This window comes from Chiloscyllium punctatum, chromosome 10 (assembly GCF_047496795.1).
Source record: "Chiloscyllium punctatum isolate Juve2018m chromosome 10, sChiPun1.3, whole genome shotgun sequence".
NCBI lineage: Eukaryota > Metazoa > Chordata > Chondrichthyes > Orectolobiformes > Hemiscylliidae > Chiloscyllium > Chiloscyllium punctatum.
In genome coordinates this window covers 12,665,918-12,738,006 of record NC_092748.1, presented here as the reverse complement: position 1 = coordinate 12,738,006, position 72,089 = coordinate 12,665,918, and the positions used below count along the sequence as shown (strand labels likewise).

General features: G+C 43.7%; 2 protein-coding genes across 3 annotated transcripts in view; both read left to right on the top strand.

Annotated features, from left to right (window-relative positions):
* Positions 1-27,928: 27,928 nt before the first annotated feature.
* Positions 27,929-55,035, top strand: LOC140481769 (alpha-aspartyl dipeptidase). 2 transcript variants are annotated; one of them, XM_072578299.1, is made up of 9 exons: positions 27,929-28,274; positions 31,218-31,349; positions 38,215-38,303; positions 41,564-41,638; positions 44,728-44,807; positions 45,527-45,700; positions 47,594-47,653; positions 48,564-48,646; positions 54,865-55,035. In XM_072578299.1, the coding sequence occupies exons 2-9, from the start codon at positions 31,255-31,257 to the stop codon at positions 54,929-54,931; spliced, it is 723 nt and encodes a 240-aa protein (XP_072434400.1). In that variant the 5' UTR covers positions 27,929-28,274; positions 31,218-31,254; the 3' UTR covers positions 54,932-55,035. The 2 variants fall into 2 exon arrangements, with proteins under 2 accessions (XP_072434400.1, XP_072434402.1); XM_072578301.1 differs by lacking the exon at positions 27,929-28,274 and adding an exon at positions 28,445-28,488.
* A 16,044-nt stretch (positions 55,036-71,079) lies between these two features.
* LOC140481749 (uncharacterized) overlaps positions 71,080-72,089 on the top strand; it is a 5,835-nt gene continuing 4,825 nt past the window's right edge. Inside the window, exons 1-2 of the mRNA XM_072578285.1 lie at positions 71,080-71,131; positions 71,238-71,368. Of these exons, the coding sequence (XP_072434386.1) occupies positions 71,080-71,131; positions 71,238-71,368 (183 nt within the window). The remainder of the gene's footprint in view (positions 71,132-71,237; positions 71,369-72,089) is intronic.

Below are 72,089 nucleotides of genomic sequence, written 5' to 3'. Positions count from 1 at the left end.
TGCTGTTGAATGATGGCGCTGGGGAAGTGGGAGGGGGGGTTGTTGTCCTTGACTCAAGGTAATGGTGGAAGGGTCTGGGAGCAGTCAAGAGCCCCTCCCTGTCCTCCCTGCCAGTGGCCTTCCCACTGGTTCACCCTATGTTCACTTTGCACTGGTAGGTCATTCTGGATTAGTGGTGCTGGAAGAGCACAGCAGTTCAGGCAGCATTCAAGTAGCTTCGAAATCGACGTTTCGGGCAAAAGCCCTTCATCAGGAATAAAGGCAGGCTCACTGCCTTTATTCCTGATGAAGGGCTTTTGCCCGAAACGTCGATTTCGAAGCTAGTTGGATGCTGCCTGAACTGCTGTGCTCTTCCAGCACCACTAATCCAGAATCTGGTTTCCAGCATCTGCAGTCATTGTTTTTACCTCACTGGTAGGTCATTGCCATACCAGCAGCAGCCACAACCTCCCAATAGCGCTGCCACAAGACTTTGCTGCAAAATTTCAGTTAATTCATTTAATGAGAAAGCATTTTGGGACATCCTGAAAGGACAGGAACCCCCACCCCTGACAATGCAGCACTTCCACAGTAATGCACAGGAGTGTAAGCCTAGATTTTGAACTCTGGAATTGTGCGACACACACAGCCTTCCAGCTTAAAAGTAAGAGTATTCAGGAGGTGTTTTTCAAAAATATACAAACATGTATTTGCAGACCACTAATAGGAGCTTTGGCTGATCTGTTACCATTGGCTTCAGTCTGATGGGATTTCTACCATCCCCACACCTTTCCCGGGTTGACAACATCAAAGCAAATCATAGACAAGGCACTCAGACCTGCCTGAGCAGAACAGCACATGATTAGATCAAAGAGTCCTTAGCTAGAAAGGGTGCATGTTTGATTCCTTATCAATGTGTCAGCCAAAGCCAGGCTGGAGAGCAGTAAAGAAAGGCTGTGCTTGCTGTGGTCTGTAACCCTAATCTCATAAATAGTGCACCCCATACTAAGCATGTGTTGTTAATTTGCGCTTGGGTTATAATGGACTCCACAGCTGAAGAGCCTGCTGACAATATTCAGGTCTAGGTTCACAATGAGCCTTTTGAGTGTGATCTCAGGAGGGCAGGTATTGTCTGTGGGATTCAGTCTGAGGAGGGAACAGTGACAGTCAGAAGAGGGGAGTGGAGGGTAAGGGGTGTCCCATTTATATTTTATGAGTCTTATGCAACGTGCAATCATCTATGTCTTTTTTGTCCTGAGCAGAACAGGTCAGACTGTTGCCAGTGGGGTGAGTGTATCCTGTTTTAATAACGACCTCACTCTGAGCCATGTACAGAGTGTGACTTGTTTTCAATACCTTAATTTCCGCCTTCTGTTCTTCAACTTCAGGAGAAGGACGTTCTGTGGGAAAGAACAGAGTAATAGAGTGTAACTGGGACAATATCATTTGTCATCAGAATCAATGGAAATAACAAGCACTGTGTACTGAGAGTGACCATGAAAAGTCTTTATGATGACCATCAAGCTCAACAAGAGTTTCTAAACTGGAAGGTGACATGAGGAATCGGTCTCACTCAATTCCACGCTATGTCTTTCCCTCCTGCCCTTGATGGACAGACCATCCAACACCACTCAAAATTCCTTCCTTACTATTAGCTCAGTGTAAAAATCACCTTGTACATGTCCCAATTTAAAATGTATCGCAGAAACATAGAAATAGCTGTCGGCCATTCAGCCCCACAGGCCTATTCCCTTATTAAGCCAAGGTTCATCTGTACTGTAGCCCCTTCCACCCATCTTAGGTCTGCAAGCCTTAATACTCAAACAGAATAAAAACCCAACAAACAAAGCTCTAACATTTTCATTTAACCCCAGCCTCAACAATGCTTTGGGAGACAAGCTTCCAAATTCTAACTAACATTTGTATGAAGAAGTGTTTCCCAACATCAGCCCTGAATAGCCTGTGCCTGCTTTAAACGTTTTCCCTTTCTAAATTTTAAAATGTGAGCAATTGGTTGCAGAAATTGGAAGATGCAAGATTGCAGTTGAACACTGTAACTGTAAATTACTCCTGTAAAGACAGTCTCCCTTCATTCTTCTCTATTTTTGACAGTAGACTAAAATTGGGAAATGACTTTCCTTTAGAAACCAAGGATTATAGACATTGTAGATTATTGCATTTTTCAAAAGCAAGCATTTATTCTAAACCTGGTTAGCCAGTGGGGAAGGTGAGTTGCAGACTAACTGGACCCAGGTTTTGTGTATAAAGTGAGATTCGGCTGGCGACAAGTCGCTGATTGGTCTGTGCAGTGGTGACCAGTTATCAGTGCTGAAGGCCTTCTTCCTGCCAAAAGCTATGTGGTTGGCTCCTAGGGAGCCAAACAGCTATTGGGTATGAACAATATGACCATAAGCTTTTGGACCTCTCGAAGTGGCTGTGGTGTCTTTCTCTCTGCAGTTGAAAAAAACTTCAACCTGAAGAAAGCCAGTTTATTTTCCCTCACCAGTTGCTGTAAGCTGTGGCTTTTAACCAATAACTAAAAGGCTTTTCAATTTGTGAGCCAGTCAGTCTGTGCCACCTGCAAAGAGATGAAAAGTACCTGAAGAGAGATCAACAAGCAACAAGTCCTGGAAAGCAAAAGGATGATCTCAGTGAATCCTTTGGACAGGGGCCATTGAACTGTCTCTAGATTTGCACTCCACCCCATAACACAATTTGTTTTTGTCTGTCTGTATGTACGTTTAGACTTTTTAAAAAATTGTTCATTCAGAGGATGAGGACATTATGGGCTAGGCCAGCATTTATTGCCCAGAGGGCAGTTAAAAGTCAACCATGTTGCTGTGAGTCTAGAGTCACATGCAGACCAGACCAGGTAAGGGTGGCAGCTTCCTTCCCTAATGGACATTAGTGAACTAGATAGGATTTCCCCAACAATTGACACCAGTTTTGTCATCATTGTTAGACTCCCAATTCCAGACTTATTTATTAAATGCAAATTCCCCTATCTTCCGTAGTAGGATTTGAACTTATGTCCCAGAGCATTACCTGCACTCTGGATTAATAGTCTAGCAATAATACCACAACATCATTGCCTCCCTGAGGCCTTTTATAAGAGGGTTAGAGTGTTAGGTCGGAAATTTAAATGTTGCATGTTTATTTGTGGATAGAATCTGTTTATTTATACAAAACAGTGATTTCAGTTAAGAACAGAAACCTAGCCCGTGTTTTAAGGTCTAATAAGGCAGGCAAATTGGGGAATTTTTTATACTTTGAGCAAGATTTTGGTGAGTCTGGGACTAACAGGTTCTGATTTCCAGCACACGAGTCCAGTGTGGAGCAACAGTCTGAAGAAGTTAATTTGTAGGGGAATTGGTATGAGATTACATGTTCGTAATTTGACCACTCATTTCCCACACTCCAGTTTTCAAATCTATATAGACTGGAGAAAATGAAGCCTCAATTGTCCACTTGTCTGAACGGATCAGCAGTTAAAAAAACCTGGGTGTTCTCAATCCAGTTTCAGGTAAGGGCAGGCCTCAACAAAACAATAAAACAGGAATCTTTTGTAAATAAGTGAAATTGTGTCTCACAGATTGTGTAGGGAGCAAAAGAAGGAGAAAGAGAGGGAGGTACATGGAGAGGGATAGTAGAGGAAGGAGTAGCTTGAGAAAGGGAGGGAGGGAAATGGAGAGGAGGAAAGGAAGAGAAACAGAAGCTGTAGAGATGATGTAGAGAAAAGGAGGGAGGGTCAAGTTAAGCAGCGAGAGAGAGAGATAAAAAGGAGAAGAAAAATCAATAGGTGGGGAGAGAGAGAGAGAGGAAAGTAAGGACAGGGAGGCAGAGGGGAAGCTGAAAGGCAGATAGAGGGAGAAAAGAGATGGGGGAAGAAGAGTTGGTGAGGAAGTTATGGAGAGAGGGAAAGGGACAAAGAAGGGATGAGAGAAGAACAGAGGATGGAGAAACAGAAATGAGGTTGTTAGTACAGAAAGCTGGCCAGTGATTGATGTTAATCTAGATCTAATTGTAAGGGAGAGGGGAGAAAGAGAGAGTTGGAGAGAGACAAAGATGGTGAAGGAATGAAAAGTTTGTGAGAGGGGAAAGCAATGGAATGGAGCAGTTGAGGGGAGGATTGGAGACATAATGGGATCCAACAGTGTTCTCCTGCCAAAGACTTTATCGGCTTGTAAGAGATGCTGATTGAAATACAAACTGAGCTCTGTACCTTACATTTGTGTTTATGTTTACATTGCTTAGCAACTGCCGAGCTCTTTTTCAACCTTCTCCATTATAACTATGGTCTCATGACCAGAGAGCCGCTGACACTGTACCGGTCACTTGTTCTTCCGAAGAGATGCCTCCACTACCTGTTGGATCGGCTGGTTTTTGTAGAATAGAAACAGATGCTTTTCTTTCTGTTAAACTACTCCAGACAGTTCCCTGTGAAATGAAAGACAGTGTTAAGAATCTTCACAGAGACTTGATCTTCAGAGTTCTCCTGAAGAAAATTGAAACCCATTGTTTTGTCCAAACTTGTGAGTTTTGTTTTGTCCTGGTATGGTATGGACTTTGACCCATTCACAGAACCCTTTGCCAAGGCAAACTGGTTCCCTTTCCATTCTCAGTCTGAGTGCCCTGGTAGGTGTTGTTAAATCATCACGGGCACAAACATTTCAAACTCACAGCCTTTCCCCAGAACAGTGAGGCAGAATGCAGCCGACTCAGATTGTAAACCTGAAATACAAGCCTTTGTCACAGCTTTGTTGATCTCAGGGTTGCACTAAGAGTTTATATTCTAAGTGACAATGCCTTTATGATTAAAATAGGAAGGTAACACTCCACATTTTCTACCTGATGCAGCTAACCCTGGTAGAGAACCGTTTCCCTATCAGTGCCAATGACTCCTTATGAATGAGGAACTTAATGCTTTAAGATGGTGGACGGTGTACCTGTTGATTGGATTTGTTTTGTGCTGGCTGACACCAAGTCTCTTCAATGTTGTTGCACTTATCCAGGCAAATGGTGAGTATTCTGTCACACTCCTTGTGCCCTGTAAGTGGTGGACAGGCTCTGGGGAATCAAGAGGTGAGTTACTCAGCATAGAATTTCCAACCTCGAGATTTCTCTTGTTGCCACAATATTTGTTTGATTGATCCAGTTCAGTTTCTGGTAAATAGTAGCCTCCAACTTCTTCTTCATGAAGGATTCAATGTTGATATTGCCTTTACGAGCAGTAGGAGGTGTTTTCACTCTCTTTTGTTGGAAATGGTCATTTCCCAACACTTGGGCAGCAGAAATGTTGCTTGTCACTTGTCAACCCAAGTTGAATGTTGTCCCAGTCTTGCTGCATATGGCCGTGGACTGCTGTATTATCTGAGGAACTGTGAATGGTGCTGCACATCAGGCAATCAGCAGACATTCACATTTCTAGTCTTATTATGTTAGTGGGCTGAGCTGAAAGTGGTTGAGCCTGGGTCACAAACCTGTTCCGAGAGGTGCTCTTGTGGTGTAGTGTCTCTCCTCTGAGCGAGGGGACCTGCATTCGTGTCCCACCTGCATAATTAGAAAATATTAAACCTGTCCAGAGATGTAATTGCACACCTCTGCAATGGCTATGTTTGAGTCCCACTTGTTTCCGAGCTGTGTCATAGCATTCCTAGACAGGTTAATTCTAAATTCTATACCTACCCTGAGGAATTCCTGCAGTGTGTCCAGGGGCTAAGGTGATTATTCCCCAGCAACCACAATCATCTTCCTATACTATGCAACCCCCCAGCAGTGGGCAGTTTTCCTCTGGTTCCTACTGACTTCAGCTTTGCTTGGGCTCCTTGGTGCCACATTCGGTAAGATGCTACCCTTGAGGCAGCATCACCAATCTCACCTCAGCTCTGGAACCAATCCATGCTTCAGCAAAGGCTGGAATGAAGCCTAGAACTGATAGTATTGCTGGAACCCAAACTGAGTGTCAGTGAGAAGGTTATTGATGACAATCTCAATGCTTTTCCTGCCAGTTTCTGATAGCAGGATCCTGAACATTCAATCTTGACTCCTGGAGACTCCTGAACAAACCTACTTTTGTTGGCAACACCCACAGGATTTCTGACCTCCTTGCGCCCCCTGCCAACCCAAATTATTAAAGTCAAGGCTGGAGCATAACAAACAGTCAAGGTTCACCTTCTGTCCAATGTGACAAAAGCAGCATTTGATCCGGCTGAACGGCAGCCTTCAGTGTGTTTTACTCAAATCACTGAAAATACATGTTTACTAATTTACCTTCCTCTCTGACCTCAGCATTTTTCCCGATTTCCCCATTTTCCTCAGGATCAGGTGTTCCAAGAATTCCATTCGCTGTTCCTGAGTTTGCTTCTCATTTAACTCCTGCCTCAGGCGATCCAATCTGAAATGTAAGATTGGACAGGCTCACACCTTTCGGAACTGGACACTCAACTGAATGAGGTACCCATTTATTAGGATCTGTCTGTGTGACACTTAAATCTCTGTATTGCTAATTGCACATGCACATACACATGTACACAATATTCATCAATTTTTTGAAAATTAAAAGAGAAGTCACACCTTCTTTAACAGTTTTACTGTGATCGGATATAATGACTAATTAAAATAGAATCATTAATTGGTATTTGTAACTATATGCATGAGAAATATTGCTGCTGATGCATGTGGCTGTCAGCAGAAACAGCCCATTTGCACAGGAATATTTGAACAAAAACATCTTTGATTATATGCAAGAGTAAAAATCTGAAATAACTCAATTTTTTCTCAATTCTTCAAACACAAACCAGCTGAGAAATATTAAATATGAATGTCTTTGTAATAACAAAGGTAATATGTTACATCTTGATTTAAAATGAATCTTTGAAATATAATCTGATTATATTTGGGCATCGGTTATATCGAAAAAGAAGCATGTTGCAGTTTTATTCATGCCTACAAGTGCATCTGTTTGCCTGAATTGACTTAAAAGGTCCTCAAATGGACACAATGAAGAGAAACTCATAATATAGTGATAAAGAAGTCCCAGAAACACTTCATTCTGCTCCTCCACTTTCTTCATTCCCTACATGTTACAACCACTTCACTAAATTGTTTTTTTATTTGTATTATTTGCTTCATGTGTCTTCTCTCCTCACTTTCTTGTTTAGGTCACTCACTGATTGCCTTTCCTGTATTTTTTTTTCTTTTGTCAGTTCGTTCACTCTGTTCCAGTTCTGATGCAGCCCATCCTTGAGGAAAGTTTCTGTCCTTCCTCATAAACTGGAATCGATTCTAAATCAAACAGGAACTCTCCCAAACACAATGTCTTTAGCCACAGGATGAGCTCTCTTTCCAAACTTGTCACACAATCTATTAGTTCAAGTCAAAGTATAAAGGAGTGTTAATTGCCTTTTAAAATACACCAGTGGGTGAAATGGACAATTCACATGAGCACTGTCTATACATTAATAAGAGGAGGTGACTTGCCTTTTTCTTGACTTCATGAGCTGCAAGACTTTTCTGGGCACTTTTGTGAGGTACTCTGCTGTCGCTTCTGACACAGTTTCCCTGTCTCTCTCCCTGCCTAGAGTCACATGGAGATTATCTGGCAGGAATGCTGGGAATGGCATGGGTTGGTAGTTAATCACATTGCTGCAAATAAAAACAGGATGAGGCATGCATGAACCAAAGACTAACTCGCTGAAACAAGCCCACTCTTTTTGATGTCTACAATAAAACCACAGAGGCCAGTAACCCATCACCAAGTCACCCTTTATTTACCGAATAAAAACAAAGAATTGTAAACCACAAACAAAAACAGAAGTTGCTCGAAGAGCTCAGCAGTTCTGGCAGCATCCGTGAAGAGAAATCAGAGTTACCGTTTTGGGTCCGGTGACCCTTCCTCCGAACTGCTCCCTGACCTGTGGAGTTTTTCCAGTTTTTGTCATTCTTTATTTGCACACACCGAGACCTTGACACTGATCCAGCTCCCTTAGAGCCAGCTCTCAGGGTGAACAGAACCTCTGACACTCCTATTTATTTTCTTTTTCTTTTATCTTTTTGTTTTTACACCCCACACTACTGCCTGACTGTGGCAGTGCTTATTTTTCCCTCAGTGCCCATGTTGCATACATGCAAGTGACATTGCATTTATTTTTTTTTCCCAGCTCCCTCAAGAGCAGCTGTCAGAGTGAGCAGGATGGCTGACACTCCTGTTTATACCTGTCAGTCAGGGCTCCCTGATTGGACCGGATTAACAGCCCCAATCAGGGAACTCACATTCTATGAGCTCCACCTCACTGACCTCATTCCAATCACTACAATGGCGACTGGATAATCCATACTGCTGCAAAGGTTTCAGACAGCTCTCCCTGTCTTTGAGACCCAACACATTCAGCTTCTGGTCACCAGACCACACTCTTTTGCAAAGTTAATACAAATGAACCTTCACTGTACTGTCTTCAATGCAAGAAGCTTCCTTACATTTGGAAAGCAAAATGGTACACATTTGGGACTTGCCTATTTTGTTGTTGAAGCAGATGCAGTGCATATACATGCCCTTTATCACTACAGCTAACAAGGCCTGTATATTAATATGTGTAACCACCCTTATGTACAAATGCACTATTCTGCAAGCTCATTTGACATTTTCTGGTTCATTCCTCAGGGCAGTGCCTCAGATTCAACCTCCTTTAAACAAAGCTTGGTAGTTAAATGTCAGTCATCATCATCTGGTACATTCTTCCTGACAATCTTATACCAACCAGTGCAAAAAGCTGTCTTTCTTTACACCAAACTTCTTGCAAATTGCCCTGATGAATGCAAGATGAACAGCACTGATAAAACACATCTTTTTTGTTTGAGCAATACTCAATGTCTGTGCTGATCTCTTCTATCAGAATAGTAGTTCCTTAATAACATATTCCTGAACTTTCTGACAACAGAAACTAGGCTACCTGGTCTATATTCCCTGTTTTCCTATTAGGCTGACATCAGTCAATGAGAAAGGGTTGGTAAATTAATGGATTAAGGTCCTTGCTGTGCAGAAGACAATGCCTCCATTCAGCTCAGTTCAGTCAATTCTTGTGGCTGTAATCCTCTTATTGGATAGTGATAGAGATCAGAGACAGGAAGGCATTGAATTTCCTGGCTGAGGAGGAACTAATGGGAGAGGAAAGAGGTGCTGCCTACGTTCCTAAGTCTGATTGTGTACAGGACCTGCTATTATTAAAACAAAACCATTCTTGACATGCGGGATCAGTGCAAGGCCAGCATTTATGGCCCATTCAGAATTGCTCCCTGAAAGCTTGGTAGTGGGCCTTCTTTTTGAATCACTGAGGTCAGTGTGGTGAAGGCACTCCCACTGTACTATTCGATAAGGGATCTCTAGGACTTTGACCCATCAGCCATGAAGGAACAGTAATACACTGTACATCACTCAGCTGGGATCATGTGTGTGGTATGGGTGGGGATATTGGAAGTTGACGCTGTTCCCATTCGGCTGCTCTTTGTTCCTTCAAGGTAGCAGTGGTGACAATTTGGGGAAATGGTGTTCAGGGAACACTGGGGGAAATTAGAGGGAGCCTTATGTAAGACCTGTCAGTGTTCCACATCCAGAGTGAATGACTGATGCACATGGTGATTGGTGCAAATGGCCCTCACCTTGAGCAGGACCTGAGATAATGATCAAAGCTTTTCAGTTTCCACCACATTGTCCAATGTTCACAACGGTTTTGAACCATTGAAAATTGACATCTTTCTGTGCAATGTAGCCAGAGAGGGAAGCGAGTAACAGGGCTGCCTGTCTGCTCCCATCTGCTTCCCTTATTTGTTTTACTTTTGCTTCTGCTCTTTTGTTTCGCATTATTTTCTTTCCTTTTGGTCTTTCCTGTCCTTCCTCTGTTGGTCAGCCGGCCCAGTGTGGCAGCAACCAGAATGGTGGCAGTGATTGTGTTTTCCTGTGTTCGGGACAGGCGGCACTGGACGCTTCAAGGTTGTTGCGCCGGCAAAGGGTGACTCACGGCCTGGCAGCGGCCTGCCCTGGCAGCGGAGCCAGAGACTCTTGGTTGCGGGGTGAGTGTGGCTTCAGCGCTGTCAGCCAAGTGGGCCCAGCGATGAAGAGGTGACGCCAAACGTTGGGTGACTCCTACGTTGGTGGATCTGGGGAGGGGGGCGAGGCGGTGGAGGTCTCCCTTTAGACTCAGTGCCAGCGTGGACTGGATTCAGCAAGACTGATATTCTGAAGGCTTTACTTCTTGAGTGTTCTAATGTATTCCTATGACATATACTGCTGCACTTTTGTTTTTGCTTTTCAAATATTTTTTCCTCAGATTGTAAGTATCTGTGCTAAGGCCCCTTTTACCTAAGATGGTGCTGTAATGTGGCGATTGTAAACGTTTCACTGTACTCATTTCAGTACATGTGACAATAAAGCTATTTCAATTCAATTCAATTCAACTCAACATGCTACTCACTACACCTGGTCCTTCCTGCTCTCCAAGGGGGGTATCCGGAGGAAGAGGGAGGTCTCCTGGATTTTCTGTTTCTCTTTGTCAAATCTCTTCAGCTGGTGTGAGAGGAAGCAAAATTTTTAAAAAGTAGAAGAGGAAAATATCAAGAACAAGGCTGGCAAAAGATAAATTCCAGAGAATTGAAAAGGCACCTTGCCAGATTAAACATAATACCAAATCACTGAACAGTCCGAGGGACTAACAACAGGAATTTTTTAAACAGGAAACGGAAAGGATAGAAAGCAAGATTAACCTGAAAATACCACCAAAGAACAGCCTTTGCTATCGATTCTGGGTGAAGTGACCATACCTGATTCGAGTATCCATATCCGAAATAGCCATAGGAAAAGTCTATCGACATATCAAGACTACAAATGTGCTGAAAAGTTTAACAATACATAATTATTCAAGAGTTTCACAGAAAAACATTGTTAAAGAAAGAAATAACATTCATAGCTCACCTTTCACACCCTCAGCATGTCTCAAAGCAATTCACAGACACTCAAAGTACTTTTGACATGTGGTCACTGTTGTCTTATTGGGAAATACAGCATTTCATTTGTGCACAGCAAGCTCCCACTTAAAGCAATGACTTAAACCATAAGGTAATTGATATTTGGTGACGTTGGTTGAGAGCTAGGTGTTAACCAAGAACTAGGAGAGATGCCTGTTCCTCTATACCACAGTGCCATGGGATTCTTTATATTTGCCAGTGAGGGCCTTGGATTATTGTCCCCTCCCTCTGTAAAAAACACCTCTATCACTCTCTCAGTAATACCATTCCAGATCACATACTCAGGTCTCAAAATTGGAGTTTAAACCCATGACTATGCAATCCCAGAGATTAACGTTCAATCCCTAGAGACTCCCAAAATGTTAGCAACCCGAAGTTATAGGGAACTAGTAAGGAGCTCTATCTGTAAAGTTATCATACAACACTGGCACACAAACAGACACACTCATGATTTATCTTCTATTCAAAACATCTGCCTGAATGTGAAGAATGTGATGCACAGAGTGTGATTTATAGATGTCAATACTTTTTAAAGAGTTTTTGGATTTTAAACTAGTGGCATATGGGTGCTTTTCTTTTGCGAGAGTATTCAAAAATTGATCAGGTTAGTTTTTCCAGGATTATGACTTTAAACTTGTATTTTTCAGACAGCAAGGACCTATGGAATGTCAATGGAAGTTTGCTTATCTTTTGGAGGCTTGATTTTGAATTGATAATGATTAAGGATTGAATTCAGTTTAGATAAGCTCAGAGATCAGTAAATATTTGGTCAGTTTGAAGGAGGTCTGACTGAAATCAAATGCAAGTCCAGTTCCTTTTAGATAAAGGGCAATGTTCACAGTAACCCGTGAGTATGTTACCTCAGGGAAAGAGTTTAGTTTATGAAACTTCCAAACTGGGAGTGTTTATTTAGAACTCTGCACATTCTAAAAGACTTGGGAAAGTCTAAGACCTTAGTTGTGTAAATATCCCAGGGAAAAGGCCTCATTACTCACAGGACTGGAACTCATAAGAAACAGTTAACTCAAACCTACAGATATGATAGGGAAAGAATTACTATGGAATTGCATTAAAGTTATGGTGTTCATGAGTAGTCAGGGCTTTTTTTTTGGTCACTTTTTTTTACATCTTTCAAACTATGTTTGGATAGCTCAGTTTGTTTCTTTTTAATTAATTTTGTGTCATAAACTTCTGTTGCATTTTTAAAACAGAATCTGCAGTTTTATGTGTTTCAGTGAAAGACTTTGACATGAAATCTTCTAAAAATCCAACAAGCCGGATTTCATTCAGAAACACCAGCTGGGATTGTAACAAGCCTGATTCATTCTTTTAAATTCCCACAACATTTGAACTGGGAAGGGAAACTTAATGGACAAACTGTACATGACGTTATGTTTACATTCTACCCTCAGCATCACCTATCCCAGTGACCTGGTCCCTATTTTCCTGAAAACTGGAAAATCCATGACCAAGGGTCACAGTCTAAGGCTGCAGAGTCAGCCATTTTAGGACTGAGATGAAGTGAAATTACTTCACCCAGAGAATGGTGAGCTTGTGAAATTCTCTACCATAGAGGTTGGTTGAGACCAAAACATTGGATATTTTCAAGGAGGAGTTAGATATAGCTCTTAGGACAAAAGGGATCAAAGGATCTGGGGAGAATACGGGAACAGGGTACTGGGTTGGCTGATCAACAATGATCATATTGAATGGTGAAGTAGGCTCGAAGGGCTGAATGGCCTACTCCTGTTCCTATGTTTCTATGTTTCTCTGCAAATACTCACCAGATTCTTGATCCCTAGTTCATACGTGTCCGAGATAGAAACTTGCTGAAAGACAAACAGACCCAATGATGACTGTTCCACACAAGGATAACTTGCACTGATATAGCACACCTTTAACAAAGAAATGAAATGCCTACAAAGCATTCGGCAGAGGCTGGCTGAGGCAGATGCAAATTAATAGTTGGCTCACTCTGAAATGGAACGTTTCGGAGGGAATTCAAGAGCAGTGAGCTCGGGGAGGCAGGGGGTGCTGAAGCAGATGAGGACATCAACATTAATGGCGAAGTGATGGGAGGGAGGGTATTTGTGAGCACACCCCAATTATTGAGAACCCTGTACACAGTGACCATGCCCACAGCCCAAAATTCTGAATAATTTTATGTGACCCAATGGATTCTCTTGTTTAAATGGAGCAGTGATGAGGAAGGAAGGTACTGGAGGAAACAATTCAGCCATTCAAGCCAGATCTGTCACTGTTCAGTGAATCATGGCTGATCTGCCACATAACTCTATTTAACTATCTTTGCCTCATATTCCCTTGATATCTTTAGTTGACTAAAATCTATCAATAGATGTCCAATGAACAATTGACACAGGACAAGTTGCTGCTTCCAGGAAAAAAATCCCAATTCCTTTGCACCTGGAAAGTTTTCCTAACCATTTTTGAAAGGTCCAGTTTGAATTTAATATGTCCTTGAGTTGTTAACCAGTCACAATAGTTTCTCTCTGTTCACCCAACTGTTCTGCTTAATAGCGTGAAAGCTTTGAGCAACTTACCTCTGAAGTTGCAGAATCCAGAGAATACCCAAGTTACTTCTGGAATTGTTCCTTTTAATTTACCAGTTGTCATTCCGGGAAATGGGCAATGCACTGTCTCCAAGGCCAAAACATGTTTCCTAAAAGGGCAGAGCCTGGAAATGATTGTTTCAAAGCTGACTGGGGCCTCAATAAGAATTAATGCTTTGTGGGACATGACACCACAGAGTGTCTGTTGATCCAGCATGCTTCAGCTTTAGAGAAAGGGAATCCTTACTTGGTCTCTCCTCCATGTTACCCTAGACCCACAACACTGTGCTCAACTCTGAACTGCCCAGGTAAGGAGTGGGCAATAAATACTGGCCCAGCCAGAAAGTTCACATCCAATGAACAAATTTGGAAAAGAACCTCTGCGCTCTTGACTTCTGTGGGGAAGCTACATGTCTTGGTAAACAAAGATGGGACAATAGGTAAAGGAGAATGACTGAACTCCCACCTCCATCCTACCCACCCACCCCTCCCCTATACCTTTCTAATTGGCCACAAAATTGTGAGGACTCTGAGGACCTTCCTACTGTCAGTGTCTAATGGAAGAGGCTATTCTTTGTTCCATTCCTCCTGCCCCTTCCCCGACAGCTCAGTCAGACCAGGCCAGTTTGGGAGAGCCGATCAAGGGCAAGACAAGAGAACTATGATGTGCAGTTTTCTTCCTAGCCATCTCGCCTCCTTTGAGTGCACTGTCTCTCTGAAACTTGCTCTGTCGGCCATTATCTGTGTTTGAGTGTTGATGGGAATGTTCTTGTCTGCCCTCCACACACACGTACTTTGGGTAGAATAGTGACTCAGAACAGGAGTTTGGTTCTCACAATTCCACCACCTAACAACCTGCAACCTCACCCCCAACACACCTACATGCATCCCCTCACCCCCTGCCACCAGCATACCCCCCAATCCCAGGCATTAAGAAACTACCTCCATAACTTTCAGGTCATTTAGCTAACTTGATGTAGGACAGCAAATAGAATGGACCTTCCATTTTGTGTGAATTAGTTACTCAAGTGTGTGACCTGTTACGGGAACAGGATGCCTCATACGATAACAACATGCATTTAACAGCTTAATGCATTGTGCAAGAACCTTATTGGGGTCAATGTATCACAGAATCACTTTGGATAGCTGTCTAAAAATGTAGCCAATCAGATAGAAATTCAGGAGAAGAGAACAGGAGGATTGAGGAAGAGAATTCCAGGGCTGATGACCTCAACAGCTGAACATGGCCATTGATAGTGGAGTGAATGAAACTTCTAGAAGCTTCTTCACTGGTTGCCTTTCAGTCTCAGATACCGTCACTGATGGTTGTTACATGAAGAGACTTACTTGGACAATATCAATAAGCTGGAGATTTGTTCGCCCGAGGAGTTTTTGGCTGTCACTCAGTCGCTCAATCCCCAGTAGCTCAACAATGACCTTGTTCCTTACATCGTTCTTCCCTCTAGGAATCTAACAGAGAGTGAGAGTTAGAGTGACAAATCGAAATACTTAGTTGGTTTCCCTCCAAAAGTATCTGCTCTCCAATTAGATATTTTTGTACAATACCTGGACACAGAAGTATTTGACTTCTTCAAAGGGAATGACCATTTTTGACTTTTTCATTTTCAGGGGTTCCCTCAGATGGTGTGGCGTGGTACACTTCATGACTTCACCCACAGTGATCCGGATAACCAGCAACATTCTCTTCTTTAGAACCACTGAAAGTTGGATCACTTAAAGAGAACAATTCAGTTTCTGAGAGAGGGTGGGCAGGAGTCAGTCAGTTAATACCCCAAACCAACCTCTACTTGGATGATCAGCCTGACAGTTCCCCCAGGGTACACCTGGCATAATTGGTTCACTCCTCACTCATATCACCAGCAGGTGGCGGCACGTGGATCAGTTGTTTGTGGCTTCAACAGCTTCAGATTTACCAACATTTTAAGTTGTCCAAGATCCCTATTGCTTTGGTAACTACTATCCCAATGCATCCTGGAATGTCCTTAACCCATCTGAGTACACAAAACACCTGATCCCCTCACAAGTTGCAACTTCAGGAGACTGACCTTCATGGAGAAGGCTTATTTCATCCCAGCTTTCTGAAATATCACCTCCACTGTCTCCCCAATGGTTCTCCTAGCCCAACTCTACATGAATCTAATTTTTGACTTCATCGTTCTTGCTGGTGTTGTTTGCCAACTCCTGAACACAGTGGATTGAAACTAAGGTTTCAACAGACAAAAGGACAATAGTATAACTTGCTAGGTTATTGTCAGAGAGAAAAGGTCGATCAAACATCTGAGAACAGTCAAGCCTTCAGCTGATAAAAAGGATACAAGTATTGGAAAAGTCTTTACAGTGTTTTATATGAAACACCACACAACCAACCTGCAATGAAAAATGCAAAGTCATTAAGTTGAAGCAATGCCAAAGGTTCAGTCTTGTTAGCGCAGTTGGTCATATCTCTCCCTCGGGCCAAGTGGTCTGTGTTCAAGTCCTAATTCAGGATAAGACCTGGCCAAACAAGATGATAACCGACCCAACATTCCTTTGGTGGTCAGTCAGAGCAGACAGTCTCCTGTTAGTTCCTGCAGAAGGGAATGGGAAACACTATATTAGCATTTGTTGTGGGGAGGTAATGGCCCAGTGCTGTTATCACTAGACTATTGACCCAGGTAATCTTCTGGGGTGGGTTCAAACCCCCCCAGGGCAGATGGTATAATTTGACTTCAGTCAAAAAAAAGGTCTGGAATTAAGAGTCTATTGCCAACCATGTAACCATTGACAATTGTTTGAAAAATCTGTTCTGGTTCGCTTATGTAGAAAATCTGCTATCCTTACCTGATCTGGCCTACGTGTGACTCCAGACCAAGGAGCCAATATGGCAGAGCAAGCTGGTCAATGCAAGGGGCAATTAGGTATGGACAATAAATGCTGACCTAGCCAGCGATGCCCATATCTGACGAATGAATTTAAAAAAAGCTTGCCAAGTATAACCAAGCGTCAACACAGGGAAGTCGATGGCCACCAAATTCATCTTGAACACAGTACCTAAAGAGAAAGTGTGAGGATCTTTTTGTGACCATCACAATGTAGGTTAGGTGGGCTTCAGATTGGTTCCATGATCGGCGCAACATCGAGGGCCAAACGGCATGCACTGCGCTGTAATGTTCTATGTTCTACGTTACTGTGTGTCCATTTGACGTGAAAAATTTGAAACCTTTCGTTAGTGTCTCAGCTGAGAAATAAATTCTTCACGCGATTCCAGGAAAACTAGAAAATGGATGTTCCACTGACAAGAATCAGATGCTCACAGAGCTGCTCTCGTCCCCTGGTTTATCCAGTGCTACCAGGAAAAAGACACAGTGCTGAATGAGGGGTCATGGTTATGGTCTCATTTCACCGGACAGCCAGTGGAAACCCCACTGTGGCAATATCTAAGGGTCTCGATGGTGTTACACAGCCATCAGGCAGTTAGCTACCTGCTGTCAGAGAGGGGGCAGGCACTCTTCAGTCCCAACAGCACCACTGGGAGTAGCGGCCATTGCTGGTACTGCAGGGATTTCTGGAGCTGCAGAAGGAGATGGAGGTCCCTAAAGAAGCTGAATGGGGTGGGCTGGCCCAAGCTGGTCAGCAAAATCCCAGCAAAAAAGACTGTAGCTGAGAGCCAAGAGTGGCTCTTCCACAGGGAGACCATCAGTTTATACTGGGCCTTTCCACATGGCACAAGGGGTCACTCCATTCCTGCTGCAATTCTCAACGAGCTGAGGGGCTGAATGAGAACCTCAGTCTTCTTCAGATTTAATCAGGGTGAGGAGGGGTTCTTCTTACCCCTTAACTTCCCACATAGTCATATGGACTACCTCATCTCCCAGCCCAGCCTTAGGGTGAGAGCAAAGGTGGGGACTGATGGAAAGCATGATATTCTGTCCATCTTGTGAGTACACCTTTAACATTGTGTAATATAATGGACTTGAATGGGTGAAAATTGGGCCTGTACAAGGTGCCAGCTTAGCAGAATCTGCATTGGATTTTTCCATTGTATGGTTTAGGGCCCTGTGGCACTGTGGTAGTGTCCCCAGCGATGGACCAAGATGCCCAGGTTCAAGTCCCACATGCCCCTCTGGTGTTTGATCTTGTGTTCCTAACTTCTTTTTCAAAATTATCCTTCATTTGTGTGAATCAAAGTTGAAAATCTTCGAAAAGTTGAGAATTATCCTTCTGTTATCCTCCTATGGCAGGTATAGGGAATGCTGGATGGCTAAAGAAATTGAGGGTTTGGTTAAGTAAAAGAAGGAAGCATATGTAAGGTATAGACAGGATAGATTGAGTGAATCCTCAGAAGAGTATAAGGGCAGTAGGAGTATACTTAAGAGGGAAATCAGGAGGGCAAAAAGGGTTTTGACAAATATATTAAGGAAAAAGAGTAACTAGGGAGAAAATAGGGCCCCTCAGAGATCAGGAAGTCGGCCTTTGTGTGGAGCCACAGAAAATGGGAGAGATACTAAACAAATATTTTGCATCAGTATTTACTGTGGAAAAGGATATGGAAGATGTAGAATGTAGGGAAATAGATGGTGACACCTTGTTGGAAGTCTTGAAATGCATAAAGGTGGATAAATCCCCAGGATCTGATCAGGTGTACCTTAGAACTCTGTGGGAAGCTAGAGAAGTGATTGCTGGGCTTCTTGCTGAGATATTTGTATCATCAATAGTCACAGGTGAGGTGCCATAAGACTGGAGGTTGGCTAATGTGGTGCCACTCAATAAGAAGGGTGGGACAAGCCAGGGAACTAAGGACCAGTGAGCCTGACCTCAGTGGTGGGCAAGTTGTTGGAGGGAATCCTGAGGGGCAGGATGTACATGTATTTGGAAAGGCAAGGACTGATTAGGGATAGTCAACATGGCTTTGTGTGTGGGAAATCATGTCTCACAAACTTGATTGAGTTTTTTGAAGAAGTAACAAAGAAGATTGATGAGGGCAGAGCAAAAGATGTGATCTATATGGACTTCAGAAAGGCATTCGACAAGATTCCCCATGGGAGACTGGTTAGCAAGGTTAGATCTCAAGGAATACAGAGAGAACTAGCCATTTGGAAACAGAACTGGCTCAAAGGTAGAAGACAGAGGGTGGTGGTGGAGGGTTGTTTTTCAGACTGGAGGCCTGTGACCAGTGGAGTGCCACAAGGATCAGTGCTTGGTCCACTACTTTTTATCATTTACATAAATGATTTGGATATGAGCATAAGATGTACAGTTAGTAAGTTTGCAGATGACACCAAAATTGGAGGTGTAGTGGACAGCGAAGAGGGTTACCTCAGATTACAATAGGATCTGGACCAGATGGGCCAATGGGCTGAGAAGTGGCAGATGGAGTTTAATTCAGATAAATGCGAGATGCTGCATTTTGGGAAAGCAAATCTTAGCAGGACTTATACACTTAATGGTAAGGTCCTAGGGAGTGTTGCTGAACAAAGGGACGTTGGAGTGCAGGTTCATAGCTCCCTGAAAGTGGAGTCGCAGGTAGATAGGATAGTGAAGAAGGCGTTTGGTATGCTTTCCTTCAATCAGAGTGATGAGTACAGGAGTTGGGAGGTCATGTTGTGGCTGTACAGGACATTGGTTAGGCCACTGTTGGAATATTATGTGCATTTCTGGTCTCCTTCCTATCGGAAAAATGTTGTGAAACTTGAAAGGGTTCAGAAAAGACTTACGAGAATGTTGCTAGGGCTGGAGAATTTGAGCTATTGGGAGAGGCTGAACAGGCTGGGCTGTTTTCCCTGGAGCATCGGAAGTTGAAGGGTGACATTACAGAGGTTTACAAAATCATGAGGGGCATGGATAGGACAAAGTCTTTACCTGGGGTGGGGGAGTCCAGAACTAGAGGGCATAGATTGAGGGTGAGAGGGGAAAGATATAAAAGAGACCTATGGGGCAACTTTTTCACACAGAGGGTGGTACGTGTATGGAATGAGCTACCAGAGGAATTGGTGGAGGCTGGTACAATTGCAACATTTAAAAGGCATCTAGATGGGTATATGAATAGGAAGGGTTTGGAGGGATATGGGCCGGGTGCTGGCAGGTGGGACTAGATTGGGTTGGGACATCTGGACGGGTTGGACAGAATGGTCTGTTTCTGTGCTGTACATCTCTATGACCGTATGACTTGATTTGCGCTGAATATATTATTCTCAATTGCTTAAAGATGATCAAATTACTTTAAAATGAAGTAATGCTGTTTTAAAATTTCTCTCTTCACTTTCCCTCATTAACTGTTTTCACACCCTTTTCAACAACACATATGATTCAGGTCCGTTCTGCTTATTCCCTGAGTTAAGCGTGCCTTTTTTTGATTAAATGGCATAACATTGTTTTCAAATCTTTCAGGATATTTTAGTTGCGCAATCTAAATTAGATTTTCACTCAATTCAATGACATTTTAAAAATAAACTGATCTTCTTCTTTTGATTTATGACTCTAATTAGTTACATTATGTTGTCATTTTAGCAATTATGGGAAGTGAATGCAGTATCATGGCAGTGCTAATGGGCCAGAAATCGCAAGCCCTGGACTAATGATCTCGGACATGAGTTGAATTCTCTCCAAAGCAGGTCGTGCAATTTAAATTGAATGAAATCTGGAATGAAATGCAAGTTTAACAGCAAGCATGACGATTCTCACAAAAACCCACAGCTTTCACTAATGTCCATCTGGGAAGGCTCTTATCTGCCCCCTGAATTGGGGTGGCAAGGTCAAGGGTAGTTAGGGATCAGCAATAACCACATCCCATCCCAGAATAAAGGAAAAATAATCTGTTACGTTTGTCAAACTTTGCAGCTATTCCCAATAAAGTTAAATGATGTTTGTTCACTAAATATGATTTAAGCCTTCTAAGCTTCTCAGGCTAGAGGTTTTCTATAAATAAAAGGATTTTCACTCTTCCTCTAAGGGACTTAGCTTACATCCAGTATCCAATACCGTCTGCTATTTCCCAAGTTTCCCATGTTATTATGTCCTTTGTGGTTTTGGTGAGAGTCTGCGTGTTCTTCTGTTTTCACTCTGTTTCTTTCTTTCCAGCTGAATAAATGTATTGAGACGGGGTTGCTAATGTTATCCATGCTGCTGCTCTATTAATCACTGGCTGCTTCTTGCACAGTAGCTGACTGGCTCAGTGCGTTTTTGAGCTGCTGAGTAATTAAAGATATCCTCAGTTTGCTGGGTGCAGTTTTTCTTTCTCTTTTCTTGTCCTTGGATGGCTGCAGATACATGACAGTGGGGCCCATGTCTGCAGCCATGTTTGGTTCTCATTGTTGGCAGCCTCTTATGCTCTTGTGACTGTGTTCACTTGAACTACCTCGAATGCCTTGTATTCGCTGCCATCCATCTCCCTTAATGGCATAAATCTACGTCAGGAGTGCCCAATTTGTGTCTTAATGGGCAAAGCTTATCTCCTGTTTCAGTTAACCCAATCAGGTACTAATATCTTATACAACATTGCCCATTACCCTGGTCCCAGGAAAGCAACAAACTGCGTGGGACTCTCAAGACGGTTACAGTCTATTACTTATTGTCTATCTATGGTCCGACAAATGCTTAATTGTGCTTGCCCACTGCCTCCTCAGTCCTCACACAGTCATTTGACTCATGGTTTGGTGAATGTGCTCCAGACTGCACTCCCCACAGTGCCGTCACTCTCACTAGTATTCAATGCCAATACTGATTTGCCAGTGCCTTCCCCTGGAGGATCCCTGCCTTCTCTGACTTTGTTGGTTGGCCACCTGAAACCTTCCCAACATATGCGCCTCCCTCGTAATCCCACCCAAAGCAATCTCAAGTGGACCACACGGCCTGGTGTGTGAAAGATCACCGAGACTGGAGCAAATAACTCACTGGGTCATCCACAGCTATTAGATGGGCTTGGGAAAGAGCCGCTGCATCGACTTCACCTTCTTCTGCTTGAGTTGGAATTCCCATGAAACGCTGTAAGAAGATAATGAGACAAAGTGAGATCAGAGTCGAAAGATGTGGTGCTGGAAAAGCACAGCAGGTCAGGCAGCATCCGATGAGCAGGAGAGTTGACGTTTCATTCCTGATGAAGGGTTGATGCCCGAAATGTTGACTCTCCTGCTGCCTGACTCTCCTTGGATGCTGCCTGACCTACTGTGCTTTTCCAGCACCATACTTTTCAACAACGATGTAAGAGGATAATATCAGGATGAGAGCCTTGTGCCATGCAGTATCTGAAATGGTTAACCAGTAACTGCAACGCCTTGAAGAGAATGGCTCAGAGATTCTCAGAAAAGATGAGGTTTACCTCTGAGTGTGATGATGTACTGACAGAGAGAGAGAGAGGACCTGGGAACAATTCCATTGACTCCCTCATTCTGGAGGGAGTCAAGTTAATGATCATAAATTAAAATCCATTTTAAAAAAAACAGTCTGGGAAAGCTCAATGTAAAGAGCACTAAAGGTGACCAGTCACCAGAACATTGTTGACAAATGTCTTTTCATGTTCAACCCCCCCACTGATGCCATGAAATGAAATTTGACATAGAGCCAGCTAAAGTAATACAGTATTAGGGCACGCAATCAAAACCCCTTACTGAAACGCCATAGGTTCTAAAAAGTAACCAAGAGGACAGAGAGAGAGAGAGAGAGAGACGTAAAAATGTTAAGGCAAGGAATTCCTGCTTTTCAGATCTAGTTAGTGAAAGGCACAGTGGCCAGTGGTGGAGCAATTAAAATTGGGGTTGATAGGAGACCAAAATTGGAGAAATTTGGAGGATTGTAGGGCTGGAGAAGAGTATAAAGGAAATTGAACACAAGGCTGAGATTTCTACAATGGAGATGTTGCTGGACTAGCAGCTCAAAATGAACATGGAGTAATGGATGTACGACATTAACTGAAGTTGCAAGATTGTAAAATACATCGCCCCTAACCCTAACCCTCGTGAAGTTTACGACTGCTGTGGGGAAAGAGGGCCATTTTGGTTGAATGTTCCGAATCATTTCAGCAGGGGCCAGGATTTAGGAATTCACCCTCAATACTTTATCTACACCCACTGCATAACCTTTCCACACAACTGCTATGAAGCTAACAATTTACCTTAATGAGTCCAGGGTTCTTCATGCTTTGAGACTGGCTCCTGTTAGAGTGCGTAGTGCTGTATCTGGAACTGCTGGTTGTGGATCGCTTTCTATCTGTACCAGGTAAGGTTAAGTTCTGAAATAACTTCTTGGGCATACTTGTCTGGGACACACTGACATCAAGGATGTCAGCACTCACATCACTATGGCTGGTCATACCTGCCAAAGTTGTTGGTAAAATGCTGCCATAAGAACGGCTCCTTGGTTCTGGAATATGCAGTTTATCCATGATTGAGTTCTGACAGCCTTGGATTCACAGATGTTTGGCTCGCAGCCCTTTTGTTGATATTAACATTGCATCCAGTGCACACTAACTGACCAAACCAACTTGGCATATGTTTCTGAGCCTCTGATTTTTTTTATCCATGCACCGGGAGTGGTTTTGTTTTGAAACAAGTAACCGTGGCACTGCAGAATGTAGTGTCCTTTACATCATAATATTAATTCCAAATCCGTCATTGATCAAAGCAAGTGCTGTCTTTCAGAATAAGGTTATTGTCAATTCATTTGCAACACTCCCACTCTCTGAGCTAACCAGATTTCAAAATATTTCAGTTGACTAGTTGGTAATAGTGAAAATATTCTTAACATGACATTGTGGTTGATACCATTCTAATGCTTTTACTGAATGTAGAAATTACAGAAGAGAAACAGGCCATTTTGCCCAATGGCCGATGCTAGGCTTCATGCTCCACAACCCACTGCAGGCAGTATAATATTTCACCCCTCACTTGCTTATTTAACTTCATAAACTCATTGACACTATTTACCTCAGCTTCTCGAATGTGACAGTGAGTTCCGCATTCTAATCATTCAATGGGCCAATAAAATTTCTCCTGATTCATTGGTAACCTTTCTACCTTTGTTTTGCTTTTATTCATTCACGGGGTGAGGGTGTCACTGGCTCGGCCGGCATTTATTGCCCAAAGAGCAGTTAAGACTCAACCACATTTCTATGGTTTTGGAGACAGATGTAGACCAGACAAGGATGGCAGTTTCCTTCCGTAAAGGACATTAGTCAATTGGTAACAGATTCATGGTCATCATTAGATTCTTAATTCCAGATTTTCTTTTATAAAATTCTAATTCCACTATGGCATAATCTGGGTCCCTGGATTAACACCTCAGTGATAACACCACTAGCCATTATTTTCCCTTCTATACACAGTGCTGAGCTTTGGTCTCCCCACAAGTGCAAAGGTCTTGTCTACATCCCCCACAGTTGAACTGCTTCGTAATTCTGGAGTTGAGACCTTTGTTTAAAAGATCAATGTCTAATGTTTTGTTGAGCTTTAAATCCATAGCCCTCCCCCTGACTACCCTCACATATCCCCTCATCCCCTATACTGAATTGATGACAACCCATGCCCCAACTCAGTTTTGACTCTCACTCTCTCCATGCTAACTCATCTGGTATCCTCCAGGGGCCAAGATCAAGTATCGAAATCAGCCTTTGGTATAGTTAAAAACTCTTGCATTCATTAAAAAAAAATTAAAGTGTAGTCATTGTTTTAATGTAGAAAACACAGGAGCCAATGTACCCACAGCAAGATCCCACAAAAAACTGTCATAGTGACCCAGATTTTGGGTGAAAGAAAAATATTGATGGAAGAAATCCCCAGCTTTTCAGAAGAAATGAAATAAAAGCTGAAATATCTAAATCAGCCTTTGCTACAGTTAAAAACACTTGTATTCATAAAAATCTTAAAAGTGTAGTCATTGTTTAAATGAAGGAAATTTGGTAGCAAATGTACGCACAGCAAGATCCCAAAACCCCATGTCACAATGACCCAAATTTTGGGTGAAAGAAAAGTATTGATGAAAGACATGGAGGAAGAACCCCCCAGCATTTCTCTAGATAGCATCATGGGATTTTTATGTCTACTTGTGGAGACAGTCTGTGCCTTGGTTTCACATCACATCGAGAAGACAGTTTCTCTGACTGGATTTCACCAGTTTCCCCATTTCCCCTCATCCCACTTTATCCCAGTCCCAAGCTTCCAACTTGGCACCGCCCTCTTGAATGGTCCTACTTGTCCATCTTCCTTCACACCTTTCTGCTCCACCCTCCTCTCTGACCTGTCACTTTCACCCCCCCTTCACCCACCTGTCACATTCCCAGCTATCTTGCCCCCAGCCCCACACCCCCCTCCTATTTATCTCTCAGCCCTCTTGGCCCACAAGCCTCATTCCTGTTGAAGAACTTATGCCTGAAATGTCGATTCTCCTGCTCCTCAGAGACTGCCTGACCGGCTTTGCTTTTCCAGCACCACACTCTTCGACTCTGATCTCCAGCATCTGCAGTCCTCACTTTCTCTAGATTCTCTGACTATCCAACATCCTCTCAGTGTTCCACTGAGGGTGTCATCTGACATTAAATGCTCAAGCATCTGCTATTGACTACAACAGTGAAGGCACTTCAAATGGGCACTTCATTGGCTGCAAGTGCTTTATGCTCTCTGAGATCATTAAAGATTATATAAATGTCTGGGTCCAGATCTTCACCACATCATGTCAAAATGTGACCCAGAATTGTAAGTCCCTCAGCCAAACATGATACTTACCCATTTATCCTGTGGTGGGACTGGGTCAGGACATGCTTTGCACATATGTGTGCGTTTGTGGAAGCACGTTCTGGACATTTAAATCACTCCTTAATGTGAAACTTGGATTTGCAGACTAGAGAAGGTCTTGTGTATTTGTGTATTTGTTTGGACAGCCAGAGTACCCCTTTGGAAGGATACGGTAGCCCTTTGGATTTAGTCCCTGGGCACCATTTACAAGGGGCACCTTGATTTGGCTTTCGGGGTGAGGTGCCCTTTAGGATTGTTGAAAGTGTACGCGAAAGTGCCTAAAAGGTGCTTAAATCCACCAGAGCTGTCAGTCTGTCAAAGAATTGGCACAGTTGTCAGAGATGTCACAGACGAGTTGTCAAGTGATTTATTTCTGATGGAATTTGTCCTAAAACATTGTCTGTGGAGTTATGTTTGAAGGAAAATCAACTACTTGCATTTCCCTTTGTCAATTGACATGAGCCTCAAGACCACCCTGTCATAGGGTTTGTGCAGTCTGACTGACTTTTGTACTTAACATTAACATAGTCAGATGTAAGTGGACAGTTTGATTGACAGTTCCAAGTAGTTGCAGAATATTAATGTTTGTCTTTGTAAGATATAAAGCATTGGAGCGGACCATCTGAGAATAGTTGAAGGAATTTCAATGTTTTGATCTTTTCTCTGAGTGCTTTTTTTCAAATAAAAACAGTGACATCGACAGACATATTGCTTTATTCTATGATCACATGGCTCCTCAGGTTTGTCCATTTTGGATACTGGGTGAGTTGGCATGGAGGGAGAGGGCAAAAAGTGGAGTCATGAATTGGCACATCAGCACCAAGTTGGCCCAGGATCCATAAAGAAACATAGGTGCATGTGTTTGAATTAGGAACGATGGGGGGGAACATGGGTGTGTGGACACAGGGGGAAAACATTGACAACAACACGTTATGGTCCAACAGGTTTATTTGGAAGCACTAACTTTCAGAGCAGAGGTCCTTCCTCAGGTGATTGTGGCATATAGAGTTGACAGTGTGATGTAACTGAAATTATATATTGAAAAAGACATGGATTGTTTTTCAATATATAATTTCAGTAACCTCACACTGTCAACTTTTGCTATAAATTCTGTGTCTTACAATCTTATAATCCACAACCACAACCATCTCCAAAAGATAGTGGTTCCAAATAAATATGTTGGACTATAACCTGGTGTTGTGTGATTCTTAATTTTGTCCACCCCAGTCCAAACCGATATCGTCAAATGATGTGTTACGGGACAGCTTTGAACAGAGTGCCAGAGTCCCAAGGAAGGCTTTTTTTCCATCCTGCCTTCACACTGGGCATCACACTCAGCTCTTGCCAACATCCTGCACTAAAATTGAGACATCCTGGCAAACGGGGAGTCTTTTATCACCACACGCCCCCCAGGACTGAAAACACTTCATGCGAAAATGAGGATTGCAGATGCTGGAGATTAGAGTCGAGAGTGTGGTGCTGGAAAAGTACAGCTGGTCAGGCAGCATCCGAGGAGCAGGAGAATCGATGTTTCAGGCAAAAGCCCTTCTTCAGGAATGAGGCTTGTGAGCTGAGGGGGTGGAGAGATAAATGGGAGGGGGGTGGGGCTGGGGGGAATGTAGCTGAGAGTGTGATAGGTGGATGGAGGTGGGGGTAAAAGTGCTAGGTCAGAGGGGAAGGTGGAGTGGATAGATGGGAAGGAAGATGGACAGGTAGGAGAGTGGTAAGGGTGGTGCTGAGTTGGAAGCTTGGAATTGGGATGGGGGGGGGGGGGAATGAAGAAACTGGTGAAATTCACATTAATGCCGTGTGATTGGAGGATCCTAAGGTGGAAGATGAGGTGTTCTTCCTCCAGGTGTCGGGTGGTAAGGGATTGGCGATGGAGGTGGCCCAGGACCTGCACGTCCTTGATTGAGTGGGAGGGGGAGTTGAAGTGTTTGGCCACAGGGTGGTGGGGTTTGTTGGTATGGGTGTCCCAGAGATGTTTTCTGAAGCACTCTGCAAGTAGGCGTCCTGTCTCCCCAGTGTAGAGGAGACCGCTTAGGGAGCAACGCATACAGTAAATGACATGTGTGGAAGTGCAGCTAAAACTCTGATGGATGTGGAAGGCTCCTTTCGGGCCTTGGATGGAGGTGAGGGGGGGGGGAGGTGTGGGCGCATGCTTTGCAATTCCTGTGGTGGCAGGTCAAGGTGCCTGGAGGGGAGGGTGGGTTGGTGGAGGGCATGGACCCGACAAGGGAGCCATAGAAGGCTCCCAGCCCCAGCACCCCACCCCCCTCCCATTTATCTCTCCATCCCCTGGGCTCAGAAGCCTCATTCCTGATGAAGGGAATTGCCTGAAACATCAATTCTCCTGCTCCTCGGACGCTGCATGACCAGCTGTGCTTTTCCAGCACCACCCTCTCGACTCTAATCTCCTATATGGAAAGTAGATGGGGGTGGGAAGGGAAATATATCTCTGGTGGATGGGGTCTATTTAGTTGAGATGGGAGGTCTGTTCAATGCTCAAGAAGGAATCTGCTGGTCTGCTCTCGTCCATTGGGAGGCGCACACTAATGACTCACCTATAAGAAAGGGTCAATCTGAAAGCTGGAGCCCCCCCCCAGTCTGGGGAATGGAGAACGTTCCTCAGAAGCTGATACATAGCCACAAGAACCTCGGGCTGCTGCACGGCTGCCAACTCTATTTAAAATGAAACTAGATCAGCCCAGGATGTGAAAGTTGCTTACGCCCTGAGTTGTTTAACACGCCGCTGTTTATTGAGGTCGAAGTGCGGACGTTGTGGCTCGACGCTGGGTTGCTGCTCTGTGGTCAGCAGTGAATTATAACACGGAGGCTGCTTCACAGGGAAAACCAATCCAGTTCATTGTGACAAGAGTTATTGAGGGGTGAAAGTAACTTTGGAAGTTGCAGACAGATCCGGAGGTCGGTTTAATTTGAAGCCCAGTTTGGATCTGTCCATTGAAATCACTACAAAGGCGTCATTCAGGTGATAGACCTTTCGTCTATCTCACTCACCTTCACTGTCGGGTTCAATTCTTCAGGTTTTCCTTGCGCCACCCTTTAATAAAAAGCGGGAAGAGACCACCCAGCACAAATGGAGAGTGTTTGCTTGTCATGGTTTGTGGAGTGGAGGTTTCAAAGGCGTGCAAAGCGAGAGATTTTCCCCCATTCATCCTTGAGTCGCGAGCGTGGGTGACAAGGTCAGAATTTATTGTCCATTTTTTATTAAGCTGTTCTCTGAAAGTGAGAGCAGGCTGCCTTCTTCAACCACCGCAGTTCAAATGATGAGCTGTTTTGTTAGGGTGTCAGTTTTAGGATTTTATCTCAGCACCGATGAGGAGACAGGGCTGTGGGGCTGTACCTTCACAATTATTTTTGGCTAGATGTCTGCTTCTTTGGGTCTAGTGTGTTTTGGTGCCGCACATTACCAAATCCGCTTCATTACATGACCAACCCCTTGCCCTTGCTTTGCCCTTCTCTGCATTTAGCTCGATTCTACCACTCGCTGTACCCTGAACACCTTTCCACCACCAGAATATCCCAGAATCGATCACCATATCTGGTGCGGGTGCCATCTTTTAAAGACCATTGCATACCTGGAGAATTACTATCAATATTGAGCGAAGCCTGACATCTACACCAGACATGGCAGATTGGAGGGGGGGGGGGGGTGGTGGGAGAGGATGGCATAATGGCTCAGTGGTTAGCACTGCTGCCTCACAGCATCAGGGACCTGGGTTCGATTCCAGCCTTGGGCAACTGTCTGTGTGGAGTTTGCACATTCTCCCCGTGTCTGCGTGGGTTTCCTCCGGGTGCTCTGGTTTCCTCCCACAGTCCAAAGATGTGCAGGTCAGGTGAATTGGCCATGCTAAATTGCCCATAGTGTTAGGTGCGTTAGTCAGAGGGAAATGGGTCTGGGTGGGTTACTCTTCGAAGGGTCGGTGTGGGCTTGTTGGGCCGAAGGGCCTGTTTCCACACTGTGGGGAATCTAATCTAAGCAATTGACACCCACTTGGCAGTGAGTAATCAGGAAATCCAGCTGAATGGGATGGTGCCAAGGTGGTGCACTCACTGCCTTCCCCCAGGACCATGCCAGTCTGCTCCGAGGTTGCCACCTGGAGGGATGTACAGCGCTGCACCTGCATCTTTTGACTATTTCCCAATGGAAGTTATTTAAAAATGGACCTAAAGTTAACAAAAGCAGAAAGTGCTGGAAAAGCTCAGTAGATCTGACAGTTTCTTTGTTTCTGATTTACAGCATCCACAGTTCTTTGGGGTTTTAACCTAAACTTAAAGTTGGCACCAGCGGTGTTACAGAGATCTGTCTGGGAATTGCAGTAGTTATATTCATTTTCAGAATGGCTGTGGTTAGATGCAGTTTCAGAATGGCTGTGGTTGTGTTCAATTTCAGAGTGACTGTGGTTGTGTTCAATTTCAGAATGACTGTGGTTGTGTTCAATTTCAGAGTGACTGTGGTCAATTTCAGAATGACTGTGGTTGTGTTCAATTTCAGAATGACTGTGGTTGTGTTCAATTTCAGAATGACTGTGGTTGTGTTCAATTTCCAACAAGATGTCAACCTGCATCCTGTAGATATTGGAAGACAATTGGTCATCCTACAGTCTCTCAGCCCTGGCCCATTAGGAATGAACACAAAAAGGTGGTCTTTTTGAAGTTGAATGTCAGCCCAACGAAGGAAGATAGTGTCACATGTATATTATTTTTCATGTCATTGTTCGACCTGTATGAAATGGCTTTGCACAAACTGTCAGAGATCAGACCTATTGAAATGTGCAAGTAACCCTACTCGAGGATTCACCAATTAATGATGGAAGTCAAAGGTTATCTTTTTAACTTGTCCCACCTTTAGCTCATCTGGCTCAATATCAAATTTTGGCTCTTGTGTAGCAGCCTGTGGCATTTTTACCCAGCTAAGGACATCATGTTTTTCTTGTTGCCCGAATGGCAATCCTGTGTTTACACTGGCCTTTGAAACTGAGTACCTGCCTGCTCATAAAATGTCTAACATTACTATTTTGAAATAGGCAAAGAGAATTGTCACCAATATCAGCATTGAAACTAATTATCTGGTCATGACTGTATTGCTGGATGTAGAAGCTTGCTATGCAAAAATGGACCATTGCATTTCCTAAGCCCAACAGTGACCACACTTCACAAGTACTTCATTCAGCATAAATCACTTTGGGATGTTTTGAGGTTGTAAAAAGCCCTAGAAACACAAGACGTTCTTTCTTTGATGTGTAAGATCAACATTGAGAAATATCATAGATATAAACGCGCACCAATATAAGAAAGTGGCACTGAATCATTCAGAGATAGAACACCAAGAGCCAAATAATGTTTTATAGTTCATTCCACACCGGTTTAGTGTATTTGTGAATGTCACTGAAGGTGGTTTAATGCTATTATAACCAACAAGTTGGAGAGAAGGGCAGTGACATGGTATGGTGATTCAGTGGTTAGCATTGCTGCCTTACAGCATCAGGGACCCAGGTTGAGTTCAGTCTTGGATGACTGTCTATGTGGAGTTTATACATTCTCCTTGTTTTGTGTGTGTTTCCTCCCACAGTCCAAAGATATGCAGGTTAGATGGTGGCCATGCTAAATTGCCCATTATGTACGGGCTAGATGGATTAGCCATGGGAAATGCAGGGTTACAGGAATAGGCTGGAGAGATGGGTCTAGATGGGATGCTGATCGGATGGCTGGCATGGACTCAATGGGCTGAATGGCTTGCTTCCACACTGTCGGGATTCTCTGATCTACCTGCAGCACACACAAAATTTGGTCTTCCTTCAAAGTATCACTTTCAACGTAGCCTCCGTAAAATCCAGAGTTCGCTCCCAGGTTCTGGGGTCTTTATGCAGCAGAAGGTTTACATTTTTCAACTTCTGTTTTCACTTTGTAGGAGCTCTACCAGAAATAATATTCTGAGAAGAGTCAAGATGAAACGCAGGGTGCTACTGGTTTCAAACTCAACAATGTATGGAGGCAGCTACCTGGAACATTGCCAGGAACAAATAGTCAAATTTTTTGGCGAGTAAGTCTTCAAAAGCATACGTGCATGTGATATCGTCGGCCTCATTGTGCCCCTAAGTAATATTAAATGACCTGCTTAAGAAAGGAAGGGCTAAAATATCTCCCCCACAGTCAGCCCTGGAAACTGACTAATAACCACAGACAATTATTGTCAAGCTGGCATCTATATCATGAAGCAAGACAATCAGAAACCATGACACAGATACAGGAGTAGGCCATTCAGCCCAAATAGTTTGTTCAATCCAATTATATCATGGCTGATCTGCATCTTAATTCCATTCCACCTGTCTTGCTTCAAAAACCTTAAATAGCCATTCCTGACATAAACCTTTTAATCCCCGTAGGAACTGGAATGAGCCATTCAGCCCCTGGAGCCCAGTTCACCATTCAGTAGGATCATGGCTAATCTGTGGGCTAACTCCATATACCTGCCTTTGGCCCATATTTAGTAACATCTTTGCTAAACAAAAATTATCTATGAAGAGAAATCAGAGTTAATGTTTGAGGCCAATGACCCTTCCTCGGAACTGATGGTAGCTAGGGAAAAGTTATGATTTGGAGGAGTCAGTGTTGGACTGGGGTGGACAAAGTGAAAAATCACACAATATCAGGTTATAGTCCAACAGGGTTATTTGGCAGCACTAGCTTGTGGAGCGCTGCTCCTTCATCAGGTGGTTGTGGAGACTGGAGCACGACTAGTGCTTCCAAATAACCTGTTGGACTATAACCTGGTGTTGTGTGACTTTTAATGAAGAACAAGTTTTTAATGCAGACGAAAGGGTGGGGGGGTGGAGATAAGGAGTAAATGATAGGTGGAGATAGAGCCCAAGAGAGAGAAGAACAGTTGGAAAGACAAAAAGAGTGGATAGCGATCAGCAAGAGAGAATGAAAAGCCATTAACGTTAGTGGCTAACAATGGGTTGTATGTAATAGCAGACCATGTGATAACAAGGACTGGGGTGTGGGGGTGGGTAAAATAGGAGAAGATACCTCAAGGCCTAAAATTGTTGAACTTGATATTGAGTCTAGAAGGCCGGTAAGATTCCCAAGTAGAAAATGAGGTTTTCTTCTTCAGCTTGTGCTGAGCTTTGCTGGAGCACTGCAGTGAGCCTGAGACAGAGATGTTGGCCGGGGAACAGGGTGGTGTCTTGAAGCGGCAGGGAACTGGAAGCTCAGGGTCTTTTTTGTGGAAAGAGCAAGTAGATGTTCTGTGAAGCAGTCACCCAGTCATTTCCCCAATGTCGAGAAGACCACATTGTGAGCAGCGAATGCAGGAGATGACATTGTGTGAAGCACAGGTAAAGTGCTGCTTGATCTGGAAGGTAGGTTTGGCCCCCTGGGTACTGAGGAGGGAGGAGGTAAAGGGCAGGTGTTAGACCTTCTGCTGTTGCAGCGGGAGGTGCCATGTGGCTGTGGGAGGAGAGGTGTTGGGAGTGAAGGAGGAATGGACTAGGTGTCCGGAAGGGAAAAGTCCTTGTATAAGGCTAACAAGGGAGGGGAGGGGAATATGTGTCTGGAGGTGGCATCCCCCGTGGGGTTGGCGGAAATGGTGGCTAATAATCCAAATGATGGATTGCGCATCCCGGGTAAAGAGAAGGTGGTTGGAACCCGCAGACGGAAAATTCTGAGACTGACGTGAAGCATTAGAGGAATTGCAGATGTAAGTGGGACTGGTCAAGGGGAGAAATAAATCCCAAGTTGAGGTAGAAAGAGATAGTTTCTGTGGGGCAGGCACAGGCAGAAACAATGGGTCTGCCCAGGGAGGTCCTGTTTGTAGGTTTTGGGAAGGAGGTAGAGGCGAGTGAGCACTCAATCTCCCATCCCCCGCACAGCTCGCAGCCCCTTCAGAATTTCTGGTTTGCAGGCTCTAGCTGCCTCCTCTTTACCGTGGAGCCGCAATCCCTTTACACGTCCATCCCCCTTCAGGACAGTCTCAGGGCTCTCTGCATCTTTCTGGAGCAAAGGCCTGAACCATCCCCCACCCACCCACCACCACCCTCTGCCTAGCCGAGCTCATCCTCACCCTCACAGCTTCTTCTCTTTTAACTCCTCCCATTTCCTTCGGATCAGAGGGGTGGCCATGGGAACTCGCATTGGCCCCAGGAATGCCTGTCTCTTAGTGGGGGTACGTAGAACATTCCTTGTCCCAGTCTTATTCTGGCCCTCACCCACAACTCCTTCTCTGATATATCAATGATATCATTGGTGCTGCTTCCCCCTTTCATCCAGAATGAGGGAAGTTTATCGATTTGGCTTCCAATTTCCATCCTACCCTCTATCTCTGACTCCTCGTTTCCCTTCCTCGACATCTCTGTTTCCACTTCTGGGGATAGACTGGCCACTTATATCCACTATAAACCCACTGACTCCCACAGTTACCTGGACTATGCATCCTTGCAGCCTGTTCCCTGAAAAGACTCCATTCCATTTTCCCAATTCCTCCATCTCCGTCGCACTTGTTCTGATGAGGCCAACTTTGACAAAGGAGCTTCCAAAGCGTCCACCTTCTTCCTGAACCGCAGATTCCCCAGCACCTTGGTTGACAGGGCCCTCGGTCAGGTCTGACCCATCTCCCGCACTCTGCCCTCACCCCCCTCTCTTCCCTCCCACAACAGCAATAGGGTCCTCCATGTCCTCACCTACCAGCATCCACAGCCAGAAGATCATTAGCTGCCATTTCTGCCACCTCCAGCAAGATGCCACTACTAGACGGGTATTCCATACACACACACACATCCACCCCACCCCCGCCTTGCCAGCCTTCTGCAAGGACCGTTCCCTCTGGGACACTCTGATCCACTCCTCCTCCACTCCGGACGCTCCCCACAGCCCCATGGCACCTTCCCCTGCAACTGCAAGAGGTTTAACACTTGTCTGTTTACTTCCTCCCTCCTCAATATTCAAGGGCCCAAAAACACCTTCCAGGTGAAACGCCGCATTACCTGCACTTCACTCAATCTAGTCTACTGCATTCGCTGCTCACAATGTGAGCTCCTCTACACTGGGGAGACAAAGCATAGACTGGATGATCGCTTTGCAGAACATCTACGTTCTGTCCACAGAACGGACCCTGAGTTTCCAGTTCCCTGTGTCTTTAACACCCCAACCTGTTCCCTGGCCAACATCTCTGTCTCAGGCTTGCTGCAGTGTTCCAGTGAAGCTCAGCACAAGCTGGAAGAACAACCCCCTGTTTTCTGCTTGGGAAACTCTACAGCCTTTTGGACACAATATTGAGTTCAACAATTTTAGGGTTTGAGCCACCTGCCTCCCCACAGCCCAGGCCTTGTTATCACATAGTCTGCTATTACATAAAACTCACTGTTAGCTAATAATAGTTCCCATTAGTAGCTATTCATCCTCCTCGGCTGACCGTTATCCACTTGTCTGTCCAGCTGTTCTCTCTCTCTGGGCTCTATCCCTATCTGTCATTTACTCCTTTCCCCCCTCCCCCCACTCCATTTTCTGCATATAAACTGACATTTTCTGAGCTACCATCAGTTCTGAGGTAGGGTCAGTGGACCCGAAACGTTAACTGATTTCTCTCCTCAGATACTGCCAGATCTGCTGAGCTTTTCCAGCAATTACTGTTTTCGTTTGTTATTCCAAGCATCCTCAGTTCCTTCAGTTTCTAAACCGTTACCTACCTTAGATGTAAGGGTGGCATGGTAGTTCAGTGGTTAGCACTGCTGCCTCGCAGCGCCGGGGACCTGGGTTCAATTCTAGCCTCAGGTGACTGTCTGCGTGGAGTTTGCATGTTGAATTGAATTTGTTGTCACGTGTACCGAGGCACAGTGAAAAGCTTTGTCTTGCGAGCAATACAGGCAGATCGCAGAGTTAGGTAGCATAGATAAATAAATAATAGGTAAACAGCAGCAAAAGCACAAACACAAGTACAAGCGGATGTTAAGAGTTTGTGAGTCCATTCAATATTCTCACAACAGGAGGGTAGAAACTGTTGCGAGACCGGCTGGTACCTTCTCCCCGATGGTAGACACTCTCCCCATGTCTGCTTGGGTTTCCTCCTACAGTCCAAAGATGTGCAGGTTAGGTGGATTGGCCATGCTAAATGGCTTGTAGTGTCCAGGGATATGTAGATTAGGTGCATTAGTCAGGAGTAAATAGAGGGTAGGGGAATGGTTCTGGGTTGGTTACTCTTCGGAGGGTCAGTGTGGACTTGTTGGGCTGAAGTGCTTGTTTCCACATTGTAGGAATTCTAAAAAAACCTAAACTTAGCTCGTAAAAGCCTATTCAGGTTTTTCAACAGCTTCCAAGGGGGACAGAATTCTTGAGTTCCTCTGTCCTTTGCATTTCCTGACAAAATGTTTCCTGACATGATTCCCAACTAGCCTTGCTCTTCTGGATTCCCCATAGATGAAGTTGGTTCTCATTGTCTACCTTATTAAATTCTTTTTCATCTTCTCAATGGGATTGTCCATCAGTATTCTATACTGACAAAGCCGAGCGTATGCAGCCTGGCAGCACCGTGGCCCACTGCTGTCTCATAATGCCAGGGACCCAGGTTTGATCCCAGCCTCAGGTGACTGTGCCAACTCCACGCAGACATTCTCCCTATATTCTGGATTAGGGTGGTGCTGGAAAAGCACAGCAGGTCAGGCAGCATCGAGAAGCAGGAAAATCGACGTTTCGGGCAAAAGCCCTTCATCAGGAATGAAGGCAGGGAGCCTCCAGGGTGGAGAGATAAATGGGAGGGGGGTGAGGTTGGGGAGAAGGTAGCAAAGAGTACAATAGGTGAATGTGGATGGGGATGGAGTTGATAGGTCAGAGGGGAGGGTGGAGTGGATAGATGGGAAGGAAGATTGGCAGGTAGGACAGGTCATGAGGATGATGTTGAGCTGGAAGTTTGGAACTGGGGTAAGGTGGAGGGAGGGGAAATGAGGAAACTGGTGAAGTCCACATTGATGCCCTGGGGTTGAATTGTTCCGAGGCGGAAGATGAGGCGTTCTTCCTTCAGGTGTAGGGTGGTGAGAGAGTGGTGGTTGAGGAGGCCCAGGACCTGCATGTCCTCGGCAGAGTGGGAGGGGGAGTTGAAATGTTGGGCCATGGGGCGGTGGAGTTGATTGGTGTGGGTGTCCCAGAGATGTTCCCTAAAGCGCTCTGCTCCCCAATCCAGTCTCCCCAATGTAGAGGAGACCACGTCGGGAACAATGGATATAATAAGTGACATTGGCGGATGTGCAATGACTTGATGGATGTGGAAGGCTCCTTTGGGGCCTTGGATGGAGGTGAGGGAGGAGGTGTGGGCGCAGGTTTTGCAATTCCTGCGGTGACAAGGGAAAGTGCCACGACGGGAGGGTGAGTGTTGGGGAGCGTTGCCCTGACCAGGTAGTCACGGAGGGAATGGTCTTTGCGGAAAGAGATGGGGAGGGAAGGGAAATATATCCCCGGTGGTGGGGTCCGTTTGGAGGTGGCGGAAATGTCGGCGGATGATGCGGTTTATGCGAAGGTTGGTAGGGTGGAAGTTGAGGACCGGGGTGGGGGGGGGCGGTGGAGTTCTGTCTTTGTTACAGTTGGAGGGGTGGGGTTCGAGGGCAGAGGTGCGGGGTGTGGATGAGGTGCTTTGGAGGGCATCTTCAACCATGTGGGAAGCGAAATTGCGGTCTTTAAAGAAGGAGGCCAATCCGGTGTGTTCTGTGGTGGAACTGGTCCTCCTGGGAGCAGATACAGCGGAGGTGGAGGAATTGAGAATACGAGATCATTTTTGCAGGAGGTAGGGTGGGAAAAGGTGAAATCCAGGTAGCTGTGGGAGTCGGTGTGGTTTTCTTCCAGGTACTCCACTTTCCTCGCACAGTCCAAAGATGTGCAATAGGTGGATTGGCCGTGCCAAATTGTCCATAGTGTCCATGAAAGTGGGAAATCCATGGGAAATGCAGGGTTACAGGGTGGGTCTGACTAGGATACTCTTCGGAGGGTCGGTGTGGCCTCTGGGCTGAAAGGCCTGCTCCCACACTGTGGGATGCTGTGATTTCTGTGTCACTGGGATTCTAATCCATAACCCCTGAACTAGTCCTTTGAGCACATGTTCAAAACCCGCCATGGAAGCTGATGGAACTTAAGCTGAATTAATGAATCCGTGATTGTAAACTCAATCTCAGTCATGAACGCTTTCATTAATTGTTGTTAAAAACTCACTTAGTTCATCAATCTCCTTCAGAGAATGTCTGCCATTCTGACCCAGTCTGGGCTGCAAAGGACATCCGACCGACAGCAATGTGATTGGTTCTTCTCTGTTCTCTGAAATGGTCCTGACAAGCAATTTAATTCAAGGGCAGTTAGGAATGGTCAACAAATAATGGCCTTGGCAGTGGTGTCCTAATCTCATTAAAGGAGAAACATAAAATAAATCGAAAAACTGGAGATCTGAAACACAATTAGATTTGAACTATTAGATTGACAAAGGGGGTCAATATCCTACCCCAATTAGTTCCTAATTCAATTTAAATTGGAAAACATTTTTACTGTGGCAGCAGTAAGAGAATGAAAGTAACACCTTGTATAGTCATCAAATTCAACAAACTAACAGCATTGTCCCACCATGATTAGAGTGGTGCTGGAAAAGCACAGCAGGTCAGGCAGCATCCAATGAGCAGGAAGATCGATGTTTTGGGCAAAAGCGCTTCATCAGAAAAGCCCTGTGAAAGGCTTTTGTCCGAAACATCGATTTTCCTGCTCCTCAGATGCTGCCTGACCTGCTGTGCTTTTCCAGCACCACTCTAATCTTGACTCTAATCTCCAGCATCTGCAGTACCACCATGGTCTTGTCCAGTCATTTATAACTTAGCAAGTGTGTTGAAATTACTTTTTAATTGCTCTCCAGCTGACTCCTATGAATTTGCTTTCTTTTGCAGCAAAGTGAAGAGAATTTTATTTATCCCATATGCTTTGCATGACAGAGATGCGTATGCCAAGAAAGCACGGCATAAATTTGAAAGTTTGGGTAAGAAAATTGTCCACTGAATGTATAGTTCTAGTTAATGCTCTTTTCAAATCAATTCTCTGATCACTTGCACCAAGAAAAGATTAGATTAGATTACTTACAGTGTGGAAACAGGCCCTTCGGCCCAACAAGTCCACACCGCCCCGCTGAAGCGCAACCCATCCATACCCCTACATCTACCCCTTACCTAACACTATGGGCAATTTAGCATGGCCAATTCACCTGACCTGCACATCTTTGGACTGTGGGAGGAAACCCACGCAGACAATGTGCAAACTCCACACAGTCAGTTGCCTGAGGCGGGAATTGAACCCAGGTCTCTGGCACTGTGAGGCAGCAGTGCTAATCACTGTGCCACCATGCCGCCCTAAAGCAGACACACACCCCAGATTGCAGGTGTCAGAAGTGGTTCAGTTGTTAACGTGCTCATCTCTGAATTTAGAAGACTGTGGGACTTGATGCTCCAAAGACTTGAGCATAAAATGTAGACTGATGCTGCAGTGCAGCGTTGACAGAGTGCTACACTGTTGGCAGTGGCATCTCTTGTTTGAGGTGTTCAACCCAGGGCCACCAATATCCTTCCAGGCGGGGTGGGAAGGAGAGGAGTGAGAGGAGGAGAGATGGGAGGGAGGGAATGTGGTGGGAGGTCTGAGAATGGAGGAGAAGAGATGCAGCACGAGGGGAGAGGTGGTCAGGGGGAAGGGAGAGAGAATGTGCGATTTCCCTTGTGCTCCAGCGAATATTTATCTCTCAGCCAAGATTATATGAATGGGAGCTCGGTGTGTGAAAATTGACTGAATTCGGAGCGTTCTGAATTCATGAAAAGATTTATATAAACGTGGGTCTTTCCAAGTCTCTCACTTAGCAGTAATGTTGAAAATTAGTTCGGTGCAAATGATGCTGTCATTGTCTAACCCTACTTCCTCTGTAAAGTGTTGTTGATCTGCATGGATCTCCCATGATGCTCCCTGACAGGACGTTTGACCTAGTAATGAAGAAACAATGATATATATCCAAGTCAGGTGGGCATGCAGCATTGATGTATTTAAGACAGTGCTGCTTTTGTTAGGATTAATGTGCAGGGACATCTTGTTGTATCCAACTGCTAAATAGACATGACTTAGCTTTGAAGTAATTAAAAAAAGGTTGATGAAGGGAAGTGTGGTTGATTCACATAAATGTTCAGGAAGCATTTGATAAATTGCCAATTGTTCTCAAAGTTGGACCTCCTGGGAGTAAAGGGACATGTGAGTATGAAATTTGCCAAAGGGCAGATGGTAGTGTACAGAGGGAAAGATGCAGGGATGACCCCCAGGGTTCGGGTGTTGAAATGAATGCTGTTTGTGATACATTGGTGACCAGCACTTGGACATATGCAAGATATAATTTCAAAGTTTACAGGTGACAGAAAACCGGGAAGAATGGGACTGGATTTACCCTGGCTGGCCTCTTGCTTGTTCTCACTGGGAGAAGGACTGGTCAAAGGATTGCCTTACATGCTGTGGACGACCTTAACAAGCTGAAGGTCAGCAGCACCAGAACCCTAGCATTCACAAGCAATTTGGACAATCCCATGAGGAAGTGTCAGGGTTGCTGAGACAGGTACACCCCTGCCACCTTTTAGATGGGCAAGGTTCAGTCATCCTTGAAGGTGTGGGAGGGGGGGAATGTGTTGTGGGGGTAAGGGGATAGGGATCATAGTTCTGAAGCTGAGCAGAGAGGAAGAAAAGTGATTTTGAGTTGAGGGGAGAGCTGCCACCAATGCACACACACAATAATCCCTTCGAAGGAAATATCTCACCCTGTGGGTGGCACGATGGCACAATACCAGACCTCACAGCACCAGAGACCCGGGTTCAATTCCCACTTCAGGCAACTGTCTGTGTGGAGTTTGCACATTCTCCCCGTGTCTGCATGGGTTTCCTCCCACAGTCCAAAAACAATGTGCAAGTTAAGTGAATTGGCCATGCTAAATTGCCCGTAGTGTTTGGTGAAGGGGTAAATGTAGGGGAATAGGTCTGGGTGGGTTGCTCTTCAGAGGGCCTGTTTCCACACTGTAAGTAATCTAATCTGTTTCTTCCCTGTCTTTCACTAACATGGGCAAGAACACAGCTTTCTCACACCCTCGCCCATGATGGCAGTGGAGGTGTCTTGAGGGTAATGATTTGACAACAGTTGCCTAATTGTGGGCACCTCACCGACTGCACCACATTATGGGAACTGGGCTGGGAGTAGATTACATAGTTTACATCCCATGCCTCAACCACAACTCCCCCCTCCCCCAACATCACCACTGCTGAAATGGTGGGGGACGGAATGTAAAACTCTGTGAGTTGGGAGCAGATTTCAGGAGATACAGAACAGTCTGAGAGAGATGGGCAGGTATATGGTGGATATCAGTGAAAGCGGAGAAGTGTGAAGTGATACATGTTGTTTGGAAGAATGAGGAGTATGAAGTGGTGCAATTTGGAAAAGGCATTTAGGAGCAGAGATACATTGACGTGAGTCTTTGAGCTCATGTTTACCAGGGCCCTGAAAGGCAGGAGGACGGCCAGATAAACCTGGTGGTGAAACCAGAAAGCAGAAGGAGTGCAATAAGGCCAAGTACTTACTGCTGAGATTCCTAAACTAGAGATTAGGCATTGGTTTGACTCCACTTTCAAGGAGCTATAAACCTGCCACTCCAAGGTCTCTTTGTTCAGCAACACTCCCCAGGCAGGTGGACATCAGACCAGAAGAGGCGAAATATCGAGGGAAGAGTTACCTAACATCTCGGCTGAACCCACTACCTTAACCACATTGAAATATTCCGTTTTGCCTTCTCTTATCAGTGAACCATCCTCAAGTGGCACGGTGCTATATTTTCTTTATCTAATTATCTATTCTATCACATCTAAACTGCTGCATCTTAATAAAGTCAACAAACTATCAGAAAATGACTTGCGAATCATTATCTGCATGTGTTAGGTAACTGTGATCTCATAGCGCCAAGGACCCTGGTTCAATTCCTGGTTCAATGGGTCTGGGTGGGTTGCTCTTCAGAGGGTCGGTGTGGACTTGTTGGGCCAAAGGGCCTGTTTCCACACTGTAAGTAATCTAATCTAATAAACTTGCAGCTCAGACTCGCGGTCGGACGTGAAAAGTGCAGGCAATCAAGTTAGCGGAAAACAACATTTGGCTTTGGTCTTCCCAACAATGCAGGCCAACACTGTTTTATTTGTCAATTCGTTCCTTTATAAATCTGCACCTTTCTTCTTCAGGTTATGGATTAGACAGTATTCACGAAGTTCCAGATCCTGTGGTGGCAGTACGGAAAGCACAAGGAATCTTTGTGGGTGAGAATCTGGAACTATCTGACAGGGTTGAACGTAGATGTAGTTAATCATCAATCAATAAAGTGTTACTTCCACTTTCATCTTTGGGAATGTGGAGGCATGACACACTTCATGGGCAAGGATAGAAAGCAGATTTGTTTTGAGGGCTAATTTTGGGATAGCAGGACAGATGGAGTTAACCATAATGCAGGAGCTTAATGGAATCATTTACACACGCACTAAGCTGGAATGTGCAGTTGCTGACAGAACTGAGAGCATTCTCTCTTGTTAATGTATAAAATTGACTACAACGTCTAGTGTCTACACGTGTGCAGTTAAATACGGAAACACACAAGTGCCTATCAATGATATCCTCCTCTCCCACATAGTGCATTGTTGCAGACTTTGCAAACATGATCAGCACAGAATTTGCATATTAGTGTACAGCTCAACATTTAACACATTTTGCTGTATAAACTATTGAAAAAGTTAGGCTTTGTCAAATGAGGACTAAATTAACAATCTCCTTGGACTGAAAAGCCTGATTTTAGAAGTTGTGAGTATTTTTCTGTCCATTACATGGCTAAAGAAAAAAGATGTTTTTCAAGGATATCTTCTTCCATAATTCTCAACTTCCACCTTCATCTCGTAAGCACGTCACAATATTTATTCTATTCTCCTTAAAATGGTTTGGAAAAAAGAATGATAAACTGGACTTTCTACTTGCTGAAACAAAAACAGAAATTTCTGGAGAAACTCAGGTGAGCTAGGTGTATTAGTCTGGGGTAAATGTAGGGTAGGGGGAATGGGTCTGGGTGGGTTACTCTTCGGAGGGTCGGTGTGGACTTGTTGGGCCGAAGGGCCTGTTTCCACACTGTAAGGATTCTAAAAAAAGATCTGGCAGCATCTGTGGAGAGAAAGCAGTGTTAATCTTTCAGATCCAGTGACCCTTCTTAAGAACTTTGCTTTTGATTTCCAGTGTCCACAGTTCTTTATTTTATTTTAGTGCCTCCTATTTTCTTTTTCTTTGTCATCTGCGAGATGTATTCCATCTGATGCCAGAGTTATTCGTTAGTTTTTGATTTGATTTGATTTATAATTGTCACATGTACCGAGATACAGTGAAAAGTATTATTTTGCATGCTAACCAGACAAATTGCACCTTACATAAGTATGAGGAGAAAGTGAGGACTGCAGATGCTGGAGATCAGAGCTGAAAATGTGTTGCTGGAAAAGCGCAGCAGGTCAGGCAGCATCCAAGGAACAGGAGAATCGACATTTCGGGCATAAGCCCTTCTTCAAGAAAGCTTCCTGAAGAAGGGCTTATGCCCGAAACGTCGATTTTCCTGTTCCTTGGATGCTGCCTGACCTGCTGCGCTTTTCCAGCAACACATTTTCAGCCCTTACATAAGTATATCAGGGTAATACAACAAAATGCAGAATGTAGTGTTGCAAGTACAAGGAAGGTGCAGAGAAAGATCAACTCTAATATTGCCCATAGTGTTAGTCAGGGGTAAATATAGGGTAGGGAAATGGGTCTGGATGGGTTACCCTTCGGAGGGTCAGTGTGGACTTGTTAGGCCGAAGGGCCTGTTTCCATACTGTAGGGTATCTAATCTAAATGTTCCCCACAATACCACAGCTGGGCTTGACCCAGCAAAGGAAAAAAGCTCACAACTGCCATATCATGTCCCTAGGAATCACAGAGCATTGACCAAGAGGAAAATAAATTTGAATGGGTGGGAGCTTTCTTTCTGATTTCACCTTCTTAACTTTATAGTTATTGGCCCAATGAAAGGATAATGTTTGCTACTGACCTTGAAGAAAGCTGTTGCCAAGGATACAGAGAGCTGTCTGGCATCTCATTACAACTTGCAAATACAAGCATACCTTGACTTTGCAATGCTGTAGTTAATGCTCTGTTTTGCTTCCAAGTTTTACATCTTTTCAAAGGAAAGAATGTCATTTATATACTTTAAAATATGCAGAGAAATGACAGACTATGATGAAATGTTAACCATCCATAGCACTGAACTTTGATGAACTGCTGTCACTGAGTGTTGGTGGTGAAGGGAGTGGATGTGGTGCCAGACCAACAGGCTGCTTTGTCCTGGATGGTGTCAAGCATCTTGACTGTTGTCTGTGACCATTGTGTAAAACCCACTTAAATATTAATTGGATTTTTATGGAAAAGCTGCATGAGTTATTTGGAAAATTATGCTGTAACCATCCCTTTCAGTCAGTTAAATACTAAAATCTACATATCCTCACATCTTTTGCTTTTAATATCTTGCTTTGGCAGCAAATTTTGTGCGTTTCCTCTGTCTGATTCCATCTTGGTAAAAAACAGTGACAGATCTGAGCTTTACCTATGCATCAAAAGTAATCTCTGTGTCAGGAAATAAGTCAAACCACTCAGAATTTTTTTTAACAATTCAAACACTACCTTCTCCTTTAGCCATTTTACTACACAGACCATTGTTTGAAGTAATTTTTTCTTTTAAACCATAAAGACTTTTAAAAATGTATTTTCCACAGGAGTTGGTGACAGCTATATTGTGCCTTACATCCCAAAATTCTGCAGTTTAAGCAGGTGCACTGTAGTCAGTTTTGCAGCCCAAGTCAGTATGACTAACTTCACATATAAGATATTGAAACCCTCTTGGTGCAGAGATACCTAAAGAAAGCTGCAAATGAATTGACCCTTCTCAGCTTACCACATTGCTGTTCCTTGCTGGGAATCTGTGACGAATCTGCGATCTGTTCCCAATGTATGTGTTGTTCATGAAGGACATTTGAATCTATGTGTCTATGTTTCAGAACAGTTGTATCTTCGATTCTTTATGGTATGTTTCATTCAATAATCAGTGTGATTGGGAACGATGCCAGCATCAGATGTGGGATATGTAGAGCTGGAATAGACTGCGTCTAGGCAACAGGCGGTTTTCAATATTATTTAATGAGTCACTGTGATCAATACCCACACTTCCCTTCAGTCCCACACATGATCAGACATACTTCCATCTTCTTGGCTCCTGTTTACGTTTGACCTGGACAGTCATTTCTTGGTGGATCTAATTTTCTATTCCCTCTCATGTTTCCTACTCCAGGTGGCGGGAACACATTTCGCCTGCTGAAAGTTCTGTACGACAACAAACTGGTTTCGGAGATACACAGGAGAGTCTTCCAGGTATGACCCTCTGAAGAAAGAGCTACATATTATAGACCAGAAAGCCAACATTTTCCATGCTGAATTTCTGTAGCTATGTTTGCATTGTAACTATATGTGAACATCCGACACTGTAAGTACATTCCCTACTGGAGACTTTGCAGTGTTACCACGGGCTGGAGGGTCTAATTACAGTGTTACATAGTTATGTACATAGTTCCCGAACTGTGTGCGGACAGGAAGATTTATTCTAAAAGTTAAGGACAAAATATCCAATCTTAAACTTTAAGTAAGGATTGAGTTAAATCTACACACCTTGGTTTAGTTATCTTTCGTCCCCCCTCAAATACCATTAATAACATGTCACCTGGAGACTAGAATTGGTTGTGCAACACAATACAAAATCTCCCTGTGTCTGTGCTGTTATCATAAACACCCCCTCAGGATCAAATATGATATCAAGACAGTAGTTAGTTACTTTGAATAGAAAGTATAGTCGCTGCTTAGAAAATGCTACTTATACCTGCAGCCTGGCTTGGTCATAACTCAATGTCATGGAAGTGCCATTCGTCACAACTAACTCAAACTCTCACTGAGTTAGGCTTCTCTGCAGGTGAGAAGCAAATTCAGTTACTCATTGTACATTGGCTGCCTCAGATGGTGGACTGCTTTGTGTCATGCAGTCATTTTAAGGCTAGATGCAGTTTTCGGAGATTGATCATTTACTGTTTACATTACAGGATGGTATTCCTTACCTGGGGTCAAGTGCTGGGACAAATGTAGGCACTGTCAGTATCAACACTACCAATGATATGCCGATTGTCTATCCACCTTCATTCAAAGGCATTGGTCTGGTTCCATTTAACATAAGCCCTCACTACCTGGATGAAGATCCCAACAATCAACACATGGGGGTAAGTGCTAAGCATTGACACAAATTGAAGTGATACAACGTAGTGCAGTCTGCTGTCATTTTGTAGGGACTTTGTTAATTGCAGAAGCTCAAGGCTGGTGTCCACACTGGTGAATAGTAAGAGTTGCCTGCAAGATGGTTGGAGTTGGCTTTCAGTGTATGTCTATAAAGAGACTTCAAGTCACATTTATAAATGATTGGATGTTATGTTAACTACCCGTTTGATATAAAAACAGGAAGGTGAGCTTCTATGGAGCTACATGTATTAACTACTCAAATGCAGGTCAACAGTCCACTAAGTTGTTTTTCATTTGGAACATTATGATAGAGTGGACATTTCAGCCTGAGCTTGCCTTGAAATTTAAGATTCATTTGGTGCATTTCTGATTTCCTTTCCTGGGAATTGTTTGATGGATGTAATGTGATTTGTTTCATTACCTCCCAGTACAAATATTTGTTGCACCTCGATTTATCGAGTAAAATAATGAAAATATTCCTATTCATGAAAAACAGCCGAGTTCAGCTTTGCCAGCTTCCAATGTAAGCCATGTTCATCTTTTCGGTGTCTCCCAGTGGAGAGGATTCTGAGTATCTACATTCCATCTTTACTGCTTGAAGTGACATATTCCATACTCATTATATCAGCCATATCCTGAAGGCTTTTGTGGTTCAGGGGTAGGTGTATACCTCCGAGTCAGCATGCCTGGCTTCAAGTTCCAGATGAGTGCCATAACATGTCTGAGCAGATTGATTAGAAGTATTGAGAAGCAGACACTGTTTTTCGAAGGATGCATCAAAGCTTTACTGTGGGCTGTGATAATCTGATGCTTACAATCGAGTTCCAATATAAATAATGTTGGTTAAACAGGGCCTTTGCAAATGAGCACATAGAATTTTAAAAAAGCAAATTGCACAGAACCTTTTTAAGCTGGTAAACCTGTCCCAATCTGAGCATAACACTTTGACAGGGTGGCATGGTGGCTCAGTGATTCGCACTGTAACCTCGCAGCCCCAGGAACCTAGGTTTGTTTCCAGTCTCAGGCGACTGTCTGTATGGAGTTTGCACATTCTCCCTGTGTCTGTGTGGATTTCCTCCCACAGTCCAAAACTGTGGAAGTTAAGTGGATTGGCCAAGCTAAATTCCCCATAGTGCTCAGGATCATGTAGGTTAGGTGCACATTAGTCAGAGGTAAATGTAGAGTAAGAGGGTAGGGGAATAGGTCTGAGTGGGTTACTCTTTGAAGGGTCAATGTGGACTTGTTGGGCCGAAGGGCTTTTTTCACACTTTAGGCATTCTCTGAAAAACGGTAAGGCCTTTGAGAATGCCTATTGAAAAAAATCCTAGTTGAAACCAGGAATGAATCAGCTCAGTTATGTAGTGAGACCAAGTAAGCTGGAGTTGTTCCAAGGACAGAGAGGAGCTTTAAGAGAGGTGTTTAAAAAGGTGAATCATGTTGCTAATGTAGAGATGCAAAATCTGTTTCCATGGACAGGAAGGTTGATAACTAAAGGCCCCAAATATGAAAGAGCAGAGGAGAAATGATTTTTACACAGAAAGCTCTGATCCTGAATGTACTGTTGGGAATCTCCATGGGAATAGGTTCAGTAGTTATTTCCAAAAAGGAATTAGATAAATACCAACATAAAGTTGGTAAAAACAAGGACTGCAGATGCTGGAAACCAGAGTCTAGATTAGAGTGGTGCTGGAAAAGCACAGCAGGTCAGGCAGCATTTGAGGAGCAGGAAAATCCTGGGAAAGGAGTAGGGGAGAGGGAATAGTCAGATTGTTCTTCCAATCAACCAACACAGAAATGGTGAGCTGACTGGTCTGTTTCTGTGATGTAAGATTGTACAGTGATCACACATTAACCGAAATCTCCCCTCTGCTTATTAGGAAACACGGGAAAAGCGCATTGAACAATACCATGAGGAACCTGATACACCACCAGTCATGGTGAGTATTTTCACTACAATACTGTGAGCTGAAGGATTTTGACCAGAACTCCAAGTGTCATCAAGTGAGTCATTGACCTGTACCTCAGAGCAGCAGCTCATGTTTGAAATTCCTTGCTTAACACGTCCTTTATCTCGGGGACATAGAGTGAACCTGGACAGGTTAGCAAAGAGAGTGCAACTGCTTGTCTTGTCCTATGAATCAGGAGGGTTGTGTGATATTAAAGAAGAAAATCAGATGAGATAGGAGCAGAAGTAGATATTGGCCCATTGAACTATCGCACCATTCAATATGATTGTGTAATATGATTGTGTAATTTTTAAAAATATATATTTATTGAATCCCCAAATCCTCTTGGACAGGATGAGTTACTGCTGCTTTCAGTTGAACAGAGAACCATGTATGTCACCAAGTTTTTTAAAAGTTCATGCATGGCGGGAGGGCGTCACTGGCCCATCTCCTAATTTCTCAGATTGCAGTTCAGAGTCAACCACATTGCGATGGGTCTGGAGTCACACGTAAGCCAGTCCAGCTAAGGATGCCAGTTTCCTTCCCACATTAATGAATCAGATGAGTTTTTTTCTGACAACCAACAATGGATTCACATCATCAATAGACTCTTAATTTTGTTTTTATTGAATTCATGATTGGGATTTGAACCTGGGTCCCCAGGAAGTTACCCTGAGTTTCCAGCAGTAGTATCACAAGGTCATCGCCTCTTCCTGTTGCCAGCAAATTATCTTGTTTTAATGCATTCACGAAATAAAACAGAAATGATCTCCATCAAGCACTGTGTTGTCTTCCTCGTTGCCTGAACGTTGGGCACACAGTGACTGGAGAATCATTTGGTTCAGTTTTGTGAAGCTGTGTGACTCGGGTGGAACCGTGACTTTCTCTGTTGATGCGGCAGGGCTTGCGAGAGGGTTCCATGCTCCTGGTCGAAGGTGATAAGGCCACACTGATAGGAACCACCGGTGCTCGCTTGTTCATCCGGTAAGTGTTGTCCCCCTTAACTCGCAGCAAGCTTGTTCGTATTCAGAAGTCCCTCCCCTTCAAGTTAATTATTTAACGGTTCATTTACCTGGAGAGCTCGGTGAGGGCAATATGGTGCATGCAACCGAGGAAGTTGCGAGAAGATGCTATGGAGTATTCAAAATGTTGACAGGTTTTAATAAAGGTAGAAGGGGAGAAATTGCCTTTACTGATTGCAATATCAGTAACCAGAACGTGATTAGTAAGAGTAGGCCATTTGATCCCTCAATCCTGCTCTCCCTGCACATATGTGCTTGTGGCCTTAACTCTTTGTATCTTTGACTTTCGAACACAACTTTCAGCATATTGAATGACCCAGCTTTCACTGTCATCTGTAGAAGGAATACCAAAGTTTACTGATTCTCTGAGAGAAGAAATTCCTCCTCAAAAAGGCAAGAGCCAATATTTTTAAAACGTGTTTCCTAGTTTTGTAATAGGAACTATCCTCTTAGCATCTATCCTCCTCACTCACCCAAGGATCTCAAAGAGCTCAATAAAATCACCTCTCAATCTTCTAAACTCCAATGAGAACAGGGTCAACTTGCTCAACTGCTGGGAATCAACCTGGTGAACCTATTATGAACTCCCTCTGATGTAAATATGTCTCTCCTGATTTAAGACCACAGCTGTATACCGTATAGGTATGGTGTCATCAATGACTAGTACAGATGTAGCAAGCCATTTCTATTTTAACACTCCGTCTCCCTTTCAATAAAGGCTAACATTCCATTTGCCTTCCTAATTACATCTGTACATTTACATTAACTTCTTGTGATTCTTTTACAAAGATACCCAATTCCCATGTATGATTTGAAGGCGCCGGTGTTGAATGGTGGACAAAGTTAAAAATCACACAGCACCAGGTTATAGTCCAACAGATTTATTTGGAAGCACTAGCTTTCGGAGCACTGCTCCTTCATCAGGTGGTTGTGGAGAGTAAGATTGTACGACACAGAGTTTATGGCAAAAGTTTACAGTGCAATGGAACTGAAATTATATATTGAAAAAGACCTGGGTTGTTTAAATCTCTCATCTTTTAGAATGACCATGTTTGTTTTAGTTCTTTCATAAGTAAATTGCAAAACCTTTTTTAAAAGTTACATTCTCAGACTGATTCTAATCTAAAAAACAGAATTACTTGAGAATGTAACTTTTAAAAACAGTTTTGCGATTTACATATGAAAGAGCAGAAACCAACGTGGTCATTCTAAAAGATGAGAGACTTAAACAACCCAGGTCTTTTTCAACATATAATTTCAGGCGACTAACTGTGTGGAGTTTACACGTCCTCCCCGGGTCTGCGTGGGTTTCCTCCGGGTGCTCCGGTTTCCTCCCACAGTCCAAAGATGTGCAGGTCAGGTGAATTGGCCATGCTAAATTGCCCGTAGTGTTAGGTAAGAGGTAAATGTAGGGGTATGGGTGGGTTGTACTTTGGCGGGGCGGCGTGGACTTGTTGTGCCGAAGGACCTGTTTCCACACTGTAAGTAATCTAATCTAATTTAAATATATTTAACAAACAATCCAGGTCTTTTTCAATATATTATTTCAATTACATCACACTGTAAACTTTTGCTGTAAATTCTGTGTCTTACAATCTTATTCTCCACAACCACCTGATGAAGGAGCAGCGCTCCGAAAGCTAGTGCTTCCAAATAAACCTGTTGGACTATAACCTGGTGTTGTGTGATTTTTAACTTTACAGTTCCCATGTAATGTAACATTTTGCAGTCTCTTTCTCCGTTTAAATAACATTCTGTTTTTCTATTCTTCTCAGCAAAGTTGACAATCTCACAATTTCCCAAATTTCTGATTCTAAGACTTTACCCATTTCCCATAAACAGTCTACAATTTGCTTTCAATTTGCCTTCTTTAGTTAGCCATGTTGGGGGTATCCTTCTTCCAGTACCTTTCTTTCACAATGGAATATGTATTTGTTCAGAATGATGAAGCATCTCTATGAATGTCTGCCAAGCAGTGAGCAAAAGAACCTGAAAACAAAAGATGGTTTTTCTTGGCAAATTATGAGCTGAATTGCAATGCCTGAAAGGATGGTGGAAGCAGAGTCAATAATTACGTGCAAAAAGGAAGACATGAAACAGAATGATGTCTAGGACAATGGGGAAAGAGCTTTCTCAAAGAGCTGGCATGGACATTATGAAACAACTGGCATCCTCTAGTACTTTATCACTTCTCTCCTGGAAGTGTGGTCACTTGCCAGTTCCACAGAGAAGAGGGTGCCATCTCATACACCATTCTAGTGACCACTTCAGTCTCCCTGGAGTGTGCCAGTGGCTATGGAGAGGCAGAGCAGTGCTGAAGGGGAGGACTGCAAGGTGAGAATTAAAGCCCTCTTGTTACGATACTATACTCAACTATAAAAATGACCAACTCAGTTGTCGGAATAGTAATGGAGTTGGATTCCGAGGCCATTCAACCCTTTTGTGCCTATTCTGGCTCTTTGAAAGACAATCTAATTAATCCCAACTCCAGCACTACCCCATAGCTTTGTAAGCTTTTCCCATTTAAGTATCTAAATAATCCCCTTTTGAAAGCTATTACTGAAACTGCTTCCACCATCCTTCCAGACAGCCCAATCCAACTTAATAGGGGAACAGCCAATCATAGAGTCATAGAGATGTACAGCATGGAAACAGACCCGTCGGTCCAACCTGTCCACGCCGACCAGATATCCCAACCAAATCTAGTCCCACCTGCCAGCACCCAACCCATAGCCCTCCAAACCCTTCCTATTCATATACCCATCCAAATGCCTTTTAAATGTTGCAATTGTACCAGCCTCCACCACTTCCTCTGGCAGCTCATTCCTTGGACGTACCACCCTCTGCGTGAAAACGTTGCCCCTTAGGTCTCTTTTATATCTTTCCCCTCTCACCCTAAACCTATGCCCTCTAGTTCTGGGCTCCCCGACCCCAGGGAAAAGACTTTGCCTATTTATCCTATCCATGCCCCTCATAATTTTATAAACCTCTATAAGGTCACCCCTCAGCCTCCGATGCTCCAGGGAAAACAGCCCCAGCCTGTTCAGCCTCTCCCTATAGCTCAAATCCTCCAGCCCTGGCAAAATTCTTGTAAGTCTTTTTTGAACCCTTTCAAGTTTCACAACATCTTTCCGATAGGAAGGAGACCAGAATTGCACACAATCTTCCAAAAGGGGCCTAACCAATCCTCATCTCTCCTCTGCTTCAAGTTATCCTCAATCGATTTCCTTTCATCACTCCTATTCATGCCAATGAAAATTTCTCGCTATCTAGTCCGAGTGACAAAGCGCAGAGGTGAGATTCAAAATTAAAGTTACAGTGGGTCAGCTGCTTTCATTCTAATTTTTCAAATGCTTTCTACTGGAATGATAAGTTATCGGAGAAGACAAGAATACAAAAGTGTCCATTGGATTTCTGGTGACATGGGAGAGGATGAAAATAAAAGCAAACCAAGTGATACACCTTAGTGGTTCAAAGTGCACTATTTGATTATTGCTAGATGTAAAAAGAACAAAGTCTATCCTGTTCACATTCTGTTCACCTTGGTAGTGTCATGCTGCAATGAGATAGCTGGCTAATCCTAATAATCAATCTTGAGAAATTTGATTATAGAATCTTATCAATCATTGCAGCCTCTAGCCAACAAAACCCATGGAAACATAATTAGTGTGTCCATGAGCTCTGCTCTTAAGATTGTACGAAGCACTGCAGTTCATCAATAAACATGGGAGTGAAATCAGCGGTTACTGATACATTGTTTTGCCCATTCTCCCTTGCCATTATTGTACAGTCCGACGTGTGAATCACAAAACTTTATCTGGAAACCACAAGCAATAAACCTTTCCCTTGTTCAATGTGTTTGATAACCTTTTGTCAATTGCCTGTGACTTAGGATACCTTCTGCCTCTTTGTAAGGATTTACAGCTGTCAGTGAGAATGGGTTATCATCAACAGTCTTAAATAGTTAATGGTACACTTTAGAACAACATAACACTGCAGTGTTATTTCTTCAGAGAAATATAATCCATAAAGACTTGCATTTATAGGTTACCATTAACTTTCTCAGGGCTCGGTCTTCAAGTTGCACTTTATTTGTGGTCACGTGCTGGTCACATTTTCTCTCCTCCTGTATTGGAGGTGATAGCACTGAACCCTCTGCAATGTCACTGTTCCATAATCCAGTAACCCAGCATCATAAATCCTTAGAAATGGACAAAATGTATGTTAAGCCATAGCCTCTTGAAAAAAAGGTATATTGCATCAGTCTTTGCAGTGGAAGACACCAGTAGCATACCAGAACTTCAGTTGGTAGAGGTGACAATAGCGGTCGTCGCTAGGGAGAAAGTATTGGGGAAGATGAAAGGTCTCAATTGGGTAAACAACCTGGACCAGATGGACTAAACACCTGGGTTCTGAAGGAGATAACTGAGGAAGATAGTGGAGGCATTGATGGTGATCTTTCAGGAATCACTGGAGTCAGGGAGGGTCCCAGAGGACTGAAAAATATCTAATATAACACTCCCTGTTTAAGAAGGGAGGGAGGCAGAAGACAGGAAATTATATGTTAGTTAGCCTGACCTCGGTCATTGGTAAGATCTTAGAATCTATTGCGATGGATGAGATTGCAGAGTCAGCATATCTTCATCAAGGAAAGATCATGCCTGAAAAATCTAATAGAATTCTTTGAGGTGTTCGACAAAGGAAAGAAAGTGGATGTCATCTGCTGGATTTCTACAAGGTCTTTGACAACGTGCTGCACAGGAGACGGTTAAATAAAACAAGTGCCCATGATGTTAGAGGCAAGGTACTGGCATGGATAGAGGATTGGCTGACTGGCAGATGATAAGAGAGTGGGGGGGTAAAGAGGTCTTTTTTTCAGATGGAAGCCTGTGACGAGTGAATGTCCGTAGGGATCGGTGTTAGGACCACAACTTTTCATGTCATATGTTAATGATCTGGTTGAAGGAACTGAGGGCATTGTTGCAGGTGACACACAGATAGGTAGAGGGACAGGTAGTGTTAAGGAAACAGGGAGGCTGCAGAAGGACTTGTACAGACTGGGAGAGTGGGCAAAGAAGTGGTAGATGGAATACGATGTGGGAAAGCATGAGGTTATGCAATTTGGTCGGAAGAATAGAGGCATAGACTACTTTCCAAATGCGGAAAGGCTTCAGAAATCTGAAGCACAAAGTGACTTGGGAATCCTAGTTCAAGATTCTCTTAAGGTTAACATGCAGGTTCAGCTGGCAGTTAGGAAGGCAAAAGCAATCTCAGGATTCATATCAAGAGGGTTAGAATACAAGAGCAGGGATGTACTGCTGAGGCTGTACAAGACTCTGGTCAGACCGCTTTTGAAATACTGTGAGCAGTTTTGGGCCCCAAACCGAAAGTGCTGGCATTGGAAAGGTTCCAGAGGAAATTCACAAGAATGAAAAGAGCTTGTCATAGGGGCAGCAGTTGAAAACTCTAGATCTGTGCATAATGAGTTTGAAAGGATGAGAGGGGAATCTCATTGAAACTTACAGAATACTGAGAGGCCTAGATAGAGTGAACATGTCCCAACTATTGGAGAGTCAATGATCCAAGGGCACCGCCTCAGATTTAAGGAACAGCTCTTTAGAACTGAGATGAGGAGGAATTTCTTCAGCCAGAGGTTGGTGACTCTGTGGAACTCGCTATCATTCCTGATGAAGGACTTTTGCCCGAAATGTCGATTTTCCTGCTCCTCGGATGCTGCCTGACCTGCTGTGCTTTTCCAGCAACACTTTAGTTTGATAGCTCACTATCACAGAAGGCTGTGGAGGCTATGCCATTGAGGGTTCTTATTATAGAGATAGATGGCTTATGGATTAGGAAAGGGTTCCAAGGTTACATGGAAAGGGCAGAAGAATGGGGTTGAGAAACATATTAGCCATGGTTGAATGGTGGATCAGACTTGATGGGTTAATGGCCTAAATCTACTCCTCTATCTTATAATCTTATGGACGCCTAAAGCACTTTGAGACAATGAAATATATGGCATTGTCATTGCCATCTAAGACATGCAATAGCCAATTGACACACAGCAAGCTTCCACAAACAGCCATGTTGTAACAAGCAGATAATCTAGTTTTGTAAATAGTGTGTGAAAATGCAAGTGACTGTTGGGGCACTGACTGCAATTGTGTTCTCATTCCCTAGGGGAGAGAAAGCCACTGAGCATGACCCTGGAGCAGACTTCAGCTTCCTTCTGACAGATTCTCACTGACTGAACTGCTAATAGGAGTCCAAATACAATAAAGGAAATAATATTGAATGAATAAAACTATTGAATGAGATAATACAAATATTGAGTAGAGTTGTTAGCAAATAATGCCATATCTAATGAAAATAAACTGATCCAATTCAGGCTCGTGTGTGAATCTGGGGCTCGACTAGTTTGGTCATTTTTGATTGGCTAGACCACATTAAGCATCGTTGTTGTGATGACTGCACCCCGTATTCTCCCGGTACATTCCCAATCCCAGGAATGCCCACAAGCTGCCTGCAGTAAGGCAGTCACTGTATTTGTCAATGGCAGCCCAGGGACATTGCACAGGGAGAGAGGTGGCTTTGAGTGGGGGCAAGGAGTGATGGAGAGCTGAAGTGAAACCATGCTCTGAATCCTGGGCGGGTGCACATTTCAGCCAGTCTTCTTAGTTTTCTCAGTGAACAAAAGCTCAATGCATCTGGTGGTTAAAGTCTCACTGACCTCGATGACATCCATTCCTTCATTATCGATGTGCTTCACCAGTGTGATGAGGAGAAGGTGCCAGGAGGACTCTCCAGCCAATTAGAGTGAGGGCTTTGTGCGATTGTATGTCATTGCTCTCTGGAGCTTGAGGGCTCCTGCTGTACAAGGCCTTTATGTAATGTTGCGTTGGTAGCTGCATGGAATTTTGACAGTGTTACCTCAATACTGTTTATGCCAATCTGAAAGTAAATACAACACACTGGCATTATGCCAATGCTGATATTGAATGCCCACATTGTTTTGAATTGCAGAATTGGGAAATGAGATTGTTAACGTGCCCAATAATGCCCAGTGAAACTGCTGCTACTGCTCTTTCTAATGTAGACTCAAACACATGCACATATTCTTACGTGGCGAGTGCACACACATCCACATACACATACACACACATACATATGCACACATTCATACATACATGCACAAAGAAATAAACATGCTCCTGCAATAAATATGGTAGCAGGAATCATGTCTGGAATTCACCATCTTTCAAGTGTCAAACTGCCACCCTGTTCCTTCAAAGCCACTTACAAAGAATACAAGCAACAATAGCTTTCAGTAGATTGACCAGCCCCAGTGCCTGTTGATAGACACGACTCTGTATGAGGAATAGGGACAGATTCTCAGATCACTGGGACAAGGAGCCCTCAACCACTGATGAACCTAATCCCTAATGTAAACCACTGATCAACCCCTACGTCTCATTGCTCACCTCAAACAACAACCCATGTACAGATCTTGCAGCCCCCCCACCCCTGATCCACCTCACCCAGTCACTCACTCATCCACTGATTCACCCACTACATCAGGACATTACAGCTATATAGACAAGCCTGAGTACACAGTTATTATCATAATCTTCCATAATGTCCATTAACTGGACCTATCCTGGAGACACTGTGTTGCCCATATTTGCTTCAGTCAGAATCGGACAATCGCAGACAAAATGGGCAGTGTCACCAGGTCAGGAATAACATTGCAGGCAGCGGCGATGTACCCAGCATTGTCAATGAGCGGAAGATTTCAGGCCAACAAATGTCCAATTCCCATCCTGCATCTTCTGACGATGAGGTAAAAATGCAGTCACCATTCCAGTTATCATCAGGAACCACCCATTCATTAATGGGGGAAGGCATGACCAAGTAAATATCAAACCATTGTGATGGGAAACACAGCAGTAGTTGACGTAAGTAGTTACGAAATTTTCAAAATTGCAACATTTCAAGTCAGTTCAGTTTTGACAAGGGACATCTATTGCATAAATAATGCTGCCATTATAGCCCAGGCATTGTTCTTTTCTTCCTGGTTTCCCTGTGCCCGATATGCCATGTTGCATATATCCCTTTTACATTTCAACAAATAAGCACAAAAGGTCAGTTCTGATGTGGAAAAATAAACCTTGAGATTACTCTCCCAATGTCCTTTCTTCAAGTTGCTCCCAGAAAGGAGATGATCTAATGGCCCTTTTAATGCATTCACAAGATGTGGGGATCTGTGTCTGGACCAGCATTTATTGCCCAAACCTGGTTGTCCTTGAGACAGTGGTGGTGAGCTGCCTTCTTGAATCATTGCAGTGCATTTGCTGGAGGGACACTCACATTGCCGTTAGAGAGGAATTTCTAGGATTTTTACCAAACAACGCTGAAGGAATGTCCAAGTCAGGATACTGAGCGATGGTAAGGTACTTCTAATGTTACTGGTGGTTTTCTCCAGAGTTATCATCTCAAAAGTCAAAACATCATTCTTTCTTTTGCCCAATTCATTTTAAACAATCAATTTTATCAACATTTCTCAGATGGCTCCTAATCACCCAGTAAAATATTCAAAGGCTTGTCCCCAGTTTTGAGAAGGAGAGTACAGGTGTATTCAACATGAAATGTTAAGTATATATACACTTTTTAGAAAGTGATACTGGCACTGAAATGAAGAAAAGATTTTTTCATTGAGGCAGCAGCTTTTATGGATCTCAAGAGCAGTGGCAGGTGATGGTATTATCAATGGACTGTCAATCCAGAGACCCAGGTAGTGTCCTGAGGACCTGGGTTTGAGTAATGGCATTGAGTTGAAAAATGGTCTGGAATTAAGAATCTAATGAATGTCCTTTGTTGAAAAAAAACCCCACCTGGTTCATTAATGTCTGACGAAGAGTTGTCTAGACTCAAAACATGAGACATGTCAGATTTTGACACTATATTTGTTCATCCATGGGATGTGCATGCTGCTGGCTCACCCATTTCTACTTGATCTTGAGAAGATACAAGTAATCTGCAGACCATGAGTTGTAGGGACATCAGCAGTTCAGTTCGGGCGAGCTCCTGGACTTTACCCCAGTGATAACAAGAAATAGTCATATACTTCCATATCAAAATGGTGCGTGGCCAAGAGGGGACTTTGCAGGAGACAATATTCCAATGTTTCAAATATAAGGAGAGACTGGATAGATGAACGTTCTCTCACTGGAGCGTAGGAAGTTGAGGGGTGACCTTATTGAGGTTTATAAGATCATGAGTAGGGTGTATGGCAGGTGTCTTTTCCCAAAGATTGGCAATTTTGAGAGCCGGGAGCATATTTTTAAAGTGCGATGAGAAAGATTGAAAAAGTACATAAGGGGCAACTTTTTTACACACAGTTCATGTGTGAAATTAACTGTAAGAGGAAGTGTTGGGTGCGTGTACAGTTAGAACGGTTAAAAGACATTTGGTAAGTTCATGAATAAGAAATGTTTGGAGGGATATGGGCGAAGCACAGGCAGGTGGGACTGGTTTAGTTTGGGATCATGGTCAGCATGGACTGGTTGGAGTGAAGGGTCTGTTTCCATGCTGTATGACTCCATGACTATGACCGTTAGCTTGCCATCTCTCTATGGATGCTGCCTGACCCAGTGTGATTTCCCACATTTTTTGTTTTCACCGAATGATTATCACAAGAACGCCTTTCTCTGTATTTAGATAAAAAGAATAGTTTTGTTGTCTTTGTTTCATAAAGAAGGTAGTGTTTAACTCTTTGTCTATTTAAATATTGCTAATGTGAATGAAGCAGATAGAGTTGATCCATGTTTATAATTTTTTTACTTACGATTCATGAGAAGTTACACAAAACACATCAGTTCCATCTGGAAGGTCTTATTGGATCTGAAAGACAGATTCAAAACCAGGACCACCACACAATCTAAAGTTATCATTAAGAAGTATGTGTTGTGGGCAGTACATCAGCAATCATATATTCAAGCACTAATGGATCATCAATCAGTGATTTTTCAATGAAAGGTTCTGGTCAAAGAAATGATTGGACAGGTTACCTCCTTCCGACAGAACATTTTTCCTCCCTGAGGGTATTGAAGTCCAGTGCTAATTTGTATAAGATTAAGGTGACAGGAGAAACATTTAGACGGGGTCTGAGAGACAATTTTCTTACACGGAGGGTGGTTTGTGTTTGTGTAATGAACACCCTGAGGACGTGGTGAGTGAGGTATAGTTACACAATTAAAAGATATTTGGACAGGTACATGGATAGGAAAGGTTTAAAGGGATATGAACCAAATGCAGGGACTAGTTTAGGTTGGGAAACTTGGTTGGCATAAATGAGTTGGATCGAAGGGTGTATTTCTGTGCTGTATGACCCTGATATCTGCCAGTCAATCTCTGAGCAATCAACTCTCCTCACAAAAGCTCTACTATTCCACTCACAATCCAGAAAACCTGAAGACCAGGCTGGGCTACTCTCACAGCTATACCTTACCACAAGGCTACTACAACCATCACTCCCCCAACACCAACCATAGAACCAGGCCCCAGGACTGAACAGACTTAACTGGATCCCAAACTCCCCCAAACATCTTACTACCCAAGAAACAGGTCCTGATTATTCCCCTGAACCAGACCCAACTACCCCCCAACCATTCAATGACTGTCAACTCGTCCCCAAGCAACCAATCACCATCTTACCACACCTGACTATTACCAGATTTAACCTTTCAATAATATATTTCCCTCAACCACTGATGAACCACTGATCCCTAATGTAAACCCCTGGTCAATCCCTATATCTCACTGCCCACCTCTTGCTCACCTCAACCAACTACCCACTTACAGATCTCACCCCCTGATCCACCTCACCCAGTCACTCACTCATCCACTGATTCACCCACTACATCAGGACATTACAGCTATATAGACGAGCCTGAGTACACAGTTATTATCATAATCTTCCATAATGTCCATTAACTGGACCTATCCTGGAGACACTGTGTTGCCCATATCTGCTTCAGTCAGAATCGGACAATTGCAGACAAAATGGGCGGTGTCACCAGGACAGGAATAACATTGCAGGCAGCGGCGATGTACCCAGCATTGTCAATGAGCGGAAGATTTCAGGCCAACAAATGTCCAATTCCCATCCTGCATCTTCTGACAATGAGATAAAAATGCAGTCACCATTCCAGTTATCATCAGGAACCACCCATTCATTAATGGGGGGAGGCATAACCAAGTAAATATCAAACCATTGTGATGGGAAACACAGCAGGTAGTTGACGTAAGTAGTTACGAAATTTTCAAAATTGCAACATTTCAAGTCAGTTCAGTTTTGACAAGGGACATCTATTGCATAAATAATGCTGCCATTATAGCCCAGGCATTGTTCTTTTCTTCCTGGTTTCCCTGTGCCCGATATGCCATGTTGCATATATCCCTTTTACATTTCAACAAATAAGCACAAAAGGTCAGTTCTGATGTGGAAAAATAAACCTTGAGGTTACCTCCCCCATCCCCTCATCCCCCAATGTCCTTTGTTCACGTTGCTCCCAGAAAGAGGGTGATCTGGAGAATGGCCCTTTTAATGCATCCACAGGATGTGGGGATCTGTGTCTGGACCAGCATTTATTGCCCAAACCTGGTTGTCCTTGAGACAGTGGTGGTGAGCTGCCTTCTTGAATCATTGCAGTGCATTTGCTGTAGGGACACCCACATTGCCGTTAGAGAGGAATTTCTAGGAGTTTGACCCAGAAACACTGAAGGAATGTCCAAGTCAGGATACTGAGCAATGGTAAGTTACTTTTAATGTTACTGGTGGTTTTCTCCAGAGTTATCATCTCTAATTCCAAAACATTGGGTTATTTGTGTCCAATTCAATTTAAACAATCAATTTTATCAACATTTTTCAGATGGTCATAATCACCCAGTAAAATATTCAAAGGGTTGCCCCAGTTTAGAGAAGGAGAGTGCAGGCGTATTCGACAGAAACATGAAATTTTAAAAAGTGTACATACGATTTTTATTCAGTGATACTGGCCCTGAAATGAAGAAAAGAGTTATTTTATCGAAGTGGCAATTTTTTATCATTCTCAATGACAGTGGCAGGTGATGGTTTAGCAGCATTGTCGCTGGAATGTTAATCCAGAGACCCAGGTTGTGCACTGGGGACCTGGGTTTGAGTGGTGGCATTTGAATTTTTAAAGTATCCAGAATTAAGAATCTAATGATTGTTGATTGCCAGAAGAAAAACCCATCTGGTTCATCAATGCCCTTTAGGAAACAATACTGCCATCCTTATCTGGTCTGGCCTGTATGTGACTGCCGACCCACAGCTTTGTGGTTGCACCTTAATTGCCCTCTAGGATGGGCAATAAATGCTGGCTGATCCAGAAATGCCCTCATCCTATGAACGAATAATATAAATTCCATTTTGATTCATAGCAATTCATAGTGGAATGCACTGCCACTGGTGGTAATAGAGTCAGATACATTAGGGCCATTTTTGTGACTCTAGGGTAGGCACATGGATGATAGTAAAATGTGGGAATGTCGGTCAGTTAGATCTGAGAGTAGGATGAAAGATCGGCAGAACATTGAGGGGTGAAGGGCCTGCACTGTGCTGTCGTTTTCTATGTTCTATGTTCTAAAACCATGCTGCCCAAAGAACATAATAGTCATGACTGACACTTCGAACAGCTGACTGTTGCCCACACGTATGGCTGCATTGCCCCACCTTTTGTTGAACCACCAGGTCACTCAATTTACCTGACACTAACTACATCGTATCTAGACACCCTGTCTATGTCAACATTACTCTGTTCCCAGTGCCCACTGGGGACCTATGACTTGCCATTGCCCAATAGGAGAATATCACACACAGGCAAACAACTGGACATTTCCAAACACAAGCTTTGTTTTACCGAACACAAACAGAACAAATAGAGTCTGTGACTGTCCCCCTACAACGCTCACTAAATATTGGCATAGTGATCCATGATGGTCCACTGTACCCAGCTCTCATCTACTCGAACCGGGTAACACCTAATGCAGCCAAACCCTGGAATACTCCAGGAGAGCTTCTTCCTCCAAAAGACAAACACCAAAGGATGCTGGAAATCAGAAACAAACCAGAAATAGCTGGAGGAGCTCAGCAGGTCTGGCAGCACCTGTGGAGAGAAAGCACAGTCAGCGTTTTTTGTCCACTGACCCTTCAGTACCAAAGAAGTGTTACTGGACCCAAGGTTTTAGCTCTGCTCCCTCCACGCAGATGCTGCCAGGTCTGCTCAGTTTTCCCCAGCGCTTCCTCTTTTAGTTCCTTTTTCCCCAGTGTCTCATCCTCCTCCCAGAGAAACCGATCCCACTCCTCAGTTCCTCAGCATCCAGCACTTCATCTCATTGTCTATTCCAGCTGTGTGAGCACAGCACACCAGGATGATGCAGCACACATCATCTGGTCTATACTAGAGCCTCCCCTATAACCTCACACCCACAGACAAATCCATGCAATAGATGGATACAACTCCATGTATGCTCCAACACAGCCCTGATTGAATCATAGGCAGCATTGCATCTACAATGCCCATGTAATCCAATGCCTGGAAGGATTCCACCCCATAAAATTAGGGTCTTGCTCTTTTTAACCATACATAACACAAGTTAAACATAAAGTTAGATATTGTTCTTAATGCAGTGTGGCCATGGGTGGAGGAAATGCAGCAGTGCAGTGAGCTTACATAACTGCTCAGCTCTGATACAAAATAAGGCCATGGGTTCTTTAACATCCAGCCAAGCAGATAGGTCGGACCTCAGTTAAGCATCACATACTAAAGACAGCAATTCTTAGCAGTGCATTAGTATGGGGTAACAACATAGCTAAAGCACCATTGCTGAATAAGGTGGTCATAACAAACATAAAGATCAAGAAGAAATGTTTTCATCAAGACAAGCAAACCAAACTGTAAGGACAATGGGATCCTTATAAAAGATAGCTAAAATGGATATCAGAAGAAGCAAAACACAAAGTCACAAGTTTTGTATTCAGATATTAAATGACAGGCAGATGGTATTAAAGAGCAGACAACATATTCTGCTACTTAAGAAATTGCAATAATACAGAAGACAAGAAAATGATAGTTAAGGAATCATTAGCAAAAGTCACCATGAGTCTGCTAGAAATCTTTAAACACGTAAATTATGAGGAAGTGAGTGTTGTGCAATGGATAAAAATGTGTGAACTTTAAAATATGTGAACTTTCAGGAGGCATAATGGCTTTAAAAATTACGCAACTAACATATTTATGTGAATTTAAGAATGAGGGAATTAAGTATAATTGATGTTCACCATGTATTGTCCTCCACGTTGCACAGCAGTTGGAGGAAGCATGGAGGGTGGCAAAAGGCACATAATGTACTCTGGGGGGGGGGGGAAATTTCAATATTCACCACCAAGAGTTAATTGGCAGCAGCACTAGATTTATTAGCTTGCTGAATGGGACAGACTTTGAATGGATCTAGCAACTAAAAACTGGGCTTCCCTGAGACACTGTGGGCCATCAACAGCAGCAGAATTGTACTCCAGCACAATCTGTAACCTCATGGCTCAGCATCTCCCCCACTCAACTGTTACCATCAAACCAGGGTAACCATCCTGGTTGAATGGAGAGTGCAGGAGGACATGCCAGGAGCAGCACCAGATATACCTAAAAATGAGGTGTCAACCTGATGAAGGTACCAGACAGCATAAGTAGCAGGTGATAAACAGAACTCAACAATGGATTCGATCTAAGCTTTGCAGTCCTGCCACTACAGGAATGATGGTGTACAATTAAATAATTCACTGGAGGAGGAAGCCCATTCTCAATGATGGGAGAACCCAGCAGATCAGTGCAAAAGATAAGACTGAAGCATTCACAGCAATCTTCAGGGTGAACTGCCGAATAGACGATTCACTGCCTCCTTCAAGGCAATTAGGGATGGGCACCAAATGCTGGCCCAGCCAATGACACCCACATCCCATGACTGAATAAAGCAAAGATAAAATTTTCTTTTTTGATGAAAGTTGGTTTGATAATAGGAAGCATCATCTGAAGCTGAATTGAAAATCTTAGCACAGAGGATAATAACACAAGTCGTGTCAGTCAATTTTATTGTTGAGACACACTCCTGTTTGAGTTGTTTCCCTTTTCGTACCGAATTCCTCATAGATTCCAGAGCTGTGAACCACCCACAGGAACCTTAGCTCCACAATCTAAGCCACCCCCACCTCATTCCACTCCGTGCAGAGAGGTTTCCTTTCCAGGCTGCGGCTGCTGATCCTTCACTTCCCCTCCCTTTCTCCAGCAGGGATTAGGAGTTAGAGGCAGGCGTATACGACAGTCCTGTGTGTTAGAGCTTTACAATGATCCCTGGATTCCCAGCTGGTGATCGGAGGGTTTTGTGCTCCAGGCTTTTATTGATTGTGTGACTCTGCAGACCTTGCTGCAATATCTGTGGGTGTAGGGAGGTTGGCTGTTCAGTTCATGTTTGCAACTCAGCCCAACCTCCCGTTGGTCTTTGGCTCCCCAGTTTGGGTGGGGGCAAGGGAGGGGATACAAGAGGTAGATCAAAAGCCCTCCTCCTCGTTCTGCTGTTCAGCCTAGCCACACAGGGGTAGTCACGGGGGTCATTGGATTTCCATGACTGATGGGCACCACAGGGGCAGCAGTGTGTCATCAGTCACCATTACTTTAGTAAATCATTTTCTTTTAATGTTTTTGCTTTTACTGCAATGATAGTTAAGTGGCCCTTAAAAGGGATTATTGATTTGTTGATTAATGCATCAAGACAGTTAAAAAGAGACACTTATTGACATTAGTAGCAGCTGGGGATTTAAGGGATACACACATGCAATGTTTCACTTTGTGGATACATTAAACTGAAGTGAAGATTGACTTTCCAACTGACTGTAAAATGTTTAATCTGATGGAATGTATTTTTGACCTACTGATTGCACAGGATGGAGCAGTGAAATGCCATTTCTAAAAAAGGATTTCACATGAGCCCACATTTCTGTACCTGTCATGTAAAGTACCATAAATGTTGTGCTACCTTCCTGGTGCTAGGGTGCAGGATGTCACAAAGAGATCACAAAGAAGGTGCAGATTATTCTGTATTGGGGGCAGGGGAGCAGAATGAGCCAGGACCTGTGCTACATTTTGTATGAAAACAACATAGAAAGGGGAGGTTTTAACGTCATACATGACGGGCAAAGTACAGGGGTAGGATCTGGCCATCTCTGGATTTACGCCCAGCTTTACAAAGCACCATGGAAAACTGTAAGACAAGGAGGATCAATATGTGGCTTGAGGCGTGAGGAGGAGGAAGGGAGGCCCCATATGATAACTCTAATATATCAGGTGGATCAGATTTTGACCAATGTGTGCAGGGGGGTTTCCTGACACAGTATGTCGAAGGGCCATCAAGAGGGGAGGCCACACTGGACCTGGTACTTGGTAATGAACCAGGCCGGGTGTTTGATTTAGTGGTAAGTGAGCACTTTGGAGAGATAGACCATAATTCAGTTACATTTAGTTTAGCGATGGAAAGGGATAGGTACATGCCACATGTCAAGAGTAAGCGATGGGAGAAGGGCAATTATAATGCACTTAGGCACTTAGGAGGCATAGAATGGGTTAGCCAAATGCAGGGGATGGGGACAATCGAAATGTGGAGCTGGTTTAAGGAACATGTATTACGTGTCATTGATAGGTTTGTCCCTGTCAGGCAGGGAGGAAGTGATAAGGTAAGGGAACCGTGGTTTACAACAGAAATCGCATCTCTTGTTAAGAAGAAGAAGGAGGCTTATGTGTTGATGAGGCAAGATGGTTCAGATGGGGAGATGGAGAGTTACAGATTAGCTAGGAAGGATTTAAAGAGTGAGTTAAGAAGAGGAAGGAGGGGACATGAGCAATCTTTAGCAGGTAGAATAAAGGAGAACCCTAAAGCTTTCTATAGGTATGTGAGGAATAAAAGAATGACTAGGGTAGGAGTAGAGCCAGTCAAAGACAGAAGTGGGAAGTTGAGTGTGGACCCTGTGGAGATCGGAGAAGTGCTAAATGAACATTTCTAATCTGTTTTCACTCAGGAAAAGGAGAATATTGTAAAGGAGAAGATTGAGATACAGGCTATTAGACTTGAAAGGATTAAGGTTAGTAAGGAGGAGGTGTTATCAATTCGAGAAGGTGTGAAAGTAAATGAATTCCCTGGGCTGGATGGGATTTATCCGAGGATTCTCTGGGAAGCTAGGGAGGAGATGGTGGAGCCTTTGGCCTTCATCTTTGAGTCATCATTATCTACAGGTTTAGTACCAGAGGACTGGAGGATTGCAAATGTTGTGCCCTTGTTCAAGAAGGGCAGTAGAGATCACCCAGGTAATTATAGATCAGTGAGCCTTCTGTCTGTTGTAGGAAAAGTTTTGGAAAGGATTATAAGAGATAGGATTTATAATCATCTAGCAAGCAACAATTTGATTGGAGGTAGTCAACATGATTTCATCAAGGGCAGATTATGTCTCATAAACATCATTTAATTTTTTGAGCAAGTGACCAACCATGTGGATGAGGGTAGGGCAGTTGACATGGTGTACATGGACTTCAGTAAAGCCTTTGGTAAGGTTCCACATGGTAGGCTATTGGAGAAAGTGTGGAGGCATGGGATTGAAGGCGATTTAGCAGTTTGGCTTTCTATAAGAAGGCAGCGAGTGGTGGTTGATGGAAAATATTCAGCCTGGAGTCCGGTTACTAGTAATGTGTCACAAGGATCTGTCTTGGGACCACTGCTGTTTGTCATTTTTATAAATGACTTGGACACAGGCATAGGTGGATGGGTTAGTAAGTTTAAAGATGACACGAAAGTTGGTGGAAGGTGGACAGTGTGGAAGAATGTTGCAGGTTGCAGGGAGACTTTGTGAGATACGACCTGCCCTTGATGAAACCATGTTGACTATCTGAAATCGAATTGTTGCTTGCTAGATGATTATAAATCTTATCTCTTATAATCCTTTCCAAAACCTTTCCTACAACAGAAGTAAGGCTCACTGGTCTATAATTACCTGGAGCATCTCTACTATCCTTCTTGAACAAAGGTGCAACATTTGCAATCCTCCAGTCCTCTGGTACTAAACGTGTACATAATGATGACTCAAATATCAAAGCCAAAGGTTCTGCTTTCTCTTCCCTGGCTTTCCAGAGAATCCTCGGATAAATCCCATCTGGCCCAGAGGACTTCTTCACTTTCACTCCTTCTAGAATTGATGGCACCTATTCATAACTAACCTCGATCCTTTTCAGTCTAATATCTCGTACCTCATTCTTCTCCTCTACAATATTCTCCTTTTCCTGAGCGAACACCGATGAGAAATGTTCGTTTAGCACCTCTCCGATCTCCACAGGGTCCACACTCAACTTCCCACTTCTGTCTTTGACTGGCCCTATTCCTACCCGAATCATCCTTTTATTCCTCACATACCTACAGAAAGCATTAGGGTTCTCCTTTATTCTATTTACTAAAGACTGCTCGTGTCCTCTCTTTGCTCTTCTTAACTCTCTCTTTAAATCCGCCCTAGCTGATCTGTAACTCTCCATCTCCCCATCTGAACCATCTTGCCTCATCAACACATAAGCCTCCTTCTTCTTCGTAACAAGAGATGCGATTTCTGTTGTAAACCACGGTTGCCTTACCTTATCACTTCCTCCCTGCCTGACAGGGACATACCTATCAAGGACGTGCAATATCTGTTCCTTAAACCAGCTCCACGTTTCCATCGTCTGCATCCCCTGCATTTTGCTACCCCATTCTATGCATCCTAATTCTTGCCTAATTGCATTATAATTGCCCTTGCTCCATCAATAACTCTTGACATGTGGCATGTACCTATCCCTTTCCATCGCTAAACTAAATGTAACTGAATTATGGTCGCTCTCTCCAAAGTGCTCACCTACCACTAAATCAAACACCCAGCCTTGTTCATTACCAAGCACCAGGTCCAATGTGGCCTCCCCTCTTGTCGGTCCTTCAGCATAGTATGTCAGGAAACCCTCCTGTACACATTGGACAAAAACTGATCAATCTGACGTACTGGAGTTATAGCATTTCCAGTCAATGTTGGGGAAGTTAAAATCCCCCACAATGACCATTCTGTTCCTTTCACTCCTACCCAGAATAATTTTGGTCATCCGTGCTCCCACCTCCTTGGAACTGTGCAGAGGCCTATAAAAACTCCAAGCAGTGCGACCTCTCCTCTCCTGTTTCTAACGTCAGCCCACACTACCTCAGTAGATGAGTCCTCATCAAAAATTCTCTCAGCCACCGCTAACCTTGACTAACAAAAAGAGTAACCCACCCAGCCCCTTCCCTTATATCCCTTACTAATGCACCTAACACTATGAGCAATCCAACATGGCCAATTCACCTGACCTGCCCATCTTTGGGCCGCAAGAGGAAACCCACACAGACACAGGGAGAATGTGCAGTCGCCAGAGGTGTGAATCGAACACGGGTTCCTGGCGCTGTAAGACAGCAGTGCTGACCACTAAGCCACCGTGCCAGATGATGATGAGATAGTGAAGGGGGATGGGCTTAGATTAGTTCACAGGTCGGTGCAACATCGAGGGTGGAAGGGCCTGTTCTGCGCTGTATTGTTCTATGTTCTATGTTCTAACCATGGCAAATGTCCTTTCTGCACCTGCGCTGTCGAGGTTCTTAAGAATTCTCGAAGTTTCTGTGGGCTCACCTTGTTCTTCTAAACACCAGAGAATGTCGGCCTAGTCTCCTCAAACATTCTTCAAAGGACAATCCCCACAGTTCCTGGTCTTTGATGAACCTCCACTGTACTTCCTCTATGGAAAATATACTCTTTGTTAGGTAAAGGCACGTAAATTGCACTTGGTACTCCAGGTGTAGCACCACCAAGGTTCTTTATAAGTGAAGCCAGACATGAATGTTCTTGCATATGTTCGAGTTGGTGGATCCCATTGTGAGCCACAATGATCACATCTGCATTAAGTGTCCATGGTTCAAGGAAGTTTGGCTCAAAGTTGATAAGCTGGAATCTGAGCTTCAGATACTGCAACACATCTGGGAGTGGGAGAGTTACCTGGACACTGTGTCCTAGGCAATCACACACTGTAGCTTAAAAATTTCAAATTTGGCTGCTGGTCAGAGGAAGGTACAGTCATTCATTGGTTGGCACTGAAGCCTCATAACACCAGGGACCTGAGTTTGATTCCACCCTCCGGCAACTGTCTATGTGGAAATGCACATTCTCCCTTTTTCTGCGTGGGTTTCTTCTGGGTACTTCAGTTTCCTTCCACACTCCAAAGATGTGCAGGTTAGGTGGATTGGCTGTGCTAAATTGCCTATGATGTCCAGGAATGTGCAGACTAGGTGGATTAGCCATAGGAATTGCAGGATTACAGGGATAGAGTAGGAGAGTGGATCTGGGTGGGATGCTGTACAGAGGGTCGGTGTGGACTCGATGTGTCAAATAGTCTGCTTCCACGCTGTGGGGATGCCATGATATGATAGTTTTATGAAGCTAACACTGGTCAGAAGAGTGTGACAATGACTGAGGTAAGTAGAAGGATTCTGAATGTAGCATTGTAGGAGCCTCAGGTTTGATCTAGTCCAACAGGTATGAGGTACTTGCTCCCTTAATGGGCGAGGATAGAGTTTGTGGGAGGATAGTCAAACGGATCATTGCACCATGGTCCTGGAAAACAGTGAAGTGTGGGGAGCCCAAAGAAAAGTGACAGTTGTAGGGGGTTTCTATATTTCAGGGAACTGGTAGCAACCTTTGTGAGAAGGATCCAGGGTGTGTTGCCTTTTTGGTGCCAAGGTGAAGGGTATCTCGAGGCAGCTTGAAAGGACACTGGGGAGGGAGAGGTAGGATCCTATTGTTGTTGTCCATATTGACACGAACAACGTAGACAAGTGGTCCTGTTTGGGGAAGATCAGGAATTAAGAACAAAATTGGAGACAGGATCTCAAAAGTTGTAATCTCTGGATTATTACCTGAGCCACTGCAAATTGGTAAGGGACATAAGAACACAAAGGAAGTGAACATATGGACGGGTGGATGCAGTGTGAGGCGGAGCAGGCATTAATATCCCATCAGCATCATGAGACACAATGCTTGGATTCTGGTGCATATGCAGCTTCATGGTTGACAGTCATTCATCAGTTATGGACTCAATGAATGGCAGAATAGGTTTGTGGGGTGAAGTTGATGATTCCTGTCCCTCTAAGCCTCTGATCTTTCAATGGCTATCCATTTGACTTCTCAGCTAACATTAAGGTTAACCTTCCACACGTTATCTATAATGACATATTGGAGACATTTAACCATCAACACCTCACCCCACTCCACCCCCCTCTCCCCCCCCAGCCCCCATCCTTACCTCTACAAGACCCCAGAATAAACATCTGACTTTTTGTTCCTGGATCACATTCACAAGGCTGGGCATTTTTAAAAAAAATTGCTCTTTTGGATGTGGGCACAGCTGACAAGGCCAGAACCTATTGCCCATTCCTAGTTGCCCTGGAGGATGTGGTGGTTAGTTGACTGCAGCAACTAGGGATACTGTTAGGATGGGGTTTGGCCTAATGACAGTGAAGGCATGGCAATATCGTTCCAAGTTGGGATGGTACGTAGTTTAGAGGAGGTCTCGGACGTGGTGGTGTTCTCATGCCTCTGCTGCTCTTGACCTTCTGGGGTGTAGAAGTCGCAGTTTTGGAAGGTGATGTTAGCGGATTCTTGGCGAGCTACTAAAGTGCACCTTGTAAATGATACACAATTCCGATGCTGTGTGTCATTGGTGAAGGGAGTTGATGCTGAAGTTGCTGGATGCACTGCCAATGAAGCAGGCTGATTCTTCCTGGATGGTGGCAAAAGTTGTTACAGCTGCACTCATTGGGCAAGTGGGGAGCATTCCATCACAATTCTGACTTGTAGACAGTGGACAGGCACTGGTGATAGATAGCTCTGTGCTTTGGATCTTGGGGGAGTGGAGTTCAATTCTTTAATTTGAAACCTGATCTCCTCTTTATTCTATTGCAGTTCATCATAAATAATTTGTAAAGTTACCCAAATTGAATTGATTATGAAACAGGAAAATGAAACAGGATATTGATGCACGACATTCCTTACAAAAGAGATTGCTTCACTCAAACACGTGTTTGGACATGTTGCTAACAGCTGGGAAGGGTGTGGAGGACATGGAAGAAGCAGAGGGATTGTGGTCATGTTTCGTCATTGCCCCACAATAAATATTGAATGAAAGCAGACAGCAGGCAGAGTGGAGAAAGAGTTGGAGAGTCAATCACCTCTCTGCTGGCAAAATGAAAATTATTCTGTTTTTGTTTGCTGCAGCCCAGATTTTTTATCAATCGGGTAAGTATTATGTTGTGCTGAGGAACAATTGGAGTATCATTGCGTATTAACTCAAATTGCCAATAGACAGAAATGTAATTATTCTTAAAAACCTTTTTGTTTTTAGATTCGCAAAGTCTATGCGAACCAACTACCATTACCGTGATTGATTCAGTCTTGAATGTTACAACTGCAAGAGTGAATACACTTTTCACAATGGGTAACCCCTTGAGTATTGTGAACTGTAGAATAACAAATGTAAGTAACACCAAATCCAATTGACTTTTGTTTGTCCTCATCTTTTGTAATGAGTGTTACAGTAATCAATTCCTTCTTTTGACCATGCATGATGTTACTGAGAATTTATGTTGCTGAAAAGAGGGATTTATGTAAGTTTTTTTTTCATATCAGCATTTAATACTGAACCTGTTGATGTTAACATTTAGTTTTGGAATCAGTCATTAATGAATCACTTGTCAATCATTTGGCTCAGCAAAGAACTATGAGAATCAAATGATCATCACAATAACTTTATACATGATTCTATGAACTGACCACAATGCAGCTATTTGAATATGCATACCATCTTTAACAAACTAAAATGTGTCAAGATATTAGGGCAGTACGATGGTTCAGTGATCAGCACTGCTGTTTCACAGAATCAGGGACCCGGGTTCTATTGCAGCCTTGGGTAGCTGTTTGCATGGAGTTTGCAATTCCTCCCCATGTCTGTGTAGGTTTCCTTCAGTTGCTCCAATTTCCTCCCACAGTCCAAAGTTGTGCAGGTGGTTTGGCCATGCTATTTTGCCTATAGTGTCCAAGGCTGTGCAGGTTAGGTGGATTGGCCGTGGGGATTGTAGGGTTACAGGGATGGGGTGAATCTGGGTGGGATACTCTTCAGAGGAAAGTGCAATTATTTCTTGTCCAGCATATCGAGTCATTATTTCTAACCATTATCTGAAACACCCCTCACTATGTA

Coding starts and splice junctions, on each gene's coding strand:
- LOC140481769 (XM_072578299.1), top strand. CDS start 31,255: ATGAAACGCAGGGTGCTACTGGTTTCAAACTCAACAATGTATGGAGGC. Junction 47,654..48,563: donor CTGATACACCACCAGTCATG/GTGAGTATTTTC, acceptor TTGATGCGGCAG/GGCTTGCGAGAGGGTTCCAT. Junction 48,647..54,864: donor GGTGCTCGCTTGTTCATCCG/GTAAGTGTTGTC, acceptor CTCATTCCCTAG/GGGAGAGAAAGCCACTGAGC.